At 33.7% G+C, this 72089-nt stretch overlaps 2 protein-coding genes across 3 annotated transcripts; both read right to left on the bottom strand.

The window, feature by feature from the left end:
- Nucleotides 1-15893: 15893 nt before the first annotated feature.
- On the bottom strand, nucleotides 15894-32603 carry LOC136233352 (subtilisin-like protease SBT2.4). Its single transcript, XM_066022986.1, has 10 exons — nucleotides 32445-32603; nucleotides 30615-30762; nucleotides 28888-29026; nucleotides 27514-27772; nucleotides 26485-26580; nucleotides 24468-24537; nucleotides 22834-23457; nucleotides 20953-21220; nucleotides 20585-20857; nucleotides 15894-16315 (listed from the first exon to the last, which is right to left on the bottom strand). Exons 1-10 carry the CDS (start codon nucleotides 32567-32569, stop codon nucleotides 15906-15908), a joined length of 2412 nt encoding a protein of 803 aa, XP_065879058.1. The 5' UTR covers nucleotides 32570-32603; the 3' UTR covers nucleotides 15894-15905.
- Nucleotides 32604-42020: 9417 nt separating this feature from the next.
- LOC136232747 (chromatin remodeling protein EBS) lies at nucleotides 42021-50995 on the bottom strand. 2 transcript variants are annotated; one of them, XM_066022131.1, is made up of 5 exons: nucleotides 50678-50993; nucleotides 50217-50559; nucleotides 50058-50126; nucleotides 47328-47466; nucleotides 42021-42433 (listed from the first exon to the last, which is right to left on the bottom strand). In XM_066022131.1, exons 1-5 carry the CDS (start codon nucleotides 50772-50774, stop codon nucleotides 42407-42409), a joined length of 675 nt encoding a protein of 224 aa, XP_065878203.1. In that variant the 5' UTR covers nucleotides 50775-50993; the 3' UTR covers nucleotides 42021-42406. The 2 variants fall into 2 exon arrangements, with proteins under 2 accessions (XP_065878203.1, XP_065878204.1); XM_066022132.1 differs by lacking the exon at nucleotides 42021-42433 and adding an exon at nucleotides 45819-45998 and having other exon boundaries at nucleotides 50678-50995.
- Nucleotides 50996-72089: the final 21094 nt, after the last annotated feature.

The raw sequence follows: 72089 nt of genomic DNA, 5'->3' as shown, positions 1-72089 counted from the left end.
TCGAAGAAGGAGGAATCACATCAAACGCCTTAGAGACGAAAATGACCAGTTTGTAGAAGGCAAAGCAGAAATTGAGGAGATGACCAAGCAGTACTTCATGGGAGTTTATAAAGCTGCAGAACCAATTAATGTGGCTGCTATAGATGTGATCTCTGAGATTGTTACAGAGGATATGAATTACATACTGACAGGCCCGTTCAATATAGAGGAATTCAAAGCAGCTATCTTCCAGATGCATCCGGATAAATCCCCGGGCCCGGACGGGTTAAACCCGGGGTTTTTTCAACATTTTTGGGATTTAATCGGAATGGATATTTTCAAGGCTTATTCGGGATGGCTAACTAGAAAAGAGTTCCCTGCAAATCTAAATGACACAATTATCACTCTTATCCCGAAATGTGATAACCCTGATCAGTTAAAAGACTTACGACCCATTGCGCTCTGCAACGTCTTGTATAAGCTTATGGCTAAGGTACTTGCTAACCGGCTCAAACTAATCCTGCCAGAAATCATTTCTGTAAGTCAATCTGCATTTGTTCCCGGAAGGATAATTACAGACAACATCCTTATTGCTTTTGAAACGTTACATTTCATGAAGAGAAGAAACAGAGGAAGAGAGGGGTGTATGGCGCTGAAACTTGATGTTAGTAAAGCCTATGACCGGGTTAATTGGAAATTTTTAGAGGCAGTGATGATTCGAATGGGTTTTCATACTGACTGGATTGCGTGGATGATGTTATGTATCTCTACTGTTTCATATAGTGTGGCGGTCAATGACCAATTGGTGGGACCATTTACACCAGGGCGTGGGCTAAGGCAAGGGGACCCGCTGTCACCGTATCTTTTCATCATTTGCATGGAGGTGTTCTCACAAATGATACACAGGGCTGAAGTAGATGGGTTAATTCACGGTTGTCGAATCAGCAGAGGGGCTCCCAGTATAACCCATTTACTGTTCGCTGACGACTCCTTATTTTTTAAGGCTTCTCCAGAAGAGGGACAGACGGTACTGAACATACTGAAGGAGTATGAAGAAGTTTCAGGGCAAGCTATTAACCGAAACAAGTCTGGAATTTATTTCAGCCCAAGTGTATCTTCTGAGTGCAAATTAGCTATCTCCAATTTGCTTCAGGTGCACTCCCCTCTCGATACTGGGAGTTATCTTGGGCTGCCCTCTTTAGTTGGGAAGTCTAAAATTGCCATTTTTAATTTCCTGAAGGAAAGACTCCGAAAGCGGTTCAGCAGCTGGGGTTTAAAATTTTTATCGAGTGCCGGTAAAAGTGTTTTGATTAAAGCAGTGGCTCAAGCCTTACCGACTTTCTGCATGAGCGTGTTTCTCTTGCCAAAGTCTCTTTGTGAGGAACTACAGCGCATGATGAATTCCTTTTGGTGGGGTTCAAAGAGTGACGGCAATAGGAAAATTCACTGGTTTGGATGGAAAAAGCTATGCGGAAGTAAAGAGAATGGAGGACTGGACTTTCGAGACTTACACCTATTCAACCTATCTCTTCTTGGTAAACAGGGATGGAAACTGCTAAACAATCCAGATATGCTTGTGTGTCGTGTGATCAAGGCAAAATATTTTCCGAACGACAATTTTTTGAACTCAAAGTTGGGAAACAACCCTAGCTACACTTGGAGAAGTATCTGGGAGTCTAAGGAGATTCTGAAGCAGGGACTAAAGTGGAGAATTGGGGATGGTAAAAATGTTCGAATCTGGTCTGATCCGTGGTTAGCAGAGAATGAAAATTTCCTTCCAACAGAGCTTGCTGCAACTCAGGAACCTAATAAAAAAGTCTGCGAGCTGTTCAGGAAGGCGGAACGAAGCTGGGATCCGGGAAAATTAGCCACACTGTTTAATCTGGAGGATGCAGCTTATATCAAAACCATATTTATTCCGCAGAGACCAACTCCTGACCGTCTAATCTGGTTATATACAAAATCTGGTGAGTATTCTTGTAAATCAGGTTATCGCACGGCAGTGAAGAGAAATGAGGAAGGAAATATCCGCGCGGGGTGGAAGCGCATGTGGAGGCTGAATTTGCCGGGTAAGATTCAATTCTTTGTCTGGAGAATCATATCAAATTGTTTGCCAACTAGATTGAAATTGGCAGAGAAACGAATTCCGATCCCAACTACATGTGTTATATGCGAGAGATATATTGAACATAACTGGCACCTTTTCATGGACTGCCCGTATGCAAAGCAGTGCTGGGCTACCGCAGGGATAACGATGCCATGGGATGATGCAGCTGCATTTGGGAATTATTTATTAGAATTGTGCAATTCAGCTGCTACGGAATGGTTGTGTAAAGTCTTGACAATCATGTGGGTTATATGGCATCAGAGAAATGAGAAGCTATGGAACAGCAGACTCAAGCCCTCGTACACAGCGGTAAACCAGGGTTTAAACTATATGGTAGACTGGCAGCAAATCCGTAAAAAACCAGAAAATTCAGCAGCAAGAATCAGAACTGAAGTACCGAGATGGCAAGCCCCTCCTGTTGACACTCTAATCTGCAACATAGACGCGGCAACTTTCTCCAATGAGGGTCGGTATGGCTGGGGTGGGGTGGTCAGAAACTCGACCGGGTTATTCCAGGTCTGTTTTGGAGGCTCAGATGAAGGAAAGGTTAGTGCTCGTCATGCTGAGGCGTTGGCGCTGTGGTACGGAATTAAGCTGGTTTTGAATCTTGGGCTCACTTCGGTTATTATGGCCTCGGATGCGAAGATTGTGGTGGATTGCTTTCATGCCGCGAAGGAAGAATTGTCTGAGTTCGGATCCATCATAAAAGACTGTCAATCTCTACTTCTACAACGACACGATATCACCGTGTCTTTTTGTCCCCGATTAGCGAATAGGGTAGCTCATACACTTGCTAGGAATGCCCTTTCCAATGCTAGTCCTTTTCTTTCATTTTCGGTTCCAATTTTCTTGGAATCTGTTTTGTATTCGGATGTTTCATCTTCTGATTAATGAGTAAAAGCTCTTTTCTTCAAAAAAAAAAAAAAAAAAAAACAATCAAACCAATCTTTTCAAATTTTGGGTAATATAAAAATTGATTTTACTTGAAAACATTATAATTAAATTTACATCATTTCATATATTATGATATAAAAAAAAAAAAAAACGATTTTTCATTTTTATGGACTTTTGATTTAGAATTGAGAAGCCCAACAATCTTTATCTATTTTAATGAAACGATTTAATTTAAATTATTAATAAATCATCCAATTAATATTACCAATTAAGGTTAATTTGAGTAGTTAAAAGATTCAAGAATCTGTTTGGTTTACCTGTTATTTTCTGTCACTGTTTGCTTTTTTTTTTTATTACCGTTGGAAAAACACAGATTCTCTGTCTTATAAAAAACTACGTTTCATGTACAAAAAGGCAAACAACAACTCCTAACTAAACACCTAAGGGACTGTTTTTTCACCTGCTCATGTTTACTGTTTGCTGCTACTGTTAGCTATTTGTTGTTTGGTGTTACTGATAAGTAGCGGATATTAGTTGATTTTCCTATAAAAAGCAGCCTTTTTAAATTTTTACCAAACTCTTTTTGTATCCTGTTTAGACTTAAAAGGCAAAAGTCAGTTCCGAAAATTGAAAACAAATGGGCACTAAAACTCTCATTTTCAATGTGAAAAGACAAATATGAGGTGGAAACAGAGTAAACAAACACCCCTCCCCACACAAGTTGTTTAAGCTAAAGCTTGAGTTCGAGTCCTAACGTATTGGAAAAACCAATTCGAACGGATACAAATGTTCACAAACAAAGAAGAATGTTCAGCAACAAATGAAGGGAGATGATTGTTGAAATTAAAATTTAATTTCTATTAATGAATAGAACTCAGCTCAAAATATTTTAAGGATAAAAAATAATGGGTCGACGCAAATGTAGGCTGGCCCAAGGGCTCCTATTTTAGTGCGGCATTCGGGTCGCTCACATTGTGTAGGTGCGTCCCTAACCCGATGGGGCTTCAACTGCATCCTCTGCACGTGAGAGAGTTTTTCCGCTAGTAATCATATAAAGGTTTGTAAAAGTCTTTTACGTGTAAACTAGTAGAAAATTCTCATGCTCCTGTGTGGGATGGGAAAATCTAATTTCTTTTATCCTCTTCAAAATCATTTCAAGTGGATCAGCTTATCTTTAGACCGACTTGAGTCGGATTGAGCTGAGTTCTGGCTTAAAAATCAAATAACAAGTCCAACCCATGTTATAAAAACTTGAACTGAAACTGAACTTAATACATAAAAAACCAAAACTCATCGAATCGGTCAGTTATTTTGCTCCGACTCGTTTTTTTACACAACTAGGTAATACGTAGGATACAAATGTTATTTGGAATGATTGGACGAAAAGTGTACGTGACTTTTTAAGCTCTCCGTCGAATCTAATGGCTCAAACTTAGGGTTGTAATTGAGTCGAGCCGAACTTTGGCCTGTTAATGCTCGGCTCGTTAGAAAATTGACAAGCTCGAGCTCGAGTTCAACATTCTGTTCATGAGCTGCTCACGAGCTTGTTCACGAGCTTTACTCGTGAGCAGCTCGGTAATACAGTTCATGAACTTTCCTCACGAACAGCTCATTAATTATGCTCATTAACTATATTGATTTGAAATATTTTTAAAACAAAACTATATAATTTTGAAATCTACAAAACTAAAGTTTACACAAAACTTCATTGTTACATTTCCCCGTTTATAGAAAGATTACTATTAAAAAAGATCGAACAAAACTTGCTCACGAGCGAGTTCATGATCATTATAATCAAGCTTGCTGATGAACTTGTTCATGAACGTACAATCGAGTCTGCTTGCGAGTTTTCGAACCGAGCTTCTTGTTCAAGCTCGACTCATTTATAAATCTAGTGGAACACGATTAAGCTTTTATCAAACTGAACACGATCGAACTTTTATCGAGCTGAGCATCGTCGTGCTCAACCTCGGTTCCTTTATAACACGATCGAGCTTTTATCAAACCAAACGCAATAGAACTTTTATCGAGCCGAACAACGAAATGTTCATGAGCGGCTCAACTCATTTACAACCCTACTCAAACCCGGAAAGGCAAACAAATCTGGTTTTCATTTAATGATATTTTCAAAATCCATAAACTATATTCCTTTAATTTGTACAAATCACATTGAAACATGCAAAACAGATAATGGAATTCTAACAATATGATAAAGAGTTCAGTTCCATTTAATTCAATTTTCAAGTGTTGAATCTGTTGTGGATTTATTTCAAACAATGTTGGAGAAATCCTCACTTCAGTTCCATTAGGTGATATCACAGAAGCCAGGTATGTCTCTGCCTTGCTGCCTACATTCTTCACACTCCTCTCTATTGTTAATGCCCCGGCTAGTGCCGATACGGTTACCGATGGAAGGTTTAGGTTCGCCGGATGGCTAAGTGATCCGGTGCGTGCATCCATCTCCGGTAGTAGCTTTTACGGTAACCGGAGAAGCATTCGGCAATGAACACGAGAAACTTATGTAGTCACTTAATTTCAATTTATCTCAATAAAATCATTGAACTTTGAATTTTGTCTCAATAAAGTCATTCTAACGATTTAAAGAGCAAAAGGACACCAAAAAAATGACGTGGCTACCACATCGCAGTAGTCAACTTTTACAACGACACGTGACTGTCACGCAGATGACAAGTGGTCGCCACCTAACTGACTGAAACAATATGTGTCCATTAGATGGCAGCCATGTGTCGTTTTAGTCAGCTAGGTAGCAGTCATATGTTGTTTCGATCAATAGTAGTTAATTTTTACTGCTGAATGAAACGACACATGACTGCCACTTAGATGACAAGTGGTTGCCACCTAGCTGACCGAAACTATATGTGTCCGCTAGGTGGCAGCCACGTATCGTTTCAGTCAGCTAGGTGGCAATCATGTGTTATTTCGGTCAATAGTAGTCAACTTTTACCGCTGACCGAAACGACATGTAACTGCCACCTAGAAGACAAGTAGTTGCCACCTAGCTGACTGAAATGATACGTGTCCCATAGGTGGCAGCCACATGTCGTTTTAGTCAGTTAGGTGATAGTCACGTGTCGTTTCAGTCAGCACTGAAAGTTGACTAATGCTGATGTGGAAGCCACATCATATTTCTAATGTTTTTTTGCTCTGGAAGTCGCCAGAGTATCTTTATTGAAACAAATTTAATGTTGAATGATTTTATTAACACAAATTGAAGTTGAGTGACAATTTTGAGACGACCATAAAAGTTCAGTGACTAATAATGCATTGAACCCTAATAGCCACATGAAAATGATAGTTTGTTTCCATTGTTCGGAACTACTTTTTACTTGTTAATTCTAAACATGAGATAAAAAAAAGTGTTTGGTAAAATTCCGAAACAACTGATTTTAGCAGAAAAAACAACTAATCTCTACTACCAATCTACAACAACAAATAATAAACAATAACAGCAAATAGCAAACGACAAATAGTAACAGGTTCCACGAATCACATTGAAACAGGAAAAACAGATAATGGAATTCTAACAATATGATCAAGAGTTCCTGTAAGAACAATTTCACCAAAACTAAACTCATTTCTCACATTGCTCACATTAAATTGAATTTTCAAGTGTTGAATCTGTTGTGGATTTATTTCAAACAATGTTGGAGAAATGCTCACTTCAGTCCCATTAGGTGATATCACAGAAGCCAAGTATGTCTGCCTTGTTGCCTACATTCTTCACACTCCTCTCTATTGTTAGTGACCCAGATAGTGCCGATACGGTTACGGATGGAAGGTTCAGGTTCGACGGATGGCTAAGTGATCCGGTGCATCCATCTCCGGTAGCAGCTTTTATGGTAACCGGAGAAGAACATAAGAAACTTATGTAGTCGGATACATCCCTAAGTAATACATCGGATACAAATGTTATTTGAAAAGATTGGGCGTAAAGCGTCTGTAGGTGGGCTTTTAAGTCCGTCGTCGAATCTAATCGCTCAAACCTGGAGAGACAAATAAATTTCAATCACTAAAATTTCATGGTTGTCTCAAAATAGTCATTTAATTTCAATTTATCACAATAAAATCATTTAACCTTATTTGTTTCAATAAAGTCATTCTGACGATTTAAAGAGCAAAAGACACCAGAAAAGTGACGTGGCTTCCACATTAGCAGTAGTCAACTTTTACCATTGACCGAAACGACACGTGACTACGACCTAGATGACAAGTTGTCGCCACCTAGCTGAACGAAATGATACGTGTCCGTTAGGTGGTAGCCATGTGTCGTTTCAGTCAGCTAGGTAGCATTCATGTGTTGTTTCGGTCAGCCGTAGTCAACTTTTACCGCTGGCGAAAACAACACGTGACTGCCACCTAGATGACAGGTGGTTTCCACCTAGATGACCTAAACGACCTGTGACAGCTAGGTGACCGTCACATGTCGTTTCAGCAATGATATTAAAGTTGTATAGTGCTGATGTGGAAGCCACATCATATTTCCAGTGTTTTTTGCTATTGAAGTTGCCAGAGTGACTTTATTGAGACAAAATTCAAAGTTGAATGATTTTATTGAGACAAATTTGAAATTAGGTGCCCAATTTGAGATGACAATAACCAATAATACACTGAACCCCAATAGCCACTTGAAAATGGCCGTTTGTTTTAATTTTTCGGAACTACTTTTTACCTGTTAATTCTAAACATGAGATAAAAAAAGTATTTGGTACCGAAACAATTGATTTTAGAAGAAAAAACAACTAATATCTATTACCTACTACAACAACAAATAATAAACAGTAACAGTAACAGGTTGCACAAATCACATTGAAACAGGCAAAACAGATAATGGAATTCTAACAATATGATCAAGAGTTCCTGTAAGAACAATTTCCCCAAAACTAAACTCATTTCTCACATTGCTCACATTAAATTGAATTTTCAACCGTTGGATCTGTTGTGGATTTATTTCAAACAATGTTGGAGAAATCCTCACTTCAGTCCCATTAGGTGATATCACAGAAGCCAGGTATGTCTCTGCCTTGCTGCCTACATTCTTCACACTCCTCTCTATTGTTAATGCCCCGGCTAGTGCCGATACGGTTACCGATGGAAGGTTTAGGTTCGCCGGATGGCTAAGTGATCCGGTGCGTGCATCCATCTCCGGTAGTAGCTTTTACGGTAACCGGAGAAGCATTCGGCAATGAACACGAGAAACTTATGTAGTCACTTAATTTCAATTTATCTCAATAAAATCATTGAACTTTGAATTTTGTCTCAATAAAGTCATTCTAACGATTTAAAGAGCAAAAGGACACCAAAAAAATGACGTGGCTACCACATCGCAGTAGTCAACTTTTACAACGACACGTGACTGTCACGCAGATGACAAGTGGTCGTCACCTAACTGACTGAAACAATATGTGTCCATTAGATGGCAGCCATGTGTCGTTTTAGTCAGCTAGGTAGCAGTCATATGTTGTTTCGATCAATAGTAGTTAATTTTTACTGCTGAATGAAACGACACATGACTGCCACTTAGATGACAAGTGGTTGCCACCTAGCTGACCGAAACTATATGTGTCCGCTAGGTGGCAGCCACGTATCGTTTCAGTCAGCTAGGTGGCAATCATGTGTTATTTCGGTCAATAGTAGTCAACTTTTACCGCTGACCGAAACGACATGTAACTGCCACCTAGAAGACAAGTAGTTGCCACCTAGCTGACTGAAATGATACGTGTCCCATAGGTGGCAGCCACATGTCGTTTTAGTCAGTTAGGTGATAGTCACGTGTCGTTTCAGTCAGCACTGAAAGTTGACTAATGCTGATGTGGAAGCCACATCATATTTCTAATGTTTTTTTGCTCTGGAAGTCGCCAGAGTATCTTTATTGAAACAAATTTAATGTTGAATGATTTTATTAACACAAATTGAAGTTGAGTGACAATTTTGAGACGACCATAAAAGTTCAGTGACTAATAATGCATTGAACCCTAATAGCCACATGAAAATGATAGTTTGTTTCCATTGTTCGGAACTACTTTTTACTTGTTAATTCTAAACATGAGATAAAAAAAAGTGTTTGGTAAAATTCCGAAACAACTGATTTTAGCAGAAAAAACAACTAATCTCTACTACCAATCTACAACAACAAATAATAAACAATAACAGCAAATAGCAAACGACAAATAGTAACAGGTTCCACGAATCACATTGAAACAGGAAAAACAGATAATGGAATTCTAACAATATGATCAAGAGTTCCTGTAAGAACAATTTCACCAAAACTAAACTCATTTCTCACATTGCTCACATTAAATTGAATTTTCAAGTGTTGAATCTGTTGTGGATTTATTTCAAACAATGTTGGAGAAATGCTCACTTCAGTCCCATTAGGTGATATCACAGAAGCCAAGTATGTCTGCCTTGTTGCCTACATTCTTCACACTCCTCTCTATTGTTAGTGACCCAGATAGTGCCGATACGGTTACGGATGGAAGGTTCAGGTTCGACGGATGGCTAAGTGATCCGGTGCATCCATCTCCGGTAGCAGCTTTTATGGTAACCGGAGAAGAACATAAGAAACTTATGTAGTCGGATACATCCCTAAGTAATACATCGGATACAAATGTTATTTGAAAAGATTGGGCGTAAAGCGTCTGTAGGTGGGCTTTTAAGTCCGTCGTCGAATCTAATCGCTCAAACCTGGAGAGACAAATAAATTTCAATCACTAAAATTTCATGGTTGTCTCAAAATAGTCATTTAATTTCAATTTATCACAATAAAATCATTTAACCTTATTTGTTTCAATAAAGTCATTCTGACGATTTAAAGAGCAAAAGACACCAGAAAAGTGACGTGGCTTCCACATTAGCAGTAGTCAACTTTTACCATTGACCGAAACGACACGTGACTACGACCTAGATGACAAGTTGTCGCCACCTAGCTGAACGAAATGATACGTGTCCGTTAGGTGGTAGCCATGTGTCGTTTCAGTCAGCTAGGTAGCATTCATGTGTTGTTTCGGTCAGCCGTAGTCAACTTTTACCGCTGGCGAAAACAACACGTGACTGCCACCTAGATGACAGGTGGTTTCCACCTAGATGACCTAAACGACCTGTGACAGCTAGGTGACCGTCACATGTCGTTTCAGCAATGATATTAAAGTTGTATAGTGCTGATGTGGAAGCCACATCATATTTCCAGTGTTTTTTGCTATTGAAGTTGCCAGAGTGACTTTATTGAGACAAAATTCAAAGTTGAATGATTTTATTGAGACAAATTTGAAATTAGGTGCCCAATTTGAGATGACAATAACCAATAATACACTGAACCCCAATAGCCACTTGAAAATGGCCGTTTGTTTTAATTTTTCGGAACTACTTTTTACCTGTTAATTCTAAACATGAGATAAAAAAAGTATTTGGTACCGAAACAATTGATTTTAGAAGAAAAAACAACTAATATCTATTACCTACTACAACAACAAATAATAAACAGTAACAGTAACAGGTTGCACAAATCACATTGAAACAGGCAAAACAGATAATGGAATTCTAACAATATGATCAAGAGTTCCTGTAAGAACAATTTCCCCAAAACTAAACTCATTTCTCACATTGCTCACATTAAATTGAATTTTCAACCGTTGGATCTGTTGTGGATTTATTTCAAACAATGTTGGAGAAATCCTCACTTCAGTCCCATTAGGTGATATCACAGAAGCCAGGTATGTCTCTGCCTTGCTGCCTACATTCTTCACACTCCTCTCTATTGTTAATGCCCCGGCTAGTGCCGATACGGTTACCGATGGAAGGTTTAGGTTCGCCGGATGGCTAAGTGATCCGGTGCGTGCATCCATCTCCGGTAGTAGCTTTTACGGTAACCGGAGAAGCATTCGGCAATGAACACGAGAAACTTATGTAGTCACTTAATTTCAATTTATCTCAATAAAATCATTGAACTTTGAATTTTGTCTCAATAAAGTCATTCTAACGATTTAAAGAGCAAAAGGACACCAAAAAAATGACGTGGCTACCACATCGCAGTAGTCAACTTTTACAACGACACGTGACTGTCACGCAGATGACAAGTGGTCGTCACCTAACTGACTGAAACAATATGTGTCCATTAGATGGCAGCCATGTGTCGTTTTAGTCAGCTAGGTAGCAGTCATATGTTGTTTCGATCAATAGTAGTTAATTTTTACTGCTGAATGAAACGACACATGACTGCCACTTAGATGACAAGTGGTTGCCACCTAGCTGACCGAAACTATATGTGTCCGCTAGGTGGCAGCCACGTATCGTTTCAGTCAGCTAGGTGGCAATCATGTGTTATTTCGGTCAATAGTAGTCAACTTTTACCGCTGACCGAAACGACATGTAACTGCCACCTAGAAGACAAGTAGTTGCCACCTAGCTGACTGAAATGATACGTGTCCCATAGGTGGCAGCCACATGTCGTTTTAGTCAGTTAGGTGATAGTCACGTGTCGTTTCAGTCAGCACTGAAAGTTGACTAATGCTGATGTGGAAGCCACATCATATTTCTAATGTTTTTTTGCTCTGGAAGTCGCCAGAGTATCTTTATTGAAACAAATTTAATGTTGAATGATTTTATTAACACAAATTGAAGTTGAGTGACAATTTTGAGACGACCATAAAAGTTCAGTGACTAATAATGCATTGAACCCTAATAGCCACATGAAAATGATAGTTTGTTTCCATTGTTCGGAACTACTTTTTACTTGTTAATTCTAAACATGAGATAAAAAAAAGTGTTTGGTAAAATTCCGAAACAACTGATTTTAGCAGAAAAAACAACTAATCTCTACTACCAATCTACAACAACAAATAATAAACAATAACAGCAAATAGCAAACGACAAATAGTAACAGGTTCCACGAATCACATTGAAACAGGAAAAACAGATAATGGAATTCTAACAATATGATCAAGAGTTCCTGTAAGAACAATTTCACCAAAACTAAACTCATTTCTCACATTGCTCACATTAAATTGAATTTTCAAGTGTTGAATCTGTTGTGGATTTATTTCAAACAATGTTGGAGAAATGCTCACTTCAGTCCCATTAGGTGATATCACAGAAGCCAAGTATGTCTGCCTTGTTGCCTACATTCTTCACACTCCTCTCTATTGTTAGTGACCCAGATAGTGCCGATACGGTTACGGATGGAAGGTTCAGGTTCGACGGATGGCTAAGTGATCCGGTGCATCCATCTCCGGTAGCAGCTTTTATGGTAACCGGAGAAGAACATAAGAAACTTATGTAGTCGGATACATCCCTAAGTAATACATCGGATACAAATGTTATTTGAAAAGATTGGGCGTAAAGCGTCTGTAGGTGGGCTTTTAAGTCCGTCGTCGAATCTAATCGCTCAAACCTGGAGAGACAAATAAATTTCAATCACTAAAATTTCATGGTTGTCTCAAAATAGTCATTTAATTTCAATTTATCACAATAAAATCATTTAACCTTATTTGTTTCAATAAAGTCATTCTGACGATTTAAAGAGCAAAAGACACCAGAAAAGTGACGTGGCTTCCACATTAGCAGTAGTCAACTTTTACCATTGACCGAAACGACACGTGACTACGACCTAGATGACAAGTTGTCGCCACCTAGCTGAACGAAATGATACGTGTCCGTTAGGTGGTAGCCATGTGTCGTTTCAGTCAGCTAGGTAGCATTCATGTGTTGTTTCGGTCAGCCGTAGTCAACTTTTACCGCTGGCGAAAACAACACGTGACTGCCACCTAGATGACAGGTGGTTTCCACCTAGATGACCTAAACGACCTGTGACAGCTAGGTGACCGTCACATGTCGTTTCAGCAATGATATTAAAGTTGTATAGTGCTGATGTGGAAGCCACATCATATTTCCAGTGTTTTTTGCTATTGAAGTTGCCAGAGTGACTTTATTGAGACAAAATTCAAAGTTGAATGATTTTATTGAGACAAATTTGAAATTAGGTGCCCAATTTGAGATGACAATAACCAATAATACACTGAACCCCAATAGCCACTTGAAAATGGCCGTTTGTTTTAATTTTTCGGAACTACTTTTTACCTGTTAATTCTAAACATGAGATAAAAAAAGTATTTGGTACCGAAACAATTGATTTTAGAAGAAAAAACAACTAATATCTATTACCTACTACAACAACAAATAATAAACAGTAACAGTAACAGGTTGCACAAATCACATTGAAACAGGCAAAACAGATAATGGAATTCTAACAATATGATCAAGAGTTCCTGTAAGAACAATTTCCCCAAAACTAAACTCATTTCTCACATTGCTCACATTAAATTGAATTTTCAACCGTTGGATCTGTTGTGGATTTATTTCAAACAATGTTGGAGAAATCCTCACTTCAGTCCCATTAGGTGATATCACAGAAGCCAGGTATGTCTCTGCCTTGCTGCCTACATTCTTCACACTCCTCTCTATTGTTAATGCCCCGGCTAGTGCCGATACGGTTACCGATGGAAGGTTTAGGTTCGCCGGATGGCTAAGTGATCCGGTGCGTGCATCCATCTCCGGTAGTAGCTTTTACGGTAACCGGAGAAGCATTCGGCAATGAACACGAGAAACTTATGTAGTCACTTAATTTCAATTTATCTCAATAAAATCATTGAACTTTGAATTTTGTCTCAATAAAGTCATTCTAACGATTTAAAGAGCAAAAGGACACCAAAAAAATGACGTGGCTACCACATCGCAGTAGTCAACTTTTACAACGACACGTGACTGTCACGCAGATGACAAGTGGTCGCCACCTAACTGACTGAAACAATATGTGTCCATTAGATGGCAGCCATGTGTCGTTTTAGTCAGCTAGGTAGCAGTCATATGTTGTTTCGATCAATAGTAGTTAATTTTTACTGCTGAATGAAACGACACATGACTGCCACTTAGATGACAAGTGGTTGCCACCTAGCTGACCGAAACTATATGTGTCCGCTAGGTGGCAGCCACGTATCGTTTCAGTCAGCTAGGTGGCAATCATGTGTTATTTCGGTCAATAGTAGTCAACTTTTACCGCTGACCGAAACGACATGTAACTGCCACCTAGAAGACAAGTAGTTGCCACCTAGCTGACTGAAATGATACGTGTCCCATAGGTGGCAGCCACATGTCGTTTTAGTCAGTTAGGTGATAGTCACGTGTCGTTTCAGTCAGCACTGAAAGTTGACTAATGCTGATGTGGAAGCCACATCATATTTCTAATGTTTTTTTGCTCTGGAAGTCGCCAGAGTATCTTTATTGAAACAAATTTAATGTTGAATGATTTTATTAACACAAATTGAAGTTGAGTGACAATTTTGAGACGACCATAAAAGTTCAGTGACTAATAATGCATTGAACCCTAATAGCCACATGAAAATGATAGTTTGTTTCCATTGTTCGGAACTACTTTTTACTTGTTAATTCTAAACATGAGATAAAAAAAAGTGTTTGGTAAAATTCCGAAACAACTGATTTTAGCAGAAAAAACAACTAATCTCTACTACCAATCTACAACAACAAATAATAAACAATAACAGCAAATAGCAAACGACAAATAGTAACAGGTTCCACGAATCACATTGAAACAGGAAAAACAGATAATGGAATTCTAACAATATGATCAAGAGTTCCTGTAAGAACAATTTCACCAAAACTAAACTCATTTCTCACATTGCTCACATTAAATTGAATTTTCAAGTGTTGAATCTGTTGTGGATTTATTTCAAACAATGTTGGAGAAATGCTCACTTCAGTCCCATTAGGTGATATCACAGAAGCCAAGTATGTCTGCCTTGTTGCCTACATTCTTCACACTCCTCTCTATTGTTAGTGACCCAGATAGTGCCGATACGGTTACGGATGGAAGGTTCAGGTTCGACGGATGGCTAAGTGATCCGGTGCATCCATCTCCGGTAGCAGCTTTTATGGTAACCGGAGAAGAACATAAGAAACTTATGTAGTCGGATACATCCCTAAGTAATACATCGGATACAAATGTTATTTGAAAAGATTGGGCGTAAAGCGTCTGTAGGTGGGCTTTTAAGTCCGTCGTCGAATCTAATCGCTCAAACCTGGAGAGACAAATAAATTTCAATCACTAAAATTTCATGGTTGTCTCAAAATAGTCATTTAATTTCAATTTATCACAATAAAATCATTTAACCTTATTTGTTTCAATAAAGTCATTCTGACGATTTAAAGAGCAAAAGACACCAGAAAAGTGACGTGACTTCCACATTAGCAGTAGTCAACTTTTACCATTGACCGAAACGACACGTGACTACGACCTAGATGACAAGTTGTCGCCACCTAGCTGAACGAAATGATACGTGTCCGTTAGGTGGTAGCCATGTGTCGTTTCAGTCAGCTAGGTAGCATTCATGTGTTGTTTCGGTCAGCCGTAGTCAACTTTTACCGCTGGCGAAAACAACACGTGACTGCCACCTAGATGACAGGTGGTTTCCACCTAGATGACCTAAACGACCTGTGACAGCTAGGTGACCGTCACATGTCGTTTCAGCAATGATATTAAAGTTGTATAGTGCTGATGTGGAAGCCACATCATATTTCCAGTGTTTTTTGCTATTGAAGTTGCCAGAGTGACTTTATTGAGACAAAATTCAAAGTTGAATGATTTTATTGAGACAAATTTGAAATTAGGTGCCCAATTTGAGATGACAATAACCAATAATACACTGAACCCCAATAGCCACTTGAAAATGGCCGTTTGTTTTAATTTTTCGGAACTACTTTTTACCTGTTAATTCTAAACATGAGATAAAAAAAGTATTTGGTACCGAAACAATTGATTTTAGAAGAAAAAACAACTAATATCTATTACCTACTACAACAACAAATAATAAACAGTAACAGTAACAGGTTGCACAAATCACATTGAAACAGGCAAAACAGATAATGGAATTCTAACAATATGATCAAGAGTTCCTGTAAGAACAATTTCCCCAAAACTAAACTCATTTCTCACATTGCTCACATTAAATTGAATTTTCAACCGTTGGATCTGTTGTGGATTTATTTCAAACAATGTTGGAGAAATCCTCACTTCAGTCCCATTAGGTGATACCACAGAAGCCAAGTATGTCTCTACCTTGCTGCCTACATTCTTCACACTCCTCTCTATTGTTAGTGACCCGGCTAGTGCCGATACGGTTACTGACGGAAGGTTCAGGTTCGCTGGATGGCTAAGTGATCCGGTGCATCCGTCTCCGGTAGCAGCTTTTATGGTAACCGGAGAAGTATTCGGTAATGAACATAAGAAACTTATGTAGTCTTTGTATTCTGCATCACATTTTATACAAACATTAAGCTACTGAATCAATATTTGTGTAGAGGTGGACACGGTTTAATTAACGGTCCATTAGAATGTTTTATAAATCAAATCGAATTAAAACCGAAACCGGTCCATTAATAGTTAACCGATATTTTTGGCTAACGCTTTTTATCTATTTAGAAAAATAGGGGTAAATTGCATCCATTGCCACTGAACTTTATCCATTTTAACATTGTAGCTACTAACTTTCAATCCTTAACGGTATGGTCACTGAACTTTACATTTTTTTAACATTAGTGACTATTCAACTTTAACTAACTCCTCAAAATGACCGTTAACGATCCCAAAATGAAAATATTCAAGAATTAAAGTTGTTCAGAATGACATTTACACATTTTTTATTTTCCAAAGTCACCTTTTTTGGAGCTTTCTCTCTCTAAAAATTCATTCAGTCTCTAACCAAACAACACCTAAATGACCTAAAACGAAAATTTTCAAGAATTAAAGTTCCTTAGAATATCATTAACTCTTCGAATTTTTATTTTGAGGCCGTCAACAGTTGTTTTGAGGCAATGAGTGGCTATCGGTGTTAAAAAAAAGGGTAAAGTTCAGTGACAATACCGTTAAAAATTGAAATTCAGTGACTACATTGTTAAAACTAGTAAAGTTCAGTAGCCACGAGTGTAATTTACCCAGAAAAATAGTGAACAAAACGGTTAATAATAATATTTCTCCAAACCTAAACCCAATATAATGATCAGCTATGGAGGATATGTACTCTAGCTTTTCATTAAACTCTAACTACATGTGGTAAAAGTACATACGATCCGATTACAAGACAGGAAATTGACACACAATTTTAGTTTATGGGTTTAGCGTAGTAGGTAATACGTCATTTTTGGGTTGACACGAAATTGATACAAATTTTTGAATTGGGTTAAGGTTGAAATACTAACCCAAAAATAACACGAAATATCACGAATATTTAAAATTCGACATAACACTCACTTTGTAATATCCATAAATTTAAGGAGAGTTTTTGCAAATAAAAATTTTAAAAGTTATTTTAAATTATATTAAAATAGATGTATTATTTTAACATTTTATTATTATTATTAGTTTAGTTATTATCAGTATTATATCAAATAGGTGGTGTTATTAGTTATTATCATTATAATATATTATATTAAATTGTTATTATTATTATTATTATATTATAAGGGTTGGGGTGAAAAGAAGTTCTTTTCTTTTCCAAAATAAAAAACGTTGTTCCTGCGCCGTCTGCGTTTTCTCTTTTTCTTTCTACTCTAATTCATCTCATAACTTCTTATTCCGGACACCATTTGAGATAAAAATTATACCATTAAATTCCTTATCACGTAAGGAAGATTTCAAGACCAATATTGCTATTTTTCTGATCGAAAAATATGGTGACCGGTGCGTGCGTTTTTCACCGACAAAATATTAGATTTCGACTTTGGAGTGATTTTTAATAGCGAAAGGAGCGTACTTTTGGGCTCTCCAAAATGTTGGCTATCTTGTGGTAGTCTCCGTTCGTGCTTCCGACAACTCCGGCTAATTTCCGACCATCGGTTTCCGGCGAAACTCCGGTGAGCATTCCGGGCAGAATTTTAATCATTTCGTTTTGGTTCCAGTCTACATAATAGTGTTTCTTAATTCTTGGTCTATTAGGAGAATTGAACTAATTAGTCTAATATGAAATCTTAAAGTATTTGGTGGGGTTAGGAGGATTTTGCGTATACATTGCATATATAATATTGTTTCAATAATAATTAATTATAGGGTAAAGTTCAAATAAAACCCATGTGGTTTCACTAATTTTCAGATAAAGGACTGTGGTTTACTTTTTGTCAAAACGAGGACTGAGGTTTTCAACTCTAGCAAAATAAGGACTTTTTCGATTGATTCTATTAAAATCACCCTTAACAATTTTAAAAATGACATATTTTAAGAACTACTAATATTCTAAGCAACTTTAATTCTTTAACTTTTTTATTTCGAGATTATTTAGATGACGTTTGATAAAGAGAGAGAAAGTTAATGTTTAGAGAGAGAAAGTTCCAAAAAAGATGATTTTCTAAAATCGAAAATGTAGTTCCATAGAAAATATGACATTGAACAACTTTAATTCTTGAAAATTTTCATTTTCAGATCGTTAAAGATAGTTTTAATAGCATTATTAAAAGTGTGAAACCTCAGTCCTCGTTTTGATAAAAAGTAAACCACAGTCCTTTATCTGAAAATTAGTGAAACCACATGGGTTTTATTTGAACTTTCCCCTTAATTATAAGAATGCATTTTTATAATTATAGGAGAGGAAGAGACGGGTGAGCAGGATCCCGAACAGTTTGATTAGCTTTTGAGACGAGAGGTAACCATAATTATATATATATATATATATATAATTAATATTTATATGCCTATATATATTATAATTTATTCTAAAAGGGTTATGCCTATATCTATACTATTTTAGGAAGAATTATTTATATGTTGTTATGCCTATAATTATATATCAATAAATATATGTATATTCATTCTAGGAAAATTATATCTATACCAATTGGTATATTATATGTTGTTCGTGATAATGTTAGGTATGAGCTAGTTTTTGTTCTGGACAATCAATTGTTGTGGTGAACTATTATTATTTAGTGGTATGATTTTGCTTAATTAAATCGTAGAAGGTGCATATTATTTTATCACATATTGAATCATTACCTTACAAGGGAAATGTCTGTAGTTGAATGGAAAGGCGTCTCATTTCAGAATTTCACTTAATTAGCTAGCTTAAGTGGATAGGTACAATGGTATGGAGGTTGTTAATACTGTGAATGTATACACCTGTCTTGAAAGAGGAGACGATAGGATGCTATTAAATTTTGGATTGAGTTTGGTACTGCGTCTTGCAAGATTAGACGATAGCAGTACCGTTATAAAAGTACTTATATTGTGAAGTCTCAAGGTTGTGTGTCTTGCAAGAGTAGACGATAACGCATACCTATTTTGATGATAAAACACCATAGGACCATTATATATATATATTTTACCAGGGTTTAGCTAGGGCCCTTAAAATAAATATAACTTTAGGATATTTGGCGTAGTAAAGAGTCTGGTTTGTGATATCATCTATTTAATTTTAATGATTAATTGATTGATCAAATATAATATATGTGAACTGTATGCGTGTGTGTATATATATATAAATATTTATCATTATGCTTATTGAGTAGGCAGCTCACCCCTTGCCATGTTGAAATTTTCAGGCTAGGTTCAGAAGTTCTCCTATTTGCTAGATTTTCAGGTTTTTCCTGCATTCAGGCTGGCCAGCACAACGATCTCATTCCCATTAGCAAATTTTATAGACACTCATTATATTTATTATACTATTTGGATTTGATTATTTGTTTAAATTTAAGTGAATATTACTGACAGGTTAAATTCTTTGGTTGGTTAATTAATTTTTTGGTTATGAGATTTTGGTAGACGGTAATAAATGAGGAGCCTTTATATAATTATGTTGGTGTTTTTGCTTAAATTATGATAATTGCTTAGTTTTCTATACGCCCCGGAACGGGGGTTACACACTTGGCTCCCCAAACTAAAAGTTCAAAATCAATTAGGATCTTAAACTATCAAAATCATCAATCGGGTCTCTGAACTAAGCAAAAATATCAATTGAGTCCTCATTCCAAGCAAAAAACATCATTTGCATCCTCATTGGAAATCAATTGATATTTTTGCTTAGTTCAGAAACCCGATTGATGATTTTGATAGTTTAAGATCCTAATTGATTTTGAACTTTTAGTTTGGGGAGCCAAGTGAGTGTTATGCATGCCTTAGAAATATTTTTTTATTTTTTTTTTTATTTTTTACGTCTCACATATTAATAAAGGTAATAAAACTCGAAAACAGGACTTGAACCTCCTAATTGTTATAAATACGTAAAATGACCCCAAACATGATATTAACGGACTTTTAGATAGTTAATATTAACATATTAATTTAAAAATTACATAAAATATTTAAAAATAATATCATATCTTTCTATATTTTTAAAAGTCACCATTAATATATTTCCGAAAACACGACACGAAATCGACTCTTATCTAATTAGGTTAACATGATTATGACACGAAAGTTTTTGAGTTGGGTTAAATAAGATTGACTCGTCATGAAGCCAAAAATAAAACGACACAAACATGATAATTGCCACCTCTAACTCTAACATGCCAAGAAACTAATTGATTCGTTACCTGATTGAAACACTAGGCCCGGATCGATGGCGCGAGTCGGGTTCACAAGACCGGCGCCAAAGTCAAAATGAGTGGAGGGATAGTAGCTATCAATGTCTGATCCTTCCGCTAATATGCGTTCCCCGTTGTTATCGGACTGGGAGGCGGTAGTCGACAGGGCCGACGCAATCATGGACGGTGTCCACGAAGGATTGAGTTGCTTGATGAGTGCTGCTATTCCTGCTATATGAGGTGTTGCCATACTTGTACCAGAAAGTAGAGCAAAATTATTTCCTAATCGAATTCCACACGTAAAAAAACGTTAGGGGTAAATTTGAATTTTATCCATTTACGATATCAATATCGTAATATGAAAAATGTTTCGTTACCTTTTAGGATTGGATCGGAGGCACTAAGAGGGCTCCAAGCTGCCCATATTTGATGCCCCGGAGCAAGAATATCGGGTTTCAACACATCGGCAGGATTCCTATTAACATCAGTAAAATCGGGTCCCCGAGAAGAGAATCGGCTAACGATTGGTGATTTTCCCCCGAAAGTTGCAACTCTCCCCTCTCCTATCGATGCTCGTCCACGAAATTCGGTCGCAAATCCTTTTTCGTCCCGGTGGATATTTTGCTCATAATATTCTGATATAATCTACATATATAACACAAAATTATTATGCATTTCATAGGATTTTATAAGGAACATTTCAGTTATAGTTGTACCGGATAAATTACAATCATAGTACCTGAATTTTACACTCTTTCAAAATTTGGTATCTAGATTTCATTTTGTCACAAAAAAAAAAAATACTTGAACTTAAGATGACGAGACGATATATAGTACATGTTGAACTGGTTAACCATTAAAAATATAGATAATTACAACTATCATACTTGAACTTTAACTTTTTTCATATTTTGGTACCTAGACTTTGTTTTTGCACATGAGACATAGTTTGACCAAGTCTTTGATTTAAATGTCGGACTCGGTTAAGTTGTAAACACAATTTAGCCTTTTATTTCCATCTCTAATGGTTCTATTCTCTCTTTTATTTTTATTCTTCTCTCTAAAATAATTTCTTACCTCTTTGAATCTCTAAAAATTAAAGAAAAATCTAAAGAATTCAGAATAATGAAATAAAAAAATTGTTAATAAATTCGTCGAAACTATGCAAATTTTCTCATAATATCTCGAAATTTATTTGCTTTTTCATCAACTAAATCCAAGAAAATTGATTGAAGTATTATTTTTATCACATCATCTCATAACCTTGATCATATTTTCTTGTGCAAAAATGAAGTCTAGGTACCAATGTTTGAAAAAAAGTTAAAATTCAGGTATCATAGTTGTAATTTATTCACATTTTAGCCGGTTGTAGCAGGTTAACAGGTACTACACTATCCAATCGTCTTAAGTTCGGATATTTTTTTGTAACAAAATAAAATCTAGGAATCAAAGTGTGAAAGAGTATAAAGTTCAAGTACTATGATTGTAATTTATCCTAATTGTACCCATGCACCCGTGAACTTATCCCAAAATGCTAACTGACTCCGTAAACTTTAAAAATATTCTATTGAGCCCTGTAGTTGCTTAAAGTGACCAATTGACTATTTGAAAGTACATGTTAACCCATGAACTTTCTTAAAGTGATTTATTAACCCTCTGAACTTACTTAAAGTGTATACATATCAACTTTTCCAAACTCTGCTTACTCCGTCATATAGATTTTAGGTGGTTAACTTTTCAATTTAAACAAATATAGGGGTCAATAGAATATTTTAAAATTCAAGATCAGTTGGCATTTTGAGACAAGTTCTCGGGATGTAGGATGTATCAAGCCTTCTTATTTTCTACATGGAATTACTATTAAATTCACGCCAGGATAATAATTATTTACAAACTTAATTTTCAACAATTAATATCTCAATATTATTTTTTTTTTTTTGAAGATCTCAATATTATAATTTAAATATAGGATAAAGTAAAAAAAACTCTACGTACGAAGTACTTATGGAGTTTTTTTGTCCAAACGGGGACTGGATTTTTCGTTTTGCCGGTGATCTTTTAATTTGACATTATAAAAAATGACGGTTAACGACCTCAAAATTGAAAATTCGAAGAATTAATCTTTAAATTTTTCACTTCTCCCATTCAGAAAAAAAAAAAATCACTCTCCCGTCTGGAAAAAGAAATACACATATACCTGTTTAACAAAACGTGAAAGCAAATCGATTTTAGAATAAACATTTCAGTTATAGTTGTACCTGCGCATCTGCAACTCTCGGAATCATAATCCCGGAAACTGCGAAAAGAATCGGCTCCGCAACGAAATCTCCATATACTGGATTTGCAACAAAAACAAAACCCCTAAATCCTAAACTCCTAGCAGTATCAACAATGGCACTCATGGTAGAAGTTCCATTGTAAAAACCATCTGAAAATGTACAGATAACGACGGAATTTCGCACGAGATTACGGTCCAGCGCCTCCGGATGTTGACATTCTTCGACGAACTCTGAAGTCGTCGGAAATGTACTGTTCAATTTAACTGCATCCGTAGCTAAAATGAGTTTATACTTAAATATCCTGTCGCCAAAACTCGGTCTTGTCAAACCAACGCCTCCAACTTTTCGGCCATTGCCGAGAAGAAGTGAAGCGGGATAGCTTCTGTCTGTGGTGCAAGCAGCTACTCCGACAGCCCACGGGCTGTATGAGATAACCGTAGACAGATCTGGGCCGCGGTTACCTGCAGCTTGCACTACGAAAACTCCGGCTCGTTGCGCAAATAACATGACAATATCGAATACGTTTAAGAATGTTAGAGTATCTTCAGGAGGCTCGTCTGGACCGATGGAGAGAGTTAAAATGTTCACTCCGTCTTTCACTGCCTGTGTTACAAAGAAAGTCATGTGATTCGAACCCATAAGTTGAAAAAGTATATTGCGTTGCGTTAATTAACGGGTGGATCGCACCGACGATCACTTAAGTTTGGACAATAGTTTACAAAAATAGCTCGTTTTTGCATTTTATACCAATTCTCATCGGAGATGTTGACTCAAACGCTTAATCATTTCAGTTTTCCTAATTAAACGTCATGTGTATTCACTGATGTTAAATTTAGCCCTAACGTTTTAAGGAAAATGCAGATTTAGCCTTAATGTATGAAATTGTGCAAATTTAACCTTAACGTTTCCAAACAATATCAATTTTAGCCTACATTATTGAAAATTAGAAAAGCTAGTTTGACTGGTATTTAACTGTGACTTCAGACCTTCCAAATATTAATTTATTTAGTGTATTACTAACAAAAATTACAAAAATTCTGTTAAAATGCTAAAAATTAAATCTTATACATATAAGTTAATCATTTTTTCAAACTGTGTAAAATATTTACTGTGTTATTAATATAGTTACAAAAAACCAACAAAAACGTACAAAACTGCTTCAATTTATCGACAAACTTATTTGGAAGATCCGATGTGACAGTTAAATAACAGTTAAACCAGTCTTTTCAAATTTTCGATAGCGCACGGCTAAAATTGATCTTGCTTGAAAATGTTAGAGTTAAATTTATACAATTTCATACGTTAATGTTAAATATGCACTTCGCTTAAAACGTTAGAGTTAAATTTGACCATTATCCAAAGTTACTATTAAAGACAGAGGGAGTAACATGTGTCAGTCAAAGGATACACGTTGTGCTTACATGGCAAAACTGACTTGATTAAGCGTCCTAGTCAGTATTGCGAGAATTGTCTTGAATGTACAAAACGACTTCAGTAATACAAAAAGTAAATATGAGTTATTTTATCGAGAATATGAAATTCTGTTATCGTATTAGAATATTGTCCAAACTTAAATGATCATCGGTACAATTTACGTTGTGATTAAATCTTACTTGATCTATTGCTGCAACCACATCAGTTAAGGTTCCTATTGTTGGATACACAGCCTTGTATACAGCAATTCTGTTGGAAAATAAAATGGTATCCGTGAAAGAATTAATATTCCGCAATAAATCGAGCTTATATTGATATTTAGATTTCATTTTGTCACAAAAAAAAATATATCTGAATTTAAGACGATGAGTACATATTGATCATTTATAATCGGTTAATCATTAACAATATGGGTAAATTAAATCTATGGCCATTGAATTTTATCCATTTAACATTTTGATCATTGAACTTCAATTTTTAATGGTATGATACTGAACTTTACGTTTTTTAATATCGGTGGCCTCTCAACTTTAACTAACTCCTCAAAATGACCATTAACGACCTCAAAATGAAAATATTCAAAAATTAAAGTTTTTCAGAACAACATTTACCATAAAACCATATTTTTATTTTCTAAAATCACATATTTTGGAGTTTTCACTCTCCCTTAACCAAACAACACCTAAATGACCTCAAAACGAAAATTTTCAAAAATTAAAGTTCCTTAGAATATCATTAACTCTTCGAATTTTTTATTTTGAGACTGTCAACGGTCGTTTTGAGGCGTTGGTGGCCACCGGTGTTAAAATTTTAAAATTAGTAGTCATACCATTAAGAATTGAAGTTCAGTTGCCACAATATTAAAATGGGTAAACTTCAGTGATCATACTGTTAAGAATTGAAGTTCAATAGCCACAATGTTAAAATGGATAAAGTTCAGTGGCCATAAGTGTAAGCTACCCTTAAAAATATGGATAAATTACAACTATGGTATTTGAACTTTAACTTCTTTCACATTTGGGTACCTAAACTTCATTTTTTCACCAGAGCCATAGTTTGACAACCTCTTTTACTTAAATGTCAGTCAAATTGTAAAGACAATTTAGCTCTTCATTTCCATCTCTAATCTTTTCATTCTCTCTTTCATTTTTTATTCTTCTCTCTAAAATAATTTCTTCCCATACTAGAATAGGACCACTACAATCATATTTTCTTATGCAAAAATGAAGTTTGAATGCCAAAGTATGAAAGAATGTAAAGTTTAGGTATCATGGTTGTAATTTACCTATATTTTTAATGGTTAACCAGTTGTAGCAAGTGATAGGTACTATATTGTCCAGTCAACTTAAGTTCAAGTATATCTTATGCAAAAATGAAATCTAGGTACCAAAATGTAAACGAGAAAAAAATTCAGTATTGTGGTTGTAATTAACCCTATTTCACAACCATAAACACATATTTATACAAGAGGGTCGGCCAACCCTAAGAGCATCTCCAACAGAGGGTGCCTAAAAAAGTGTCAAAACTTAACACATAATCTCAAAATATAATATTTTATTGTCTCTTTCATCCATCACACTTTTGACAACTTTTAGTTAAAAAATGCTCTAATAGAAGTTGCTTGAAAAGTTGCCATTATAATCGTACAAATTATTATTTTATTATAAATATTAAAAACAAAAGGTTCCAAATTTTATTATTTCTAGGAGAGAGACCACTGATTTTATATTAAAAAATAATAAACAAAGTTGTCAAGAGGTTGCCAAAAATTGGCAACTTTCCTTGGCACCCACAATTACTCTAATAATTGACACCCTTTAAAAGTTGCTAAACCTAATGTCACATCAGTTGACACTCTTTTGGACTCTTTTGGACGCCCTCTATTGGAGATGCTCTAACAATGGAGAAACCGGAACCTATACCAATTGCTCTAAGAGCAAATCGTGTAGTCTAACTAGAATAGGAGATAACAGTCCTTATCTAATAAAGAATTGCGACCTTATTACTCCCCCTCAAGTTTACTAGCCGTTGCAAAGTAAATAAAAATGATCTCGGTGTAACGACTTGATAAACACACACGTAATTTGGTCAATACAATAGTTGAAATATAACGCACAACAAGTGCTTTAGATCGTACTTTATCTCATTACGATATTGTATAAGTTATGAAAATATGTTAGAGAATAAAGAACAAACCGAGCTCGTGGTGCCATCCCGGAAGCTCTTCCATAGTAGAAGCCATTAACCACCACCGGTACTCCAGCATTTCCAGCAGCAATTGAAGCCACATGACTGAAATATACTTTGTTTCAGGAATCGTATAAAATTGGTAATGGAATATTACCAAATCGAAAAAATTTGGGTCGATTCAGTTACCAACTGAAGAACCAAAATATATAAATTTCTAATTTAAATGTTTAAAATCACAAATTTTTATACGATAAAATATATTTATTTTTATATTTTTTATAGATTTGAATTTCATTGAAGTTCAACATTGATTTGACATTTTTAAAACCAAATAGACGTACATACATTTTACTTCAGTTTATTGAATATAAAATAAGATTATAATTTATTTATTTATATATATATAAATTTCAGTTCTGTTTCACCTTAACCGTTTACAAAATAACCAAATTAAATCTAAATGAAAATCGAACCGAACTAAAAAGTAAAAATAACTGAACCAAACTAAGATTTCGATTTAGTTATTGTTTTGGTCATTCGATTACCTAGTTTGCTGAGTCCTAGTTGCGGTTCCAATGAACCAGGTTTAGACAAAGGAAATTCAAACTCGGGCTAGGTCCGCTCAAACCTGCCCTATTTCAAAACCAAATACATCTATACACACACTTCAGTTTATTGAATATAAAATAAGATTATAATTTTTTTATTTAAATATAAACTTCGGTTAGGTTCTGGATAAACCGATATTTTTTTTTATGGAAAACCAAACTGATAACCGATGATTAAACTAAATCTAAATGAAATTAACCGAACCAAACTAGAAAGTAAAAATAACCAAACCAAACTAAGATTTCGGTTTGGTTATTAGTTTGCATCAGTTACTAGTTATTTTGCTCAACCCTAGACCCGAGTCTAATAAAACATACTTAGACAAAAGGAAATTCAGACTCGGCCCAAACCCGCCAAAGCCCGCCCTATTTCTAACGGAAAAAGCACACAATTCTCTAGAAGAAGATGTGTATGTAACATATATACCTGCCATGTCCAACAGCATCAAAGGGTGAAAGAAAGTCTATTGAAGAGTTGAGAGTAGCAACTGCTTCAGCACCAGCTGAGAAAAACCTAGCTGATGCTATTTTTCCGTTGCAAAATCTAGCCGGAAATTTCGGACCCGTCTCACAAGCCCCCGAAAAGTTAGAAATGTTTGATGTGAAATGATTCAAATGATCATTTGCAAAACTTGGATGTAACGGATTGATTCCGGTGTCAACAAAACCAATAACAATCCCTTTTCCTGCATAATACGCGTGTCAAAACGAGTTATCGTATCATAATAATATCATATGATCTATATACTTTATATGATTATTATATATGGTATATATAAATGCAATAAAAGTGTGTCAAATGAATCGTGTCTATAGGGTTACAAACGGGGCGGAATTTATCCGCCCCCGCATGAATTCGTTCCAACAAGAATGGAGAATCCGTATTTAATTTTTCCATAGGATAGAGATGAGGAAAAAATAACCCCTAGGGTCGGGGATACGGACCTCTCTTCCCACTCCACGACCATCCTCATCCCCGTAAGTTTATAAGCGGAAGAGTCATGGAAAAGTCATGAAACCAATTGAATGGGATAACTCCTAACGTTTACTACTAGGAGCAATTTTACCCCTAACGTCTAAATTTTTACAATTGTACCCTTAACATTGGTAGCCAAGAGCAATTTTACCCCTAATATTGATAAGTTAGGTCAATTTGAATCGTGTCATCTACAGTTTACATGTGCGTCATTTTATAACTAATTAGTAACAAGTCACAAACATATGATTTATTCAAAAAAAAAAAAAGATTAAATGAAAAAAATTAAAGAAAAATAAAAAAATATACTGCATTTTGTACGAGATGGACAAAAAAAATCAAATATTTCACCGAATTTAAAAATTTTAATTTTCAATTCTATTGTTAAATCATAAAAAAATATGAAATCTATTTTTTTTTTAAATCAACACACGTGCAGTTGGTGCAGAATAAGAAATAAAATATCTGCATTTTATAAGAATGTCTGAAATTGATCTAATTTGTCAATGTTATGGGTAAAATTGCTCTTCACTGCCAACGTTAGGGGTAAAATTGCACCATTTTAGACGTTAGGGGTAAAATTGCTTCTGACTGAAAATGTTAAGGGTATTTTTGTACCTTATTCCCCAACTAAATTAAAAGCTTAATAGTTAAGATTCAATTCATATTAATATCTGACGCATCCCGACACATGAATGTCCACTGGACTTGAAGCGTGTACAACGAGAAGTAGAAATTGACCACCTCATTTGCAATTTTGATATTGTGAGGCGGATTGATTATGTAACTCGTATTATCGTATCAGAAATTGACAGTCTTAATTACCTGCGTTCTTGCATCCGCCTTCTTCCGGCCACACTCCTTGAGGTATATCTAGAAATTGGGGGGTGTATGTAGTCATCAGTTTAGCTCCTCTGTCTCTCTCCACCACTTTCACTCCATCACCAGTTTTCAATTTCTCAGCCTGCAACATCGACTCCATAAATTCAGTGGCGGATCCAGAAATTTTCGAGAAGGATGAGATTTTTAAGAATTTTTTTTTTATAAAGTATCTTAAAAATTATAGCATATTAACCGAGTCAGGGTCGGTCCTGACATTTTATTGGCCCTAGATAAATACAGGCTGGGGTCTTTAACAAAAAAAAATCGATAAATTAAAAAAAAAACTCGTGGTTTCATATTTTGACGATCCAGTATTTTGGTATTTTTTGGAGCAAAAATAACCCCGTGGTTGGCACCATTAGCAACTTCGGTCACTTTTGGATTGATTTTGCCAAATTTGACCGTTAACGACGTCAAAATGAAAATTTTCAAGAATTAACTTCTATAATAAATATGATACTAAACAATTTTAATTCTTGAAAAATTTCCTTTTGACGTCGTTAACGGTCAAATTTGGAAAAATCAACCGAAAAGTGACTGAAATTGCTAACGATGTCAGCCACGGGGTTATTTTTACTCCAAAAAATACCACATGTACCAAATCGTCAAAAAATTAAACCACATAGGTTATATTTGAACTTATCCCTAAAAAAATTATAAATAAAAATTTGAAATATATTCCGATAAATGATAAACAAAAAATTATTACGGTCATCAAATATCGTTGTTTACCAAAAATCAAAAAAATGTTTCACAATTTCTTTATATTAACCCTCAACTTATATTCAAAAAATTAGTTGATCCTCTTTCAAATTATTTAGACCATTTAAAACTTAAATAATATTAATAATATGTATAAATGTTTTTACGTCATATATATTTATGACCTAATAACTTTTTTTGGGTCCTTCCAGCCTTGGGCCCTAGCCCGACGTACTCCCGGCCTAGGCCCAGGGCCGGCAGTGAACCAAGTTGAGATGACAATATATTACTATAAACAAATTTAAAAGGTTAATAGGTCACTTTAAACGAATTTAGATGACTAATATATCTGATATGGTATATAATTAAGAATGGGCCCCAGAAGGTTCTTGTAAGCCCATTAGTCCATACTTTTGTCCGGCCCACTCAAGGTCCCAATGGCTTTTGACAGAAACAACAAGGACAAAAGGTCTTGGACCTCAAACACACGCTAAAGTCATTTGGTGCGAGAATTTAGATTCCGGACCAATCTAGTGATGACACGTGTATCCAAGCACAAATTCAAATATCTATAAATAGGAGCCAAGTTCACGAAGGAATGTACATAATTCTATATAATGAAACACTATTACATTCTCTCTAAGCTCTGTATCTCACATATTGATTTAGGCATGAGAAAGGATTTGCGGGTCTCCAACCCCTGTCTAATTGTTTTCTGTCTTGCAGGTCCTTGGAAGCTACGTCCAAGTACTTTGGGATATTCCAATATCAATATCAATTTAAACAAATTCAAAAGCTAACCAAACACACGACAATGGGGGCGAAATGCCCATTTAACAGTGGCGGAACCGCAGAGTGCAGCAATTGGGGCGGCTGCCCCCCTTGCTCCTCTCTAGATCCGCCACTGCATAAATTAATATTAATTATTTTCCTTAATCTCTTTCATCTAAGATGGAAAAAATACGAACCTGAGAAGGAGCAACATGAACAGCAAAGCCATTGATAATGTGTTTGAAGCTATAGAGCTTTCTGTAACTTCCAGTTTCTAGCATGCTCGCTAAAAGCTCGTCGTGTGAATCAGCCAAACGTTTTTCATGATTAGCTTGGCTTATTTCACTGATTAACCATTCATCGAAAGAAAAAACTTCGGTCAATCGAAACCCGAGGAATAATCACAGTTCAACGAACGAAAATATGTGAAAAAAATTACAGTTTTTTTAAGATTAAGACCTGGCCATGGGTCGGGGTCGGACCGGGCAAACGGGCTTTTCTATAAAAGTCATCAGCCCAAGCCCAGTCTAGCCCATTAGTAATTTAGGCGGATTTGGGACGGGCTGGGTTCGGGTTTAAAAATCAAATCCCAAACCCAGCCCATATAAACCCACCTAAACATAATTTTTTAATTATAAAAAATAAAATTTAATACTTAAAAATAAATATTTAATATATAAATCTATAGATATATAAAATTTATTAATTAATATTCATAGGCGGCCCGCGCTATTTTTATTAATCTCAAACCCGCTAAAAAAATAGGCGGGCTTTAGCGGACCTGGACCGGACTGGACCTAACATCAATTAGCATTGTCCAAGCCAAGCCCGAGGGACACGGGCCTGGGCAGGCCAAGCGGGTACCCGGACCCATGGACAGGTCTTAAGCATGAGCTACGGATATTTTCGTCCATTTTCCACGGTAACACTCAATCCGCTCAAATTCTGAATAAATTTATATAACCGGATATTATATATTTAACGACAGAAATCACTGTAATTTTAATTTTTTATTTTATTTTTCTCCACGATTCTGCTTACTCTAAGAGTGTATATTTCTTTAGTTATAATCTTTGATTTTTTTTTACATCAATTATGCCAGTAGTTACACTATTTTAGTGTAAATTACCTTAAAAAAAACATTACTTACACTATTTTAGAAATATGTACTTGTGTTTTTTCTTTCAGAATCAATGCCTGTAATTATTGCCGTCAACAAAATTGTAAAATTTACCCTCACACCGTTAAAAGGCTGATATGACACAAGCCTTTTTATATTAAAAAATATATATACCCTCTCTTCTTCTTCATTTTGGAATTTCCAGAATGCTTTCTAGAATTTCTTTAGAGAAGAAAGAGAATAATTTTTTACAAAAATATTGTTACAGAACGTCGGCCTTTTACCATACCAAGTTAAATTTCTCAATTTTGTTAATGGTAACAACCACATAGATGCATCTGGAAAAAAAAAAACCACAATTACCTCTCAAAAATAGTAATAAAAATTTGCAATAGAAGTGTTACATTGAAACAATAAAACAAGATATAATCAATATGAAATAATCAACACTGTTTCAAAAATAGGTATTTGTGGTTTTTTTAGAATCAGTGTTTATAGTTGTTGCCGTTAATAAAAATGAGGAATTTACACTCACATTGTTAAAAGACCGAAATGAAGCAAGAGTAATTTTGCCAAAAAAAAAAATCTCTTTCCTCTCTTCTTCTTCTTCATTTTTCTGGAATTTCCAGAATTCTAGAAAATCTAGAATTTCTTCAAATGAGAGAGAATTATTATTTTTTTTAACAAAAATACCCTTATGACATGTCAACATTTTAATAATGTGAGGGTAAATTCTTCAGATTTTTTAACAGCAACAACAACAGACACTGATTCTGAAGAAAAAAAAACCACAAATACCTAATTCTATAACAGTATAACTACGAGATTTTTTTTGTTGTAATTTACCCGAATACGTATCGAAAACAGTTATAATTTTATAAAAATTTCCAGTAAAATGAAAATTTACCTGTTGAGTTCATGAAATGCAAGAGGTTCTCCTTCCATTAACACCAAGTAAAGTGATGGTGGCTCTTCTTCACCAAAACAAGCCAGACAAATTACAAAGACAATAATAACCCAAGAAATTCTCATGATTTCAATGGCAGATTGAAATTAAAATGTGGATTAAATTATAATATATAGTCAGTTCTTTAAAAATAATAATTATAATATATAGTAAGGAGAGATAATTATTAAATTAAATTAAGGTAAGTTGTCATCATCATCATCATGGGACATGGAATTAAATAGTCAAAACACATGCTTAATGTGATTAAAACGGTTACGTTTTTATTCTTATATGTAAAAGTAGCCTCACTTTAGTCTGAACCGTTACAGATTATAATTCTCTTTATATATTAGATTTGTTTTCTCCATATTAATATAAAATTCAAATAAATAATATAAGTTACATATACAATTCAATTAACACCATTATACTTTTATTTTAGGGATAAAGTGCAGAAATACTCCTAACGTTTACAACCAGGAGCAATTTTACCCTTTAACGTCTAAAATGGTGCAATTTAACCTCTAACGTTGTCAAGTTTTGTCGATTTCAGACATTATTATAGAATACATATATTTTGTTCCTTATTCTGCACCAATTGCATATCAGTTTGTTAAAAAAAAATCATATTTTCTGTGATTTAATAATAGAATTTAAGATTAATATTTATAAATTCGGGAAAATATTTTTATTTTTTTTATCCATCTCGTACAATAGACAATATATTTTTAAATTTTTTTTGAAAAAATTCACATCTAATCATATGTTTATAATATGTTACTAATGAGTGATAAAATGACTCACATGTGAAGTGTAGATGACAAGATTTCATGACTGAGAAGACAGTTAGATGAATTATTTCTTAAATTGACCAAACTTGACAACGTTAGGGGTAAAATTGCTCTTGACCGCCAACATTAAGGGTAAAAATACACCATTTTAAATGTTATGGGTAAAATTGCTCCAGACTGTAAAATGTTATGTGTATTTTTGCACCTTATCCCAAATGATTTTAATCTCCATCCTACGATTTTAATAAGTTTAAATCTAACAGTAACTCACTAAATTCATTTGGTCGGTTACTGATCAGGTGAAATAATCATCAAACTGTCTTTTCGGTCATAAATTTTATCATCTACACTTCACATGTGTGTCATTTTATCACTAATTAGTAACAAATTATAAACCTATGATTAAACATAAAAAATATATTGTATTTTGTACGAGTTAGATAAAAAAAAAATCAAATCTTTCATCGGATTAAAAAAATTTAATCTCCAATTCTATTATTAAATCAGAAAACAATATGAAAATTTTCTTTTAAAACAAAAATATAAATTTTTTTTAAAACCAAGTAGCATGGAATTGGTGTAGAATAAGAAATAGAATATCTGTACTTTATAATAATATCTAAAATTGACCAAACTTACTATTAACGGAGTGTTTGTTAGAAGGGATATAGGAGGTGGGATATGGATAAAAAAACACGAGATAAGTTATCCCGTGTTTGTTTGGAAGATAGAGGAGTAAGACTCTGTTCTTTATTGCTGAAAAAAACTGAACTGAACTGAACTGAACTGAATTGAACTGAACTGAATACTGCTGAATACTGAACTGAACTGAACTGAATTTAACTGAATACTACTGAACTTAACTGAATACTACCGAATTGAACCGAACTAAACAATAATGATGATATTAGACTTTAAAATAATTTAATTGATAATATTGGACATTAATAAACTTATAATAATAATAATGATGGTTCTAATAAATTTTAATAATATCAATAATAAATAAATAAATATATTCTTAAAGATAAAACTAAATTGAATATCAAATAAAAGCTCGGCTTGATAAAATTTTGGCTCGATAAAAGCCTATAAAATTAAATAAAAATGAGTCTAATTTAAATTAAAAATACAAATTTACATATAATTTAAAGCCTATGAAATCAAATACAAATTTTTATATGAATAAAAACTCTTAACTTTTTATTCTAATTAAGGGTTAAAGTATAAAAATATCCCTAACGTTTTGGGTCATGGGTAATTTTACCCCTAACATCTAAAATGATGCAATTTTATCCCTAACATTGATAAATTCGATAAATTTGAGTGCAATTCCTAATTTTTAAATATGGAAGCATACTTTAGTTTTAATTTTTTTATTAAACGATATATACTTTAATAAACTATCATTTCTTGACTATCATTTCTTAACTTTTATCTAATTTATAGATAATGATAAACTATAAATAATAATAATAATAAATTAAATAATTATAAATTATATATAAATAATTATAATATAATAAATAAGGATAAATTACTGAATACTGAAACTGAATACTGAAACTGGATGCTGAAACTGAACTGAACTGAACTGAACTGAACTGAACTGAACTGAATTGAACTGAACTGAACTGAACTGAATTGATTGTTACTGAAATTAAGTGATAAAGAACAGGGCCTAAGACGGATGATGAATAAGCTTCTTATCCCTCAAATCCTATACCCAAGATGGGATGGTATAAGAAGGTGGGATAAGCTCATGCGATTTTAATAGGATGGAAAAGTCCATCTTATCCCTCAAATTAATGTTATGTAGTTTAAATAAGGTTAAAATAGTAATATGTATTATTTTATCCCCATCCTTATCCCACGTACCAAACATTGAATAATAATTCTCGAATATCATATTTTTATCCTTATCTGGACCATTTATACTTATCCTTATCCCAACCTTTATCCCTATCCCTATCCCAATAGAATACCAAACGCACCGTAAGGATTTTTTTTTCACTTTATCCTGAAAAAAAAATACAAATTCTTGTGCAAATCACATGTTTTTTCACTTATAACAATAATTTTATATCCGGGTTTTTATAATAAGGGTAAATAATTTATTAGTCCCTTACTTTTTACCTAACACATTGTTTAGTCCCCCTATTTTGAAAAACACATTATAAAGTTCCTAAATTTTGCTAATATTAACCTTTTGGTCCTTTTGTCTAGTTTTTTTAGATTTGTAAGCGTTATATTTTAGCATAAACAGATAGATATAAAATAATAGAGTAACATGATCAACTTGTATTGTACTGTGGTTGTCCTAAAAGCTAAGATATGTTCGGTTAAAAATCTAAAAAAATAGATAAAGGGACCACAAAGTTAATATTGGCAAAAGATATGGACTTTAAAATGTGTTTTTCATAATAGGGGACTAAACAGTGTGTTAGATAAAAACTAGGGGACTAATAAATTATTTACCCTTATAATAACGATCAGAAATCTTGTCAAAGTAACGACCATATAAGATAAAATCTTATCTTATTAGCAAATTTGTAGGATAAATTAAAAATATAACCTTTGTACATATTTTCATCATTGATCCCTGAACTTTGTACTTATTTTTATTGGCTCCTGAATTTTAAAATTCGAATATTATGATTCCTGCACTTTACTTTATTAGCACAATGATTTTTTTAATGTTGACCACGTTGAAAATGATTAATGATGATTTCAACTCAATGGCAAAAATTAAAGAATAAAAATTAGAGGAAAGTACAAAAATAAACCATGTGGTTTGGATCATTTTCAAATACAGTCTCGTGTTTCAAAATTTGAAACACATTAGCATTGAAATTCATTCCGTTAACAAAGACAGTCCAAACTGACTTAACAGTGTTAAAAACAAACTGATGTGCCAGTCAAAGTCAAATGGTCGCGATGTATTTCTGTCTTTTTATTTGTTTCTTTTAGAATTTTTTTTATTATTTTTTCTGTCCAATCACTGTCTTACACTTCACTATTTCTCCATCCACTCTCATTTCTCTTTTCTCAAATTCTCTCGTGCCTCAAACCCTCAGTCTACAACAATGACTATTGATATTAAACAATTGATTTTGAGGATGTTGAAAAAATCGGTCTAAAATTAACAGAAAAAGGGATCGCTGTATATGTTCCAAACTCACTTCTCAAAGTTTGAAACGGTTGTTCTGACAACCTGATTTGAAGAGGAGACTGCTTCTTTTCCCTACCCTCGTTTCAATCAACTATTTATCTAAAATTAATAGAAAAGTGATCATTCTATAGGTTCCAAATTGACTTCTCAAAGTTCGGAACAGTTTGTCTGATTTGAAGAGGAAATTGCTTCTTAACAAGCAGTCCCCTCTTCAAATCAGACAAATCGTTCCGAACTTTGAGAAGTCCATTTTGAACATATAGAATGATCTATTTTCTATTGATTATGAATGGATACAGGGTCGGTCCTGACAATTTAGGGACTCTAGGCAAAACAAGTAGTAAGGACCCTTTAATATATATAAAATTTACTAATTGATTTTGGCTTAAGGTGCAAAAATACGCCTAACGTTTTGGATCAGTAGCAATTTTACTCCTAATGTCTAAAGTGGTGCAATTTTACCCATAACATTGATAAATTGGTTAATTTGATAAATATTTCATCAAACTGTTTCTCGATTATGAATCTTGTCATAAACTATACTGTCTTTTGTATGAATTGGACAAAAAAATTCAAAAAATTATTAATCTCCAGTTCTATTATTAAATTATAAAACACATGAAATCTTTTTTTAGAACGAATTGATATGCAATTGGTGCAAAATGAGAGACAAAAATATCTGTGTTTTATAATTGTGTCTGAAATTGACCTAAATTATCAACGTTAGGGGTAAATTTGCTCTTGGCTACCAACGTTAGGGGTAAATTTGAACCATTTTAAACGTTAGGGGTAAAATTGCTCCTCACCCAAAACGTTATGAGTAATTTTACACCTTAACCCATTGATTTTTATTCATATCATTGTATAAATTAATTTTTAATTTTCAAATTTAATCAAGGTAATAAAATGAAACTTGTCTTCTTACTCTTGACTACCAATAACATTTATATATTAAAAATACATCAAAAAATATTAAAAAAATGACAAAGATGAGAATTGAACCCATGCCCTCTTAAGTGGGAAGTCAATGCATTACCATTATGCTAATTTGAAATTATGTATAATACTTAAAACATATGCAATTTATTTACAAAGATAAATTTTTTTTGGGCCCCCTTCCGGCCTTGGGCCCTAGGCCGGCGCACCCCGGGCCTAGGCCCAGGACCGGCCCTGGATGGATAGTTGATGGAAATGAGAATAGGGAAGCACAAGAAGCAGTCCCTTCTTCGAATCAGACAAATCATTCCGAACTTTGAGAAGTCAGTTTTGGAACATAAATAATGATCCCTTTTCTATTAATTTTGGATAGATTTTTTCAATATCCTCAAAATCATTTTTTTTTTTTTTAATTTCAATAGCCATTGTTACATATTAAGAGCTTGAAGAGAGACCGAGGTTGAGTAGAAAGAAATAAGGATTGACAGTGAAATGATGAGATGTAAGTAAACCTGTTCATGGGCTGGGTCTGGCCGGGGTCGGACCGGGTCTAATCAGGTTTCTCATATATTTGCATTGCCCAAGCCCAGCCCAGCCCAAAGTATATTCACATCGAGCTCAAGCCGGGCTGGGTTGGGTTAAAAATATGAACTCCCAACCCCAGCCCGGCCCGTCCAACTAATATATATTTAAAAAATTAAAAACAAAAATTAATTATAACACATAAAATTACAACTAAAGTGTACTGGTCAAATATTAAATTATATTTGTAAGTGTCAATTTTAACAAAATCAAAGCTTAGTATTATAAATTAAGAAACAGTTACTTTCAATTAAAAAAAGAAATAGATGATAATATGTATTTTTTTAAACGATAATATACCTTCTTCTAAACTATTATACATATATAATGTATGTTAAATTTCAATTGGTTATTAGACAATTGATCAAAAGAAATGAACAATTGTCACCCTAAAATTAAAAAATCATATATATATATATATAGGAGAGAGCTCTTGTGAGAACCCTTTCCTAGGTGAGAACTCACCTTAGGTGAGAACCACCTAAAACTACGTAGTTTTGGGTAGAAAAAATTAAAAAAAATGCTGCTACTTAAGGGGATTGAACCTAAGACCCTTTTGTTTACACTCCACACAACTTACCACTGAGCCAATTAATTTCCTTGTAAAATATACTATTGCCCTTGTAGCTTCTATTGTTTAATTTTGATGCATGCTCTTATTAATATTGATTAAATGTGCATAGTAATAAATTATTAATAGAAAAAAAATAAATTTGCATAATAATGAATTATTAATAGAAAGAAAATGTCCATAATAATGAATTATTAATAGAAAAAAATCCAAAAACATGCTCCAATTTCTTATTTATTTAATTCCTTTATATTTTTATAATTTATGTTATATAAGAAAATATATTTTTTTAAACATACGTTAGAACATATATTTTAACTTTTAAAACACGAACTATGAAGTTTAGAACGTACGACATATTTTTTAGAACATACGTTATGTTTTTTAGAACACGTGTTATGTTTTTTCGAACATGAGTTATAAATTATATTATAGAACAAATGAAAAAACGATCCAGATATCTATTGATTTTTTAGAACATTATACTTAATTTTTAGAACACAAACTATATATTTTTTAAAACATACGTTATAACATATATTTTAACTTTTAAAACACGAACTATGAAGTTAGAACGTACGACATAATTTTGAGAACATACGTTATATTTTTTAGAACACGTGTTATGTTTTTTCGAACATGAGTTATAAATTATATTATAGAACAAGTGAAAAAACGATCCAGATATCTACTGCATTTTTTAGAAAATTATACTTAATTTTTGGAACACAAACTATAAACTTTAGAACATATGTTATGTTTTTTAGAACATACGTTATGTTATTTAGAATGTAAGTTTTTTTTAACAAAAAAATAGCCCATATATTTACTATTTTTTTAAAACATTATCTTAATTTTTAGAACACAATTTATAAAGTTTAGAACATATGTAACAATATTTAGAACATCGTCCTTTAAAATTTAAAACATAAATTACAAAAATATAGAGGAATTAAATAAATAAGAAATTAGAGCATGTTCTTGGTTTTTTTTCTATTAATAATTAATTATTATGCACATTTGTTTTTTTCTATTAATAATTATTATGCGAATTTAATCAATATTAATAAGTGCATGCATCAAATATTAAACAATAGAAGCTACAAAGGCATTGGTATATTAATCAGCGCGCGGCAAAATACACAAGGGAAGCAAATGGCTCAGTGGTAAGCAGTGTGGAGTGTAAGTAAGGAGGCCAGAGTTAGAACCCTAGCAACATCAGAGTTTTTTTTTTATTAAATTTGACACCCAAAACTACGTAGTTTTGGGCTCACCTAGGGGAGGGTTCTCACTTGATCCCTCCCCTATATATATATATGGGTCGGGCCAACTTGGGCTTTCAAAATAAATCTCAAACCCAACCCATTTTATATGCGGGCTTGTGCGGGTTCGAGCTGGGCCGGGTCAAATGGTGAATATACATGTCCAAGCCCAACCCATGATGGACGGGCTTGGACGGATTGGGCGGACCAACGGGTTTTTGAACATGTCTAGATGTAAGATAGTAATTGGATAGAAAAAAATTAAATTCTAAAAGAAATAAATAGATAGACATAATAACCCAATGACCATTTGATTTGAACTGCCAAGTGAATTTTTTTAACATCGTTATTCAGTTTCGTTAGTTAGTTTGGACTGTCTTTACTAACAGAATAAACCTCAGTACTCCTATTTATCAAGTTTTGAAAAACGGAATCCAAACCATGTGATTTATTTCTATAATTTTCTCTTGAATTTTTTTTATTAAGAACCATATTTCTATTTCCCATAGAACCAATGTTTTTAATTTTCCAAATCGCATTTTTTAAAATAACCACTTTCTCTCTTCTGACCAAACAACGTCCCAAATAATTTTAAAACTATAAAATTCAAGAATTAAAGTTGCACAAAATATCTTTCTACCAATTCTATAATAGAGGATTACCTACTATTGGAATTATTATTAAATATTAGTAAAATGTAAAGTTCAAGATCATAATATTATATGTAAAATTCAAGAGCTATAGATATAATTTATCCTAAATTTCCAATAAAATGGAAGTTATTGGTACAATTGTTGGGTTAAATGCACTATTGGTGACTAAATTTCGATTGTTATCTCAAAATGGTCAATCAACTTCAATTTATCACAATAAAATCATCCGACTTTGAAATTTATCTCAATAAAGTTACTCCGACAAAAAGACACTGAAAATATGATGTGTCTTTTACATTAGCATTAGCCAACTTTCACAATTTCAATAACAAAGAGACACTGAAAATATGATGTGTCTTCTACATCAGCATTGGCCAACTTTCACTGCTGATCAAGATGAAACGTGACTGTCATATAGCTAACCGAAACGACATATGGCTGCTATTTTCAATCAGCTAGGTGACAATCACACGTCATCTAGGTGACAGTCATGTGTCGTTTCGTTTCATTTAGTGATTAAAGTTCATTATTGCTGATGTGACAGCCACATCACATTCGACTTCCAATGTGTTTTGACTCTTGAAGTTGCTGAAGTGAATTAATTGCGATAAAATTCAAAGTTGAATGATTTCATTGAGACAAACTTTAAGTTGAGTGACCATTTTAAGAGGTTAAATTACATCCATGGCCACTAAGCTTTATCCATTTTAATATTATGGCAAATGAACTTTAATTCTTAACAATATACTCACTCAACTTTACACTTTTTAATACTAATAGACACTCAACACCTCAAAATGACCGTTGACGGCTTCAAAATTAGAAATTTCTAAGAGTTAATAATATTGCAAGGAGCTTTAATTCTTGAAAATTTTAGTTTTGAAATTATTTAAGTGTTATTTGGTTAGGAGAGGGAGTGAATTTTTAGAGAGTGAGAGCTCTAAAAATGTGATTTTGGAAAATAAAAAATATAGTTTCATGGTAAATATCATTCTAAATAACTTTAATTCTTGAATATTTTCATTTTGAGATCGTTAACAATCATTTTGATGAGTTAGTTAAAATTGAGTTGCCACCAGTATTAAAAATTGTAAAATTCAGTAGTTATACCGTTAAAAATTGAAATGCATTGACCACAATGTTAAAATAGATAAAATTCACTGGCCATTGGTGTAATTTACCCCTGTAAAATAGGTAAAATTCGGTGGCCATGATGTAATTTACCCCATTTTCACATCAAAACTGTTGAAGAAAAAGGTGCTTGGAAACAGTTGAGTCAAAGCATCAAATCACCCCCAAAAATTGAAACTTTACATCAAATGGTTAAAAGTACAATCCCATCAAATCACCCCCAAAACAAAGGGTCAAAAATCCCCCAAAACACGTCTCAAAGTTCGAAACTCAAACCGAATCAGTTCAGCTGTTACTGTTTATTGTTACTGGATAGATATTTGCTAATATTACTTCCAAAATAGCTATCAACGCCTGTTTCACAACCCTAATCAAACACTTTATAAAAACGCAAAAAGAAGCTACAAAAAGAGTCAAACGAACAATCAACGCAGACTAACAGCAGAGACGGGGTCAGCAGTAGATTATATAATGTATGATTGTAGGTGCAAAACATTTAAGTTATATGTCCTCTAACCAACCAGATTATGGCTTCCAGAAACTGAACAAAAAGAAAGGGTCTAATACTCCAAAAGATTAGGTTCAATGTGCTGAAATCGAAACCGTTCTTTTCTTTTTTTGGCGGACGGATTTCGGTAACGAATGACGTAGCAAGCCTATCGAGCCTAAATATATCACAAGTGGAAACACATAAATTACTGATGGCTCAATGTTTGAGCAAAGCACACCTTACATCCCACACAAACAACATTCTCTACTAGCTAAATCTGCAACAGCCCCCCGTCTCCCAATGCACCACCGCGTTAACCCCCCTAATTACACTCATCTCTTCCGTCTCTTGGCATCTACCTGCAAAATTCATCAGTTTTATCAATAACATCCGTCCTGACATTTTGATCTTTCTAAGAATAAAGAAGTTAGCACGGTGTTCATATGCCCACGTGATTTACATTCCACACTGAATGCAATACGGAATCACGAAAAAAGATGATCGCGTAAGACCAAAATGCATCGATAGACCTACTGCTATGTATTTATGGTTAGGCATTAGATGTTAGCTGATTTTTACTTCCAAAATACATTTTGATCTTTCTAAGAAGGCAAAAAGCATAATTAAGTCCCTGAACTTTACCTGTTTTAAGGATCAAGCCCCTGATCAATTATTTTTCGATATTGAACCCTTGATCATTGATTCTATAATGGATTTGACCCTTATTTAACTTTTCCGTTGAGTTTGGGCAGGCACGCATCATTAGGGCGATTCGGCTTATTCACAAATAAAAATAAGAGTTTATTGACTAGGATAGATAGTAAAAAGTAACAAGAATTACGGGAATTAATTTCCAGTAGATTCTTCCAAACTCAATCTTCTCCTCTCTCATTTTGTGATTTTCAGCCTTAAAATCGCCAAATCGATCTTCTGCTCTCCCAAACTCGACAGAAAAGTTAAATAAAGGCCAAATCCATAACAAAATTAATGATCAGGGGCTTAATTATACTTTTTGCCTACTAAGAATAAAGAAGTTAGCACGATGTTCTTACGCCCACGTGATTTACATTCCACACTGAATGCAATAAGGAATTACGCAAATAGATTATCACGTAAGACTAAAATGCATTGATAGACCTACTGCTATTTATTTACAGTTTGGCAGTAGACGTTAGCTGATTTTTACTTCCAAAATACATTTTGATCTTTCTAAGAATAAAGAAGTTAGCACGGTGTTCGTATGCCCACGTGATTTACATTCCACACTGAATGCAATAAGGTTTTTCATGAAAATAGATGATTATGTAAGACCAAAATGCATCGATAGACCTACTGCTATTTATTTACGGTTTGGCAGATAGATGTTAGCTGATTTTACTTCCAAAAAATCGGCTCAAAAATCGGCTATGATTATATCATGTACAACAGCCACAACATCCATCCTGTATGCGAAAACGTGCAATGGAACGAAAGACGAATATTTACTTGTCTGACATTTTGATCTTTCTAAAGAAGTTTGTGCGGTGTTCTTATGCCCGTATGATTTATATTCCACACTGAATGCAATACCGTTGATGAAAATAGATGATCATGTAAGACAAGAATGCATTGATAGACCTACTGCGAAAACGTGCAACGGAACGAAAGACGTATGTTTGTATCTTTCCTTGTCTGACATTTTGATCTTTCCAAGTATAAAGAAGTTTGCACGGTGTTCGTATGCCCGTACGATTTATATATATTCCACACTGAATGCAATAATATTTGATGAAAATAGATGATCATGTAAGACTACAATGCATTGATAGACCTACTGTTATTTATTTACGGTTTAGCAGTAGATATTAGCTATATTTACTTCGAAAAACGAGGTTCAAAACTCTCCCGAACACGTCAAATAAAACTCAGAACCTCTTCGATTCATTCTTGACAAAAAAAACCCGTAAAATAAAATAATGAAATGATTACCTAGACAAGTTTGGCAACATCATTAACACTTTTATCCACGTCACCAAAAATAAGGTTCAAATACCTATTTTACCCTCATCATTTCGTTAATATTTAACGGTTTTTTGTTGATTTAGACTTTAAGGTTACACAATGTAAGGCTCGAAGATTTTTATGCCAAAAATGAAGATTAAGGAGCCAATAATGTTAGTCGCGTTATAATTTAGGGGCCATGAATGTAATTTACCTATCTTTTTGTTGATTTAGACTTTAATGTTACATAATGTAAAGTTCAAGGATTTTTATGCCAAAAATGGATAGGGGGCTAATAATGTTAGTAGCATTATAATTTAGGGGCCATGAATGTAATTTACCTATCATTTCATTAATATTTAAGGGATTTTTGGTGATTTAGACTTTAATGTTACATAATGTAAGGTTCAAGGGTTTTTATGCCAAAAAAGAAGTTTAGGGGGAGAATAATGTTAGTAGCGTTATAATTTAGGGGCCATGAATGTAATTTACCTATCATTTAGCAGAAAAACTCTGAAATTTCGGGTTAAAGGTCAATTATACACAATATCGAGTATAGCTCTCTGTTAAATTTGACTAATGAGATTGTAAACACCACATAGGACTTGAAAGAGACGTAAATAATCATTTAAATCCTGGTCTATGTTGCACGGAAACTCTGTCACTAGCGTTTCCACGTTGCGTGTCCATTTCCGTTTCTTTTCCGTTTCCATTACCGTTTCCTAGCTATATTTTTATAGAAACAACTTTTCCCGGTGTCCATTTCTGTTTCAGTTTCCGTGCAACATAGATCCCGGTACCTCCCACACTTCCTTTGATGTTTTCAATCAAAAGAAAACATTTTTTCAAAGCAGTACAAAACTATAACTGAACTTTGAAATTCGAAAGACCGCATATGCGATGAATTACGTAACAGCTAATGTGAAGACTTTACAAATACGATACATTCTTTCATGAAGACCGCATATGCATTATAAAATTGCATATACGATCCGTTCTTTCGTGCAAATTCATTACACACACATCTACCTACTCTTACGGGTTAAAACGCTTACGATGACAAATGCTTAAAAGAGTAATCTGAGTAACAGAGGAGTGTGGAAAAGGTGGAACATGCAGAATGAAGATGGTAATACACCTATGAAGCACCGATACATGTACGCGTATCGGATACTCTGGGGATACAGGTTTGCGGGGATACATACGGGATACAGCAAAACAAGTATCCTTCTTTTTCTTTTAAATATGGGGATACGCAGAATACTTCGGGGATGCGTTTCAGAGTTAATTAGGTAGAAATTTAGGGTTTTTTTTAAATAACTTTACAAAAATAGGGGTTAATATATAAAAAAAATTAAATATAAAAAATTAACTAAACCAGGCCGCACCCGCCCTTTTATTTGCAAATAAATAAAAGCTAATCAGTATTAAATGTTTGTAGATGAAGATCATGAAAATGTCTTAAAATAGCCTTTAGACTTGGTAGTTTAAATAGTTTGAAGTATTAAACGTTTCTTTTTGATGAATTAATGACTTATTAGTTATTCAGAATGTGATTCGTGGTTTACAATGACTTATGAATGTGATTTATGGTTTTATATATATAATTTGGCATATCCCCGCCGTATCCATATCTTGTACTTTTTCAAAATGCGTGTGTCGTACCCGTATGCATACCCGTATCGGTGCTTCATAGTAATACACATTGGAGGGTAAAACAGTACTATTAATCGTTTCGTGCCTCATCTTGTAGCATGCTTAAGATGTACTGGCACGTGAATAATGAAAAAAGCACGTTAAAAGATACCTTAGATGCAACAGCCTATACGAAATAAATCCGATTTCATAGAAACTCTCCTCATATTTCAAAGAGTTTAGCACTCCCTCATTCTAGAAACATTTGAGCACAACCAAGTAGCAGCGGAATCAATTCCGGAATAGACACTGTGAATTCAGATACGAAGATGACGGTACCAATAAGCACCCTTCTAGATATATGGCCGAAATAAATCATCGAAAAGTACGGAAAAAAATGGAAAGTTAAGAGCTCAATATCAGAGAAAAAGGAAAAAACATGACATAACCACAGCCACTGTTATTAGAATCTTACGATTCAGATCTATTTCGAGCCGAATTTATAGGGCGAATATAAATTATAACATAATCTTATGATTCGATTCAGCTCTATTTCGAACCGGATCTTCATCACCGTTCATCAAAAACTTCAACATCGCTAACTACTAAACTCACTCACCTCTAGTTCGATTGTTATTTATCAAGTTATCAACTCAAACTAGTTCGAGTTGAATCTCAATTTGACAACTATGGGCACAGCCTCAGCTTAATCATTATATCGGATTGGATTAAGAAGTAGTACTAGTAGTCAACAATTTAAAATTAAACATGCCGGCTTTTAACTTTAATTAATTAAACCATTCAAATGCTCGAAAATTCTATAACAATATGGGTAAAAATTACACTCACGGCCACTGAACTTTACCCATTTTAACATTGTGGCCACTGAACCTCAATTCTTAACGTAAGGCCACTGAACTTTACACTTTTTAACATCCGTGGCCACTCAACGTCTCAAAACGACCGTTGACGGCCTCAAAATAAAAAATTCTAAGAGTTAATGATATTCTAAGGAACTTTAATTCTTGAAAATTTTCATTTTGAGATCATTTAGGTGTTGTTTGGTTAGGAGAGAGAGTGAATTTTTAGAGGGAGAAAAGCTCAAAAAAAATGTGATTTTGGAAAATAAAAAATGTGGTTTTATGGTAAATGTCGTTCCGAACAACTTTAATTCTTGAATATTTTCATTTTGAGATCGTTAACGGTCATTTTGAGGAGTTAGTTAAAGTTGAGTGGCCACCGGTGTTAAAAAGTGTAAAGTTCAATGGTCATACCGTTAAGAATTGAAGTTCAGTGGCCACAATGTTAAAATGGATAAAATTCAGTAGCCATGGGTGTAATTTACCCATAATAATATGTGCCCTAGTGCCTCATCCCGAACAATACATTCAGCCTACTTGCCATATTCGACAAGAGCTACATGATGATCGGGTGAACAATACAGAATTCTGATTCTGTGGAGCTTATAATTTTCGCAAAATTCGAACTTTCGTGTTCTTCTATCGTATTAAAATCCAATGACACCTAAGGATAAGCTCGAAGAACATGCGAATTTAATCACACAAAGTGCATGAGAAAAGGAAAGAGCAAAAGCATTAACCTCATATGATGCGGAAACTTAAAATCAAGAAGTCTGACCTTATCGTCGGCTCCTGGTGATGAAGGAAATCCGTTATGTGATCTTTTGACATCATCTTCTGATGCGCATTCAGAACACACAAAATGATCTAACTTTTTTGCTTCTTCAATGGTCATACCGACACAAGCAGGATGATACCTATATCGAAGAAACAAAGAAACCATTGAGACATTAGCTATACGAGCCATTTCGTAGAATTTTATGACTATGTACCGAAATCTTTGCATACAGTGTTAGACCGAAATAAGCAATGGCACGTCAAAACAACCAAATTTAAATTATTTTGGTAATTTGTTCGTTCATCCTAAATGCTCGCTATAATTTATGAAATTACATAAAAAGGAATGAACTTTACCAATCTTTGCACCCTTCACATTAGCTAAACGAGCCATTTCATAGAACTTTATGACTATCTACAGAAAATACTTGCATACAGTGTTAGACCGAAATAAGCAATGACGCCTCAAAAAAACCAAATTCTAATTATTTTGGTAATATGTTCCTCCTAAAACTTATGAACCAACAACTGTATTTAATACGAACTTCAATTTCGAAATCCCTCTTTTCACTTTTTTGGAACCGCATCTTAAATGCTCGCGATAATTTATGAAATTGCATAAAAAGGAATGAACTTTACCAATCTTTGCACCCTATGCATTAGCTATACGAGCCATTTCATAGAATTTTAACACTATGTACCGAAATCCTTACATACAGTGTTAGACCGAAATAAGCAATGACGCCTCAAAAAAACCAAATTTAAATGATTTTGGTAATATGTTCCTCCTAAAACCGATGAACCAACAACTGTATTTAATACGAACTTCAATTTCGAAATCCCTCTTTTCACTTTTTTGGAAGCCCATCTTAAATGCTCGCCATAATTTACGAAATTGCATAAAAAGGAATGAACTTTACCAATCTTTGCACCCTATGCATTAGCTATACGAGCCATTTCATAGAATTTTAACTCTATGTACCAAAATCCTTACATACCGAAATAAGCAACGACGCCTCAAAACAACCAAATTTAAACTATTTTCCTATCTCTCTCTAAAACTGAAGAACCAACAACTGTATTCAACACGAACTTCAGTTTCGAAATGGGCATAAGATTACATAACACAAAAATGGCACCCCTCTTTTCACTTTTTCGGAAGTTCATCCTAAATGCTCGCTATAATTTATGAAATTACATAAAAAGGAATGAACTTTACAAATCTTTGCACCAAAAGATCATCCGGGTTATATGGCAGCTCAAATTGAGGCATTAGCTATACGAGCCATTTCATAGAATTTTATGACCATGTACCCGAAATCCTTGCATTCTAGCAATTAGACCTCAAAACAACCAAATTTAAATTACTTTAGTAATCTATTCCTCCTAAAAGTCACTAAAACTAATGAACCAACACTTGTATTTAATACGAATTTCAATTTCGAAATGGGCATAAGCTATACAAGCCGTTATTTTTATAAAATTGCATAAAAAGGAATGAACTTTTCCAAACTTTGCACCCTTCACATTGCACCATAAGATCATCCGGGTTATATCACATGGCATCTCACGTTGAGGCATTAGCTATACGAGCCATTTCATAGAATTTTATAACTATGTACCAAAATCTTTGCATTCAAGCTATGTTGCACGGGAACTCTTTGTCACTAGCGTTTCCGCATTTCGTGTTCGTTTCCCTTTCTATTACAGTTTACTAGGTATATTTTTTTAAAATAACTTTTCCCGGTGTCCGTTTCCATTTCCCTTTAAGTTGTGCAACATAGCGTTCAAGCAATGAGGCCTCAAAATATCCAAATTTAAATTACTTTAATAATCTATTCCTCCTAAAACTAACGAACCAACACTCATATTTAATACGAACTTCAATTTCGAAAAGGGCATAAGCTAATAAAGCCGTTATTCGGACGTGCATTTTAAATGCTCGCTATAATTTACGAAATTACACAAAAAGGAAAGAACTTTACCAATCTTTGCACCCTTCGCATTAGCTATACGAGCCATTAATAGAATTTTTTGACTATGTACCCGAAAATCCTTGCATTCAAGCAATTAGACCTCAAAACAACCAAATTTAAATTACTTTCGTAATCTATTCCTCCTAAAACGAACCAACACTCCTATTTAATACTAACTTCAATTTTGAAATGGCCATAAGCTATACAAGCCATTATCTGGTTTACGAAATTACATAAAAAGGAAAGAACATTACCAATCTTTGAACCCTTCACATTGCACCATAAGATCATTCGGGTTATATGATATGGCATCTCACATTGAGGCATTAGCTATACGAGCCATTTCATAGAATTTTATAACTATGTACCGAAATCCTTGCATTCAAGCTATGTTGCACTGAAACTCTTGGTCACTAGCGTTTCCGCGTTTCGTGTCCGTTTCTATTACCGTTACTAGGTATATTTTTTTTCAAAATAACTTTTCCAGGTGTCCGTTTCCATTTTCGTGTAAAGGTTTCCATTTCCGTTTAAGTTTTGCAACACAGCATTCAAGCAATGAGGCCTCGAAACAACCAAATTTAAATCACGTAGTAATCTATTCCTCCTAAAACTCTCTAAAACTAACGAACCAACACTCGTATTTAATACGAACTTCAATTTCGAAAAGGGCACAAGCTAATAAAGCCGTTATTTGGACGTGCATCTTAAATGCTCGATGTAATTTACGAAATTACCCAAAAAGGAATGAACTTTACCAATCTTTGCACCCTTCACATTGCACCATAAGATCATCCGGGTTATAAGGCATCTCGCATTTACAATACCTTCAATAAAACAAGAGTCAAAAACCAATTAAAACATACAAACAAACAAACAAAACAAGCACATTTGAAGCAACAATTGAAAAAACTCACACAGCAACACGGTCCGGCGTAAAACCTCCTGTCGCCGCCTTATACTCAAACCTACAATAATAATCCTCTGCCCCAACATTCTCAAGCTTAGTATAGTTCTTAAAAGAGTGAACAATACACTTCCCCTCAATAGTATGAGCACTTTGCACATCATAATGGTCCGATAAAAACAACTCTTTTGCTCCATGAAATTGTCTCCGGCCACCTAAAGCTTCCTCCGGCCGGTAATACCACCTTACCTTAACTTTCACATTGTTTCTCCGGTCAGCTTCGATCCCCTCAATTCTGGCAACATACGGTGGCTTTCCAGTATCAGATGGTCTCATTAAAACGCAATCCCCAGCTAATTAAACACCAGAATCACCATAAAAACCGTTAAAGCCCTAATCATTTAACAAGTAAAATTGAATACTCAATTTAAACACAGAGGTTCATATACATGCACAAATGTATGTATGTACCTTTGACGACTTTGTTGGTGCCGCGAATGGTGTATGAATCGAGGTCTTTTTTGCCGGGTTTTGGCGTGGAAATGACGCCGGGTCTGGTTTTGGCCATTAAAATTGGAATTTTACTTGGGGCTTTTGTAATGCGAGAATTGAAGGGGGTAAAAAATTGGGAAATTGGGGAGGATTTTGAAGTTTGGATGGATGGAGGGAGAGGAACCCTAGGTTGTTCTGATGGAGGGAGGAGATGAGAGAGACGACACAGAAAACTGTGACCCTTGACCTCACTTACTGTGACTTTTTTTCTCTTTTATGTCTCTCTCTGGTCTGGTTAATTAAATGTGTTTAGCTAGGAGCTACTAATTTGAATTTCTATATAGGAAAATATTTAATAATATTTAAATTTAATTTAAATAGAAATTATTTTTCTTTCCTCTTCTTCCTTTTCTTAACATATTGGGTTAAGAGGTAAAAACACCCTAACGTGTTGGATATGGATAGTAACGGTACTGTACTCGCAGATACCCGGCACTATCCGATAGGGATGGGTACGGTTCGGTTAACCGGTCCATTAGGCAAAAAAATTAACCGAACCGTTATCAACGGTTTTTTAACCATCCAAACCGAAACTGGTCCATATCAATCGGTTAACCATCAACCGGTTAACCATTAGTTTCGGTTAGATTTTTCGGTTAATGGTTTTTAACCAATTCTCATTAGTTAATAAAAAATCAACGGTTAAATTTTTACCCAAACCTAAATTTTTAAACAATATTAAAATACACATAATTTCAAAAATTCAAACGAAACGAATTCATATAAAAGTTTAGAATTCAAACATAAGTACCGAATTAAAAAACAATCCATCAAGTTTACATTTAAAACATAAAGAAATGTAAATAATATTTTGTTAAAGTACTTATTACAACATAAAGCAGTATAATCTATGTTATATATTTATATTAATCTATGTTATAATCTATGTATTTATATTAAGCAGTATAATCTATGTATTTATATTTATATTTGTCTTGCCTTTATCGTCAAATGACCTATATATTTTTTTTTAAATTTATATTTATTAAACGGTTCGGTTAACCGTTAACCGCGGTTTTTGAACACTCTAACCCGAAACCGAAACCGATACCTATCTATTTTTTTAACCATTAAGAAAACCACTAGTTCGGTTAACCGCCTTTTTCGGTTCGAATTGCCGGTTTTCGGTTCGGTTACTGGTTTGACCGGTTTTTGTTTCCCACCCCTACTACCCGACCCTAATGGAACTATTTGTACATTGTATAAAAGGGTATGAGACGGGTATGGGATTCAGATCACTACCTGTTAGGGTAATGGACGGGTATGGGAATACCCCTAGGCACCCGTTACCCGTCATTAGACATATTCATAGATCTATTGGCCCATCTAAGCCCGCCCTCTATGGGTTAGGCTTGGATATGTATATTTATCATTTGGCTCAACCCGATCCGAACTCATACAAGTCCGCACGTAAAATGAGTTGGGCTTGGAATTTACTTTGAAAACCCGAACTAGCCTGACCCGATCCGGCTTTAGTTCATCTATTTAGATCATTCATTTGCGATAAAAATTGGTTTTGTTAACTAAAAGTAAATATCAGTTTATGTTAAAAAAAATATGAATATAAGCTGAGTTCACAAGTAGAATGGAAATAAAGTTTTCTTCCACATTAATTAATTAATTAAATTTTTAATTGTATTTTTGTTTTTTATAATTATAATTTATTTTTATTTTAATTTATTTTTTAATTAATATATATATATATATATATATTTGTTGGGTGGGCTGAGCTGGGCTAGGCTAGGCTAGGCTTGGACGAAGTAAATATATATCAAGCCCGGTTAGATCCGACCCAGCCCATTAACAAGTCTATCCATCATAACTAGGGCTGTAATCGAGCCGAGCCGAGCCGAGCCGAGCTTTGGCCTGTTCAAGCTTTGTTCGCTATAAAATTAACGAGCTCGAGCCCGAGCCGAGCTTGCTATAAAATTAACGAGCCGAGCCCGAGCCAAGCTTTGGCTTGCTCAACGAGCTTGATCCGAGCTTCGAGCTTGTTTCGAGCCCAAAATCCTCTTTTGGACTTGGTTCATTAAGAAAATTATCTAACCATGAATTGTTTGTGAGTAAATTGTTAATTATATTTGTGAAGTTTACGCGCAAATAACTCTTTAATTGTGTACATAAACAAGCTCACAAGCAAAGTTCGTAACAAGATGGTTACAAATAGTTCGTCTATTACTCATTTATTACGTTTGTGGACGAACTCATCTAATAGCAAATGAAATAATATTAAGTTTAGATATTTGTGAACTAACACAAAACTATATAGTTTTCTACAAAACTAAAATTTGTTCATAAATGTTCTAATCGAGCCTGTTCGCGAGCTTTCGAGCCGAGCTTTGGCCTACTCAAGCTTGGCTCGTTTACGAACCGAGCTAGTAAATCGTGTTCACGAGCAGCTCGTTTACGAGTCGAGCCGAGCTTTTATCGAGCCGCTCATGAGCGGCTCTGTTCATTTACAGCCCTAATCATAACTCTTTTATATATTCAAAAAGTATTATTTTTTTTAAATATAAGATATGAGATTTGAATCTAAATCTTTTTATATTCAACCACTGGATAATGTCACTAAAATATTTTATTCTTATCGATTAAGGTTCAGTTTGTTCAATTTTTATATGGATGATTTATTAAATTTATATTTTGTTAAATTTGTAATATTTTTTGTTTTATTTATTGATTCTTAATGGGCAAGGGTACCCGTGAATTAAATGGGACGGGTATACAATGCAAAAAATATACCCGTTGGGGTAATGAGATGGACACGAGTAATTTAAAAATAAACGGGTAAGGGTTTGGGATTGGGATTGGTTTAAAAGTTTGTAAATAGGGGTCTGTATTTTTTACAGTTTATAAACTCAATCACTCCTTCAAAAATTATTGTCTTGACTATTTATTTCAAAAGAGAGCAATTTGGAGCAATTACAAGACCGACTTTGCAAATTATCTAAAATTTAATGTCTAACTTTACAAATTAACTAAACCACTAGTATGGTTTGGCCGAAAAATTGACTCACATATCCTTTTAACTGTAAAATTCACAAAGTACAGACTCTTGTTTGTAAACTTTTAAACCACGAGAACTATCTCTATGAATCGGACATACCACAAAGTCTATTTTTATACTTTTTACTATTTATAATTTACGTGGAAAAAATAAATGCTTTTGTTTTTTATTAAGTCCCTCTTTGGCCTTTGTACCCTATATTTTGTCTCTTATGGCATTACTTGGTAATATTTGACTTCTAAGATATTCGCATATGTGACAATTAACCAATTTTAAATGGAAAATTAACTGATCTGTTAATTTTTGCCATGTACACAGTTTTTGATACATGGAATATTGTTAATTCCTAATTAGTGTTAATTCCTAATTTGGTGTTAATTCCTAATTAGTGTTAATTCCTTTTTATTATTAGATTAGGAATTGTTTTTCTTTTGTGTTAATTTCTAATTAGTGTTAATTCCTAATTTGGTTTTTCCTTTTCCTTGTGGGACAAGATTTTGTACTTGTATAAATATGTGAATATGTGAATGAGAAAGGGGAGATTTTTACCAAAATATCAAATATACACATTTTTTGTTTTTTGTTTTTTTTTTCTTATATTTGGATAAATAAGAAATCGATTTTTTCTTATTTGTCCACATATTAAGTCTATACAACAACAAAGCCTTAGTCCCGAAATGATTCGGGGTCGGCTAACATGAACCATCATATAAAACCGTGAAATCAAGCCGTGTCAGAAATTGTGCAATGTGGCAAGAATTAACAAATAAGATAAATTTTCATCCAAAATGGATTTAGTACCCGTTTGGTTCACATTTCCTATTTGTTATTTGTTGTTACTGGTAGGTAGTAGATATTAGTTGATTTTTTCTAATAAAAATAATTGTTTCAATTTTTTTACCAAACATTTCTTATTTCATGTTTAGAACTAAAAGACAAAAAGTAGTTTCGAAAAATAGAAAGAAATGGATAATAAATATCACTTATAAAAATACCTCATGAATAAAAAATAAAATTCAGACAAATTGACAGGATGCTTGATGTTTAAAGGGGATAGACCCCTCAGTAGGAATTGGCTGGCCGAAGGTTCGGGGAGTTCTCGACGCCACACATAATAAGTAAGATATGTCTTTATTCCTTTTGTTTATGTTAGGTAAAACATGTTGAGATTTCTGAAATTTTACTTGTTTTATACATAAAACTCTTTTACCAACAACTTATTGATTTACTCAGTAATATTCTCCTGGAGCTTGAATGGCCAATTGAATTTTATCATTCACCATTAGGTCTAGGTTTATTTCAATCTTATGGTTGAGATTCAAACCATCATAAGATTTAAATTTAATAAGATTAGATCTAACGGTGAATGATTAAAATTATTGATTATTCAAGATAGAATTGTCCTCACATTTTATATGCCCTTGCCAAAATAAAAGATAAAGACTTAATAAAAAAAATTATACTTAAAAATTTAAAATAAAGAAATTGCTATATATATTATTTGGTCTCCTTTAGGTTTGAATAGGAATTATAATTATATTTATAATAATAAAGAAATTACTATATTTATAATTAAAAAAATTGGACCCTTTTGACCTTGGGTCCTGGACGGTCGCATTCTTAGCCTATGCCTAAGACCGATCCTGGTTCAGGGACAAGGTAAGCACTACTATTGATTTACCAATTGATCATTGTTAACATTTTGATTTTCATTAACTGAATTAATTAATTGTATCAATAAATTAGATTCTAAGTTCATTAATTAAATAATAAATTAAGTTTGAAGGTATTAATTAGACCAATCAATTATAAACTATTTTGTTAGATTTATGTTCCAATTATTTTTTGTAAATACCATACATGGTCATGGTTTTATTAGGATGTTCAAAATTCTAACCAATCTAAGGATCCAACCCAATCCAACCCAATCCAACACCCAAATATCTAGTTTATTGGTTTATTTATTATATTGGATAGTTATAACCAAACCAATAGAAAAATTTCACATGGATAAAATAATTTAACCGGTTAATTAACCAATCCAAACTAAAAAAGCCCAACATTTTTAAAATGCATCCAAAACTTTTTTTCTAACAATTACGGATCAAGGTAAGCTCAAACTAAAAGGACCAAAACAATACTACGTAAAGTCATGGAATTCAAAATAATTTTTTATTTTGTATTTATTTAGTTACTCGATGTTTAATGGGTAAATTACACCTATGGCCACTTTAGGGGTGTGTATCGGTATAAAACCGAATCGAACCGAACCAAAAAAATCGAATACCGAAATGATCAAAATAATTCACACCGACACCGAACCGAATAATAGGTAAAACCGAACAAAAATATGCGGTTCAGTTCGGTTTAAACCGAACAAACCGGATTAAGTTAAAAATAAAAAATAAAAATTACTATATTTTCTCATTAAATTTACCTCAACAACAACAAAAGTTGAAATACTTTCAAAATATATATATTGGGTTCTTATCTCAATAATAATAAAAAAAAATTAAACTTATAAAATCAAATATATGCGTGTATATATATAAAAGAATGTAAAATATATGTAATTAGGTCGGTTCGGTTTTTTGTACACTTTTTGTCAAACCGACCGAACCGAACACCAAAATAGACTTAAAATTAAAACCGATACCGAACCGAATTGTTAAAAAAACCGAACTGAAAAACCGAATTCAATCAGTTCGGTTCGGTATGCGGTTTAAACCGTACCGATGCACACCCCTAGGCCACTTAACTTTGCTCATTTTCACAATGTGGCCCCTAAACTTTAAAACATAACATAAAAGTCACTCAACTTTACATTTTTTTTACATTATGGCCATTAAACTTCAATCAATACCTCAAAATAAAAAAGGGTTAATACACATATTTGCCCTTGTGTTTTCGCGGAAAAACAGATTTACCCTTAAATCAAATAAATCCACAAAACTATCCCTGAATTTTCCATAAACCTGCAATTATACCCTAATCTGACGGAGCTGCTAAACGGCGATTACATCAAACCTTCTTGTCTCCAAAAATATTGGATGACGACAATCAAAATTCATTTGGTTTCTTATTGTTTTCTATTGCTATTGCTTTTGGATTAATTAGGAGGTTTAGACGCCATTTTATTAGGTTGATTGAGCTTTTATGAAAATGAATTTTGACCAATCTGTTCTTCTAACTTGCTTTTAATCGAAATTGAATGTGCATATTTTTTTCTGTTTGTGATTGGTTGTTCTTTTCTGAAGTTTTTCTGGAGATAAGAAGGTTTGATGTCATCGCCATTTAGCAGCTCCATCAGATTAGGGTATAATTGCATGTTTATGGAAAATTCAGGGATAGTTTTGTGGGTTTATTTGATTTAAGGGCAAATCTGTTTTTCCGAGAAAACACAAGGGCAAATATGTGTATTAACCCAAATAAAAAATTCGAAGGATTAATAATTATTTAATAAACTTTAATTCTTCAAAAATTTCGTTTTGAGACTATTTAAACATTGTTTGGTTAGGAGAGAGAAAACTACTTACATGACGATTTTGGAAAATAAAAAGTGTGGTTTCATAGTAAATATCATTCTAAACAACTCTAAAGCTAAATGGTTATACCGTGAAAATAAGTAAAGTTCAGTGGCCATAAGTGTAATTTACCCGATATTTAATTAGTGAATGATTAGATATTTAGCTATTGAAATATTTGATGTTTTTCGTATTTAATTAACATGATATTTAATTTTATGGTAATTAATAGTTTAATTAAATATCTAATTTGATATTTAAACACAATTATTGATATTTAATTTGAATCACTTTACAAGAATACTTTACATTAATTTATAAAAAAAAAGTAAACGATCCAGGAGCAAAATTTACAAGATTAGGAAGAAAAAAATATGAAAAATTAAATATAATAAAATTAAAATTGAAGATATTAAAAAATCAGATTTGATATTGATTGAAAGTAAATAAATTAAATTACTTAACCTAATTAAAATAATATGTAATGTGTTTGGTGAAATTAATTTATGGATTGATGGTTAATAACCAATCCAAACCAAAACCAATCCAATCCAATTTTATAGAGTTTTTATGGATTGGATTGGTTATTTACAACCAATCCATGAATTCATTCCTTAATTGGATTTGTTAGGTTTTTTTATCCAATAACTATTGGATTGATCCATGAACACTCCTAGTTTTTATCATTCAAGGAAATCATATTTATCGTTTGAGAACAAAGAAAATTAGAGAATTTGCAAAACACTTGGGAATATAATTCTAGGAAAGTTTTGAGTTTTTGTTGTTTCATAAATTTTTGTTACAAGTTGTTATTAGTTGCTCCAATAATTGAAGTTTTTCCTTCCCCGTGGAAGTAGGCACGAGTTGGTTGAACACATAAATTTCTTGTGTTGTTTATTTTTATTTTTTTTCCAGTTGTTTGATTAATTCACATAAAGCGATCCTAATCTCGTAACAAGTGGTATCAGAGCATCGGGTTTTTGGCAAATTAATTAATTGTTAGACATGGTTTCGTCTATAAAATCGATATTGAGAAGTTTGATATATCAACGAATTTCGATCTATGGCAACTCAATATGCATCTTATACTCATCGAAAACAGATGGGAGGAGGCGTGTGTAGGGATTGGAAAGAAGTCTGCTTCTACAACGGAGGAGCAATGGAAACAATGGGATAAAAAGACATTCTCAATGTTATTTATGTGTGTCTCGAACGAGGTTCTAAGGGAGGTCACCAAGGAGACCAACATGACTGGGTTTGGCTGAAATTAGAGTCATTATATATGACAAAATCGACGATAAACTGAGTTTTGCTAAAAAGTAGACTGAAAGATCTTCGTCTGCATGAAGGTAAATCCATTAAAATTCATCTTAATGAATTTACTGTAATTGTTATGGACCTCCAAAATATTGATGTAGAAATTGATGATGATGATTTGGCTATTACCTAATTATGTTCATAGCCATTGTCTTATAAGTCTTTTAGGGAGACTTTATTGTATGATAGGAACAGATAACCTTTAAAGAAGTTAAAACTACTTTGTTGAGAAATAATAGATAGCCAGTTGATAACAAACATTGAGTCTATGGTAACAGTCTTGTAATTCGTGAAATAACTTTTGAAAGGGGTTCGACTAGTAACAAAGGAAAAGGTAGATCTAAATATAGGTCTCATAAAAACCTAATTTTTCATCTTGGAAGGGGCAAGAAGGTGTTGGAGCTTATGCCAATTCTAAGACCCCTCGACACTCCACCTCTTAGAAACCCAAGAATTTAGATTTGAAGTAGAAAGAGTACTCGTCATAGTATTAATAAGAGGCTATTTGTCAGTCTAAGCACTGATCCAAAATTTTGTATCTTTACCATAATGAATAAATAAGGTGAAAAATTCCTTTAGGTAGAAAATTAGAGTATGGGACTATGTTTTTCTAAGTATAAGAGGAAACACTTGAAAAATAAAAGAAATTCAAACCTGTCTCATCCTCCATATTTAGCGCAAACTCACATCGGTCCAAATAGAAACCGCAGGTTATAATACACCAACTAAACTTTGTTAATAAAACAACATTCATTTTAAACATGGACCGAATACCAAGTCCCCCCCAATGTGCTTTGGATTAGTCAAAACATCCATTTCAGTTGTTGAATCTTTCTCTGTTCGCCATACAAACCCCAAATAAACTTCTGGTTCAAGTTATTGAGCTTATTATAAATACACATAGGAAGAGTTGTCATTTGTATGGAATAGGGAAAAAGTAAGCCAATGAATAATTTTACCAAAGTTATACGACCGACCAACAAAGATTTTTCGCCTCCCAGCACGATAGTCTAGATTGAACATTTTCAACAATATGATTATGTTATAGTGTGAATAAGTGTAAATAGTCAACAATGATAATACGAGTAAATTTATTAGCTTTCATTATTTGGGTTTTTTACCTCATATATAAATACCTATAACTAATCAATAATCATATAAGAAGAATATTTTCCAACCTCTTTATTGTTCTTTACATGGTATTAGAGTCCAACATTTAGCATGCAAGATTTTTTTTCTAAGTTGGGTTGTTGAGAGGTGTGAAATCTTTTTTAAGTTGAGTTTCTCAGAAGTGTTATGTTCTGATAAACAATGGAGAGCAGAACTTCTCCTTTTTTTATGGTTTACGGAAACTTGGCTTTCTTTTCATTATATTTTGTTGATTTGCGTACTATTTTCTACTAGAATATTGTAGTCTTGATTCCGGGTTCTCAGTGGTGGCCTGTTCCAATTGGTCCTTACATCAGGTTGATATAAAAAAATGATTTCTTACATGGGACTTTCAAGAACAAGTTTACATGGAGAAACCATAAGGGCTTGTTTCTCAGTGGAAGTATCGAAAAGTTTATCGTCTCTAAAAATATCTATATAGGTTAAAACAGAGTCCTCGAGCATGGTTTGGGAAGTTTAGCCAAGCAGGTTTTTGGTTTTTAGGTCAAGTGTCCCATGTTTTATTATCTTCTTATCTGCCTTACGAGTAGTTTTTTGGTTGCTAGGTCGAGTTATCTAGTATTTATTATCTCCCTTGTGAGCAGTTTTTTGGTTTCCTGGTCGAGTTTCCCAAGTTTTATTATCTGCATTGTGAGATTTTTTTTTGTTTTTGGGTCGAGTTTCCCTGGATTTACTATTTTCCTTATGAGGAGTGTGGTTTTTGGTTTTTAGGTTGAGTTTCCTATGATTTATTCTGTTCGTGAGAAGTTGGAAAAAAACATCATTTCTACAACCTATATTAGAGGTGATGGGCAACTTGGAGATATTTTCTTTAAAGCCCTAAATGAGGTTTGGATAAACTATACATGTAGCAACCTGAGCATGATACATATCTATGCTCCATCTTGAGGGGGAGCGTTACAGTGTGGATAGATGTAGATAGTCAATAGTCAGATTCAATAGTCAATATGTGTAAATTTATTAGCTTTATTTTTTGACTTTATACCTCTTGTATAAATACCTATATTTAAGAAGAATATTTTCCAACTTCTCTATTGTTCTTTACAACTTATACGTGCTATGAGTAACCCTAGTATGGATAACATGCACTCCGAAGTAAACACCAAGATCCAAGGTTAAAGAAACCTTAAAGCATCAATTAATCATTTACTAAAAGTCTCATAAACAGTAGTGGAAACAAACATGCTAGATTTATTGAACTTAACCATATGACCCGGAGCATCAGAAAAGTAATTAAGGATCTCCTTAATAACTCCCATTGTTAAGATATTACTTGGCTATTATTTCCTTATTACCCAGATTAGGAATTTATAGGAGATTTATTTGCTTATTTTCCAGATTAGGAATTTATAGGTGACTTATTTCCTTATTCTCTAGATTAGGAATTTATGGGTGATTTATATCATATAGGAAATTAGGTTTTCCTTCCTGTTTTTGATGGTTTCCTATGTTGCTTTGTTTCAATGAAAATGTGTGAGAATACCTAAACTTATCATGATATTAGAGCTATGATATTTAATGATGCCCGCTGTTGATATTAGCATCACACAACAAATGAATTGAGCGTGTTAAACATCCCACATTGCTTAATTAGAGAGGTATATGCCTCCTTAGGGCCGACCCTGGTCATAGGCCAGGAGTGTGACCGCTCAGGGCCAAAAAGGGCCCAAATTTAATATTTTTACTTTATATATATTAATTTTTTTATTATAAATGTAGTTATAATACCCATTTAGGCCTAAATGGGAACCAAATAATATGATTTTGATAACTTGTAGTAACTTCTTTAGCCAAAATACGTTCCCTATGAGGTGCCATTAGGACCAACGAGGGACACTCTGATGCCAAAGTCAGTATAGTATTGAGAGAATAACAAGAATAATCTCAAAAGTGCTCTAGAGCTAGTAAGTGTACCTTTAGATTCTCTGGTTGAAGTCTTTATATAGGTTTTCGTAACCTTTTTTCATTTAAGGAAGAAGGAGATTACTGGTTGTATCTTTATTGTTCATTTAATGCCTTTTAATAGCTATGTAACCGTCTTTAATTATAGAAGACGTTTATTCAGTTACATCATCCGGCTTTAATGTAACTGATATAGGATGTGATGACAGATCAATGATCCCTTATGGTAGGTGTCCAGATCCTCTGCGGATCTTGGCATATCCGTCTAGCGTATCTCTATATTGTTCCACATGGCTGGTTATAATGCTGGTGACTCCTCTATTATTTGTATTATTACAATGTTACTCCTTGAATAAAATTTCGAATGTTACCAGATTTTTAGGTCTAAAATGGCCACAAATTTTTATTTTAAACTTTTAAGTATAATTTTTTTTTATTAAGAACCCCTTATCTCTTATTTCGCATAGGGTCCATAAAATATCAGGACCGACTCTGTGCCTCCTCATATATGTGAGACAATCCTCTCCCTTTGAGGTACCTTTTGGGGTGAGTTAAATCTTTGTTTATATGATATCCCAATGTTCTTGTTGAGGAGATTACATGCAATCCCCAGCTCCAAGTTCCCTTTTGCCAGGTTTTGGTGTGGAATTGACGTCTGGTCTAGTTTTCACCATTGAAAATTAGAGTGTTGCTCCTGACTTTGAGGTACCTTTTGGGGTGAGTTAAGCGTTTGTTTATATGGTATCCCAATGTTCTTGTTGAGGATATTACATGCAATCCCCAGCTCCGAGTTCCCTTTTGCCAGGTTTTGGCGTGGAAATGACGTCTGGTCTGGTTTTCGCCATTAAAAATTAGAGTGTTGCTCTTGACTTTTGTAATGCAAGAATTGAAGGAGATAAAAAAAATATCATTATCCATGGATAGTAGTGTTAATGATATTTTTGTAATGGAGGAAAAAACACATTCCTCTTTTTATAATTACAAGCTATAAAAGGCGCAATTCCCAAATTATGTTAATAAAGGTATAGAAAATCTCAAATCACATCAATAAAGGTATAGAAAATCTTAAATCTCCCAACAAAGGAAAGATGTCAGAATTACCATCATTATTCTTGATATGGGCAAAGATTTTACGCAATAAAAAATAATATAAAAAAGATACAATGGTCAATTAAGTCAAATCACTAAGAGCACATGCAATTAAGAAAAATGCGGAGACATACCATGGACATAAACAAAAATTAAACAATGTTTTTATTCATCAATTAGGCTCTAATCTTCTAAATATTGTCAGGTTGATGAAATTTCCCTATATATTAACGGAGATTGTACAGAGATTGATTAGGGCTTAAATATATAATTTTCTAAGTATAAGAAGAAACACTTGAAAAACAAAAAAATGGCCATTGGTGACTTCTTATTGGCAACAGTTTATAAAAAAAAGTCGATGCCAAAGGTCTCTGTTTTTTCAACCGACCCTAAAAAAGACTTATTGGCAATGATTTTAAAAAAATTGATGCCAATGAGTTTTGGGGCCGGTTTTGATAAAAGAATGTTGCCAATGCTATTAATATTGACAACGGTTTTTCAGAAAACTGACCCTAATGTTTTATCACTGGCAACGGTTTGTTAGAGTCGGTTTTTTAATAACCATTGCCAATATTATTATTATGGGGTCGGTTTTTTCAAGAAACAGATCCCAATGAAATTATTGGGGTCGGTTTTAAACAAACCAACCCCAACCCCAATTACTTTTTCATGTTTCATCGGTTTTCCTGAAAAACCGACTCCAACTCTACATGAGTAATAACCTAGTAAAAACAATTCTAGTTCACACAGTCATCTTCCCCAATAGTTCACGCTTTCGATTTCGCCTAAGGCATTTCACAGCCGTCTTGAAGGATTAGAGCATGTTTCCTATCATCAGCTGACGGTTCTACACCAAGAACTCTATACCAATTTATTTCACCATTTATTCTTTGCTTGGAAGAGATATACACTTTAAGACTTACTAGAAACTGAGAAAGATGATCAAGATCAGGATACAAGCTGTGCACCTTCAAAGCAAGACTTTTCCCCCTATTAAAGTCCATCTCCACGAACTTTTGTTTCGCCATCATCTTAGCAACGAAGGCTTCTTCTCTATTGCATTCCATTTTTTCTATATCCGACTAGTCCTGTCCTCCACTTTCTTAAGGTGTAAATAGTCAATAGTCATATTCAATAGTCAATAAGTATAAATTTATTAGCTTTTTTTGTTTGACTTTTTACCTCTTGTATAAATACCTATATTTAATCAGTTATAATATAAGAAGAACATTTTCCAACCCATCTATTGTTCTTTACAACTTATACGTGTTACGAGTAACCCTGGTATGGATAACATGCACTCTGAAGTAAATACCAAGATCCAAGGTTAAGGAAACCTTAAAGCATCAAATAATCTTTTACTAAAAAGTATCATAAATATTAGTGGAAACAAACATGTTAGATTTGTTGAACTTAACCCTCTAACCCGAAGCACCCGAAGCATCAGAAAAGTAATTAAGAATCTCCTTAACAACTCCCACTGTTAAGATCGTGCTTGGCTATTATTTCCTTATTCCCCAAATTAGGAATTTATGGGAGATTTTTTTCCTTATTTTCCAGATTAGGAATTTATAGGTGATTTATTTCGTTATTCCCCAAATTAGGAATTTATGGGTGATTTATTTCCTTATTCTTTAGATTAGGAATTTATGGGTGATTTATATAATATAGGAAATTATTAGGTTTTCCTTTTGATGGTTTCCCTATATATAATATATATATGATGCTTTGTTTGAATGAAAATGTGTGAGAATACCTAACTTATCAGGGTATCAGAGTCATGATATTTAATACTGCACCCCGTTGATATTAACATCACACACCAAATGAATTGAGTGTGTTAAACATCTCACATTGCTTTATTAGAGAGGTATATGTCTTCTTATATGTGTCAAACAATCCTCTCCCCTTGAAGTACATTTTAGGGTGAGTTAAACCTTTGTTTATATGTTATAATGTTCTCGTCAATGAGATCACATGAATTGGGACAACACACGAACAAAATAGGCCAAGTCAATGCATTCTTCTACACTCTGATAGAGTTGACACTGACTGGATAGTGAGACTTTGATTGGACAACATACCCCTTTACCGGACGCTCCCTAATGGGCTAGTTTGTGTTTTTGGGAGATTCACCCATTTTATGGAAAACCAATAAGCTACACATGATAACTCGTTCCTCAACTGAGGCTGAATACCATTCTATGGCCTCCATTAATTGTGAACTAAAATGGTTGAATTGTCTCATTTTGAGTTTGGACATTCATCATCCTAAGGCGATTGCTCTTTATTATGACAGTCAATCTGCTTTGCATATCGCATAAAATCCAATTTTTAATGAGCGCACGAAATATATTAAAGTTGATTGCCATTTCGTGCGTGATGTGGTACATGATAGTCTTATTACCCCATCCTATGTCCTTACATTGGACCAATTGACCGATATTTTTACCAAAGCTTTTGGCATTTAAGAGTTTGATTATCTTCTTGATAAGTTGGGCATTTTAGACTTACATGCTCCAACTTGAGATGGGTGTTAAGATATTATTTGGCTATTATTTCCTTATTCTCTATATTAGGAATTTGTGGGTGATTTATTCCCTTATTTTCAAGATTAAGGAATCTATGGGTAGTTTATTTCCTTATTCATCATACATGGAATTTATGGGTGATTTATTTCCTTATTCTACAGATTAGGAATTTATGGGTGATAAGAAATTAGGTTTTCCTTCCTGCTTTTGGATGTTTCTCTCTTGTATATATATGCTAATTTATCAGCCACAGACCGCATATTTGACTCAATTAATAAAATGATATCATTAGTAAAGAAAATATAAGAGACATTCAAACCTCCTCTATAAAGTTGTATCTGATGCCAACAGTTAGCAGTGATAGTATCAACAATAAGATGATTCAATCGCTTTAAACAAAGCACAAACTGAAGAAAGAGAGATCATCTCGACGAAAGCCTCTGATCAGATGAAACTTGGGTAATGGTTCCTCATTTTATAGAACACACATAAAAGAGAAGCACATACAAGTGAAAATTGATTGAAACCATTTATGATTTAAAAATAAACCCAGATGGACAAGCTTGTCTTTCAGAAAATCTCTGATGATACAGTCATATGCTTTTTGAACGTCAAACTTTAGAATCATAGTATATTTATCGCTTCATATTATATAAAAAAGCGCGTGAAGCCTATTTTCAACCGACGACTTGATTAATGTTTTACATAGTGGAATATAAAAATAATTTATCAGATTAATTTTATAAATTGATTTTCAATATTAACTTATTTCTTATTAAAAAATTTATCGTGATTTTATAACATATTCCGTCAAAACTAACCTGAATCAACAGTCTAAAATACTATTCATGCGCATTTGACAAAATTTGATACACACTTATGACAAAATTGTTAGTATATATTATCATAAATTTAGTATGATAAAATTTTAATTAAGGCCTTACGCATAAAACTAAGAACATTTAGAGATATCACCCGTATATTTTTGGAGTCGTATCTTTTATTTATCGTAAATTATAATATATTTTTATGAGTTTTTGACATGATAATACAATTTAATGAAATAACACGTTTGATATGGCCCGTTTTAACACGATTATAATTTAAAACGTTTGATATGACCCTTTTTAACACGATTATAATTTTTGTTTCATTTTTATCATACTTATCATAGGAATTTATGGGCTCATTGACAAACAGACCCAATGGGGGCCTCACATGACTCTTGACAGCGATCTGCAGCTACTTCACCCCAATGATTCGACTTCAGAGATTCTTCGTTATTGCTTGATCGCCCGATGCCAGATCCTCTTTTCAGGCTATTGGATGATCCAAATAATAAGTTGCTATTTCCTTGGATGCATCCTCAGACTCATCGAGTGTCTTGAAAACCGAAACGGGAACTCGCCAGATGGATCGTGAAGATAAAATAAGTTTCATCAACTATAAGATGTGACTGCATCCCCACAGATCATCATGTGGGGATGCAGCCACATCTTGTAGTTGAGGAAACTTATTTTATTTTCACGATCCATTTGGGGTTCCCTTTTTGGCTTTCAAGTCACTCAATGAGCCTAAGGGTGTAGCTAAGGAAATAACAGCTTATTATTTGGATCATCCAATAGCCTGCTGTCGAGAGATTTTAACCTGCACCGATGTTATAGATTTTAACACGCCCCGACGCTAACAAGAACCGTCTAAAGTTTGCCTGTGATGCTGGGATATTGTCCAATGAATGCACACCAAACAACTAGGATGATAACAGTGAGGGGGCTTTTGGTTCACAAGGGGTAAGGGAAAAGGAATCAAGAAAGGGAAACTAAAGGAAAGGAAAAGAATAACCATTAATTCCCCTATGTGTTTGGATATGTTTAGGAAAGGGAATGAGGTAAAGGGAATCCAATTCCCTACATGGCTTGGGGTAATGGGTTTAACCTAAAGTTGGGTAAACCCATAATCTAAAATGGGTAAAGGGAATGAGTTTTTTTTTAAACAAACAAGAACAAAGGGAATGAAACCCTCCCATTCCCATTCCCATTCCTAAAGACCCCTAACCAAACGCACCAATATTCTAATGAACCAATGAGTTCAGGCTCTAGGAGCTGTGATTCGCCTCCCATGGACAGTCTAGCAGCAAGCTTAAGACCATTTGGGGATTCACTGATGAGAATGGAGCAAGCAGAGACAAAGATGATGAGAGCACATGAGACTCTGCGGTGCGAGGAAGAGAAGAGAATGGTGGAAATGGAGGTGGAGCTGACTCGGATGATGTTGGCAACATAGTTAAAGATTGCCTCTATTGCGGCTGGGAAGGGGTTGGGTAGGAAAATGAAGCGAATTGAAGGAAACAAAAATGAATCAACAATCTCTTGGAGTTAAAAGTTATAACTAATTTGAAAATGTTAGACACTTTTGTTGCACGAAAACTATTCTTCACTAGTGTTTTCGTGTTTCGTATTCGTTTCAGTTACTGATTCCTAGTTAATTTTTTCTTTGAAATAATGTTTCCTGGTGTACAGTTCTGTTTCAATTTCTGTTTGACACAATCAATTGACTGATTGCAGGAAACGAGCTTTATTGTGATGTTTGCTGCATTGCAACTTCAGCTTTTAACCATCCGCGATTCCCATGGTTTTCTTGAGATGTTTGCATTTTCTATTTGAAGAGAAAACTAAAGTTTTAACTTGGAAGATAGATAATGATACTCTAGTAAAGAAAGAAAAAACCGTGTGATTTATGTTTTAAGTTATAACCGAAGGTACATAAGGTAAGAACAACTTCTACTTAAGCTTTTAAGAACAACTTCTCATAAGTCTTTTGTTGTTGCATAAGTCTAAGTGAGCTAAAAAGATGTATATTAATTATAGGTATGATTGAACATTATAAACATATTAACAAGTTTAATATACTAAAAGAATAAACCACTAACTATTTACAAGTTTTCTCTAACTAATTTAATTTTCTTTTTTTTTCATCGAATAAAAATATTACGAGGGTCATGTTCTTCACTGCTTGTCGAAGAGAAAGAGCTGTCAGATGACACTGATGACCCCTTGCTCTCACCAACGACCGATAAAGTTAGTGTCGCTGACTCAGACAAAGCTGTAAAAATAGGGAAAGTAAATCTCAAGCTATTAACAATGGCAATATCACTTGAAGTTCTAGGCTCAATCTTCTCTTTCGAAGAAGAAGCAGAATCCTGTATCATAATTAGTCAGAATCATGGTACATGATTCTGCTTCTTCTTTGGAACATGAGATTGGGCCTAGAACTTCCAGTGATTTTGCCATTGATAATAGCTTGAGGTTTACTTTCCATGTTTTTGCAACATCGTCTGAGTCAACAACACCAACTTTCTCGGTCGCTAGTGAGGGCGAGGGATCATCAGTGTCGTCTGACAACTCTTTCTCTCCGACAAGCAGTGAAGAACATGACCGTCGCAACATTTTTATTCTTTTAGTATATTAAAATTGTAAATATGTTCATCATATTTATAATTAATATAAATCTTTCTAGCTCACTTACACTTATACAACAACAAAAGACTTGTGAGAAGCTGTTTTTACCTTATAAGTCAACTTCTTTTAGGAACATAGTAGACTTTGTCAAAAGTTCTAGCTTAGTTTTTGGTAGGCAATTTGCTAAATTGGTTAAGGTTTGAAAAGGCTATCATTGGAGATAAGAGTTCTTAATGGATACAATTGTTTAACTAGATCGACTAAGAAGATTTTGCATTGCTTATGAATATGTTCAAGCACCGAAGATTAAAGACACTGCAATTAGTGACGTGGAACAATGAAAGGTCAAGATTTCTAAGATGGATGGTAATAGCGTAAGGATGTACTACACGGGAAATGGAGGCTCTCAGGACCTTGTGCATGAATTATCTATCTTGAATAGCAAGGAGGGCACTTTAAAGATGAGAATTCGAAGATTACCAAGTAACAGGTCCACACTGATTTTGTTAACTTCACTTTATGCATTTGAGGTTTTATTGCCTTGAAATGGTAAGTGGAAATGAGTAAAAATGCCTTTAGAAGATCAATTAGTTGAAGCTAAAGTTGATATTAGGAAAGAAGAAGCGATCGATAACAAAAATTTCGCATGGAGAAAGTTGATGGAGAAATTTGTTATTGTGGAGAATGAATTTAATGGTGGAAGTAAAGATGTTGAAAACGGTAAATTGGCATTGGAATCTCTTACCTTCACAGAATGCCAGATGTAAGCTTTGCGATGTTTTTCTTTTAAATGATTTGAAATGGTGTTGGTGCAGAAATTGAAAGACAATGTTTGTGATCTTATTACTGCACAATGCAATTATCACATGCATACTTTTGTTTAGTTGCACGAATGTGATACTGGTTGTACACTTGTTTTTGTTCATTTTGATTACGCAAGTACTTTGAGTTACAATGAAACTTTTATACTTGGTATTTTGTTTTCTGTGGTTTTTGATGTCTTGATGCTCTCACTTTGAAGCTTTAAGGAATGAGTGTTATGTTTCTACTTATTGTCTCGCTTAGGATGCATTTTATCTTAATAAGAATTGCATTTAATCTTAATGAGAATGTCAATAACTGGACTTGATTGAGTTTTGTAATGTGTATGATTCTTCAATTGCACCTGGCTTAACTCAAATCACATTTATGCATGTCGTATTTGCACTTCTTTCACTTATGATAATTTGCAACTTAGATAAGCCTTATTGTCATGTGTAGGGGAGATTAATTGTATGTTGCTTTGATGCTGCAACTAAAGAATATGGTTTCCTTTTTAATATTCTTGATAAGGGTATAGTGTATATTGTGCCATAACAAGGCCAAACTTGTCTCCATCGTGCAGATTGCAACTATATTTTATTATTTCACTGTAAGTGCATTTTTTCCACCTCTGAACAAAAACTACAACACTTATTAAAATTGGATTATAAAAACTTCAATTTAAAAAAAAAAGCTAATGGTAGAGAGTAATCCTCATATTTAGAGCGTTTAATTTGATTCTCTTTTTCACTGGATACTCCTTTGTTTTGCAAGAATTTAATAACCAACCTGGTTGATGAAAGCTTGCACGAGTCTATGCAATGTTGCACTGAAAAATTAGGTATCTATCGAACATGTTCTGAGAAAAGTTAGTATTTTTATTATTAACAAATATTTATTCTTCAACCATAAGATTTTTATTTAATGAAAAAATTCAGTAACTCTTATTAATTTAAATTGTAAATATTCATCACTTTGCATTAATAAGTTTTTGGTTATAATTTTTATTTATTGTCATTATAATTAGGTGTGTGCATCGATTAAAAACCGAACTAAAATAACAAAACAGAATACCAAAATTATCAAAATAATTGACACTAAATTGAATAACATGTAAAATCAAAATATAATTGAACTGAAATATTCGGTTCGGTCCAGTCCGAACAAACCGAATTTAGTTAAAAAAAATAAAAATCGAATTTAAACCGAGCAAACCGAATTTAATTAAAAAATAAAATAAAAACCTTTATATTTCCTCATTAAATTTACCTCAACAAAAAAAATTGAAATACTTTTAGAATATATCTATATTGAGTTATTATCTCAATAATAATAATAAAAACAGTTAGAATATGTGTAATTCGGTGTGGTTCGGTTTTTTTTACATTTCTCTCTAAACCGAATACCAAAATACATCTATAAATAAAATCGATGTCGAGCTGAAAGTGTCAAAAAATCTGAATCAAAAAAATGAATTCAATCGGTTCAATTTGATATGCGAATTAAATCGAACCGATACACACCCCTAATTATAATTATAGTGTTGGTAGTTCTCTCATTGTTATTTATTTATTGGTTATTATATATTTTTTATAAAATGCAACATTTAAATAGATTTTTGATAGGGTAAAATGTTGCTTTAAAGAATTATAAAATCAAATAACGCAACATCTGGCTGTAAATGTTTCCTAATGTTGCCTCTGTTCAAATAAAGCAACTAAAAATATTAAAAAGCAACACTTTATATAGAATGGTTGCATTGGACATACATGAATAGTAGCAGTCAAATTAATTTAACTAGTGCAACATTTAAAGGCAACACTTTATGAAAAATGGTTGCAATAGCCAATCTATGGTGTAGTGACATCATCGTCAAGCAAACTATTCAGTTAGGATACTCTTAATCTGGATTCGGGTGTCCTCATAAAGGAGTGTGTTGTGCAGGTCCTCTCTTGTAGTTATGGAATAAAATAAAGTAAGATTTTCGAAAATCGTAAATTGGTAAAACAGAATTAACTCACCGGTGCCCTAACTAACGAGCCTATGTAGGATTCGATAAGGCAATGGAGGTTGCTTTTTTCCATTTTGTATTTTTTATGGAAGATAAACATTCTTAAAATATTAGACAAGTCTTTAATAGTTATGACAGAAGATTAAGAAAAATGGTAAAACGACATGATTATCTAAATGGGGAATGGAAAAATGAGAGGGTAGAAGATGACCGTACATATATATATTGATTCTTTAGGTGTAAATTTATCATGACATCCTTATTCCTTTTATTTATTTCTTATTCTCCCATAGCGAGAGGTAAAAAGGAATAATAAATAAATAAAAAGAATTAGTATGTGATGGTAAATTTATATCTAGAGGCTAGAAAGAATCAGTGTATACATCTTTTACCCCATACTCATCTTCTCATTCCCTATTTAGATAATCATCTGGCTTTCACATTTTTTAATCATCTTCCATGATTATGAAGGAATCGTCTAATGTTTTAAGGACATACAACTTATATCGGGAAAGAAATGG

Source organism: Euphorbia lathyris, chromosome 6 (assembly GCF_963576675.1).
Source record: "Euphorbia lathyris chromosome 6, ddEupLath1.1, whole genome shotgun sequence".
NCBI classification, from domain to species: Eukaryota; Viridiplantae; Streptophyta; class Magnoliopsida; order Malpighiales; family Euphorbiaceae; genus Euphorbia; species Euphorbia lathyris.
This window is presented reverse-complemented; position numbering and strand designations above follow the sequence as displayed.

What these genes read in the sequence shown, in the direction of transcription:
- LOC136233352 (XM_066022986.1), bottom strand. Translation starts at nt 32,569, where the DNA reads ATGAGAATTTCTTGGGTTATTATTGTCTTTGTAATTTGTCTGGCTTGT. An exon ending in AGGCGGATGCAAGAACGCAG is followed by an intron (nt 27,773 to 28,887) that starts GTAATTAAGACT and finishes CGTATTATGCAG; the next exon opens with GAAAAGGGATTGTTATTGGT. An exon ending in GATGCTGTTGGACATGGCAG is followed by an intron (nt 26,581 to 27,513) that starts GTATATATGTTA and finishes AGTATATTTCAG; the next exon opens with TCATGTGGCTTCAATTGCTG.
- LOC136232747 (XM_066022131.1), bottom strand. Translation starts at nt 50,774, where the DNA reads ATGGCCAAAACCAGACCCGGCGTCATTTCCACGCCAAAACCCGGCAAA. An exon ending in CACCAACAAAGTCGTCAAAG is followed by an intron (nt 50,560 to 50,677) that starts GTACATACATAC and finishes GTGTTTAATTAG; the next exon opens with CTGGGGATTGCGTTTTAATG. An exon ending in TGTGAAGGGTGCAAAGATTG is followed by an intron (nt 47,467 to 50,057) that starts GTAAAGTTCATT and finishes TCTTCGATATAG; the next exon opens with GTATCATCCTGCTTGTGTCG.